General features: G+C 35.3%; 1 protein-coding gene and 1 pseudogene across 1 annotated transcript; one reads left to right on the top strand and one right to left on the bottom strand.

The window, feature by feature from the left end:
• Positions 1-24,750: 24,750 nt before the first annotated feature.
• CHIC2 (cysteine rich hydrophobic domain 2) lies at positions 24,751-65,552 on the bottom strand. The gene is made up of 6 exons (XM_074229419.1): positions 65,331-65,552; positions 49,261-49,315; positions 48,957-49,112; positions 30,928-30,984; positions 30,702-30,761; positions 24,751-25,544 (listed from the first exon to the last, which is right to left on the bottom strand). The coding sequence occupies exons 1-6, from the start codon at positions 65,447-65,449 to the stop codon at positions 25,494-25,496; spliced, it is 498 nt and encodes a 165-aa protein (XP_074085520.1). The 5' UTR covers positions 65,450-65,552; the 3' UTR covers positions 24,751-25,493.
• On the top strand, positions 43,057-43,156 carry LOC141519726 (U6 spliceosomal RNA; annotated as a pseudogene).
• Positions 65,553-72,089: the final 6,537 nt, after the last annotated feature.

Here is a 72,089-nt window from a genome sequence, read left to right as displayed (position 1 = left end):
TTCTTCATGTTATTTTAAAATTTTATTGGAAGTTTTTCTTTACTTCATTTCTTCAACTGATTCTTTTGAGGATTTTCTAATGAAGACTTTTTTGTTACTATTATTTGTCCTACAGGTTCTTTCACAAAGTCAACATTTTAGCCACCTTCCTACTGTGCTAAATGTGCTCCATCCTCTACCACCTATCCAATAATCAAGTTACCATCCTGGTACCCTATACTCCTTATTGGTGAGTTTAGAACATAACTACGTGTCTACCATTCCATCATGATAAATACTGACCATCTTCCTGCCATCTCATCCTCACATTCACCACTCTCATCTATAGACCTTGTCCTTTGGTTAACACTTCTTGCTATGGGAATAGTAATCAAGACTGCTTTTCTTTGGAAGGACAGGTTTATCCGTCACCTTGACTACACTCATCATCCCTGCACAATCTCAGATCATAATACCCCATATTCCCTGGCTTTCCTCTTTATGTGTTGTCTTTTTCTATTAGAATATAAGAACTCCCACCATGTTAAATCTGATGCATGCTTTCTTTAAAAAAAACCTAAAAACGATTAGATTCATAGTTTTTTAAAAAATGCAATTTTTTCTGTCCTTCATATCAAATGTTCATATTTGTTGAAGACTCTCAAAATTCAAAAGAAAAGTTTTTTAAAGATTGTAAATTTCAGAAGATTGCGACAAGAACAGATCGTGTCTTAGGCGCTCTCTCATAAAACTCATAATCTAAGGACTCTAAATAAATTTTCAACAGAACATTAGAGTGACCCAGTGAGGCAGTTCTACTCAAGGTAACCTGGAGAGGAGCGGAAAGGCTCTGCTCCCCAAGGTTGGAGGTGCAGCCCACCAGAGGGGTGGCCCGCCAGAGCAAAAGAACTTCAGCCTCCCGGAGGCAGCCCCAGGGCACTGGGAGCCAAGGCTCACAGCAGCAGGGGAGTTTCCTGAGCTATGCAGTGGGGAACACCAGGCAAAAATTGGGGGAACAGAAGGGGACCTCTGCCAGAGCGAGCACATGGAGCCCAGCCCTCAGGGCACACAGAGAGCAGCTTGGCCAACAGAGCAGAGTTCCAGGAACAAAAGCAGGCGGAGAGTAGCCCCCAGGGCATGAACCCATTGAACCTAGGGAGGGGAATGAAGAGAGAGACTGCAGAGCTCTGCCCTCTGCCCATGGAACAGGTCCCTGGGGTTCTGACCACATTCAGATCCTGCTTGCAGTCTAGGCCCCTCCACAGAACAGTAGGGGGCCCCCTCCACCTCAGCCCCGTGGCAGAGGGGGACACATATGGTCATTCACAGACCAGGAGGGAGGACAGAGCCTCACACACTGAGACCCTTGTGGGAGTGTCCCAAAAGCTCAGGAAGCACCCCCAAAACAGGCTTAGGCTGGGAAAATGAGCAAGCAGATTAAAAAGAGGGACACCATTGAGAAATATTTTGCATATGAGCCCAAGGATCAAAATACTCTGTCTGAAGATGAGGAAGCACAAGCTCCTGCATCTAAAGACTCCAAAGAAACAGAAATTGGGCTCAGGCTATGACAGAGCTCAAAAAAGACTTTGAAAATCAAATGAGGGAGTTAGAAGAAAAACTGGGAAAAGAAATGAGAGAAATGCAGGAAAAACATGAAAATGAAGTCAGCAGCCTAGTCAAGGAAATCCAAAAAAAAAATGCTGAAGAAAATAGCATGCTAAAAACCAGCTTAGGTCAAATGGATAAAACAGTTCAAAAAGTTATTGAGGAGAAGAATGCTTTAAAAAGCAAAATTGGCCAGATGGAAAAAGAGATAAAAAAAACTCTGAGAACAAATCCTTCAGACAAAAAAAAAATAGAACTCAGGGAGATTGATGAATTTACCAGAAATCAGGAATCAATACTTCAAAACAAAAAAAAAATGAAAAATTAGAAGAAAATGTGAAATATCTCATTGAAAAGACAACTGATATGGAAAACAGACGTAGGAAAGATAATTTAAAAATTATTGGAATACCTGAAAGTCATGATCAGGAAAAGAGCCTTGACATCATTTTCAAAGAATTACTACAGGAAAAATTGCCCTGATATCCTAGAAGCAGAAGGCAAAATAGAAATGGAGAGAATCCGCCAAACCCCCTGAGAAAGAGATCCCAAAAAACCAACCCCTAGGAATATTATAGCCAAGTTCCAGAACTCCCAAGTCAAAGAGAAAATATTACAAGCAGCCAGAAGGACACAGTTCAAATATCATGGAGCTGAAGTCAGGATCACACTAGCAGCAAATACATTGGAAGCTCGTAGGGCTTGGAAAATAATATACTGGAAGGCAAAAGAGCTTAGAATGCAGCCAAGAATCAACTACCCAACAAGGCTGAATGTCCTCTTCCAGGGGAAAAAGATGGACTTTCAATGAACCAGGGGAATTTCAAATGTTCCTGTTGGAATGGCCAGAGCTGAACAGAAGGTTTGATCTTCAGATACAGGACTCAGGTGAAGCACAGAGATTGGAGGAAAGGGGGAAAATATGAAGGACTTAATGATGTTGAACTGCATGTATTCCTGCTTAGAAAAATGACATTGATAATACTCATATGAACCTTCTCAGTTAACAAAGCATGTAGGAGCTTTTATAGATGAAATATGGGAGAAAGCTGAATTTGAAGATAAAATATGGTGTAAAATGGAGTCAATAGAAAAAAAGGGAAATGTAATAGGAGAAAAAGGAGAGGGGGAATAGGCCAAGATATTTCATATAATAAGATTTTATTACAATGAGCTATTGCAATGATATGGAAGGAGGGAAGGCAAGGGGGAATGAGGGAATCTTTGCTCTCATCAGAGGTGGCTAGGAAACAGCATATATACTCAATGGGGTATAGACATCTGGAGTAAGGAGTGGGGAGGGACAGGGGGAAGTGGTGGGGATGTGATGAAGGAGAAGATGGACCATGGGGGAAGAGTGGTCAGATATTACACATTTTTTTTTTTACTTCTTGCAAGGGGCTGGGATTGGATCGCCTATCCAGGACCATAGGGCCAGGTGGATGCTGGGCCTAAGGGATAGTAGGGGGGCTCAGAGCCTCTTGGCCCCAGGACCAGGGATCTGTCTGCTTTGCCACTCAGCGACCCTACAGCAGAGTCAGAGTGAAAGGAGAGAGGAAAATATAGTACATGGTAGTGGAGAAATACGAAAGGAGGGAGTTATGATCAGCAATGGCAACAGTGGAAAAATACGTTAACTTTTGTGATGGACTTATCATAAAGAATGTGATCCAACCGCGACAGAGTTGTTGGTGTTGGAACAAAGACTCAAGCACATTTATTATTAATTTTTTTGGGGGGTGCAGGGCAAATGGGGCTGGGTGTCCTGCCTGGGGCCGCATAGCAGGGTGATCCTTGGGTGTCTGAAGTCAGATTTGGACCCGGGTGCTCCTGGCTCAAGGGCCAATGCTCTGTCTGCTACCCAGCCACCCCTATTATTACTATTTTATTTGGGTCTTTTTGGTTTTTGCAGGGCAGTGGGGTTCAGGTGGCTTGCATGTCCCATGGCTGGGTGATTGTTGGGTGTATGGGGCTGGATGTGGGCTCATGGCTCCAGGGCTGGTGCTCCGTCCATTGTGCCACCTGGCCATACTACAATTATTACTATTTTTTTAAAAATTTTTTTCTCTCCCCTTTATCACTCAAGCAAGTCTATATTTATGGGGGAGGGGGTATTTCATTTACTCTTAAACAAGAATATTTTATTAATGTAAAAAACATTATTTGTACAAAATGAGAATATTAAATAAAAAAAATTTAAAAAGGGAAAAAAAGAATGTAAATTTCAGGGTGGAGTCAATGTTTGAGAAGTAACATTTTTGTCTCATTCTCCCAACAGCTTGCTTCCACAATTACAAAGGAAATGTATCAGATCTAATTTTGTTTGGGAAAGCCAAGATAAAGTCACAGGGCACCAGGGCACTTTAGGAAGACAAAAGTTTGCAGAGACTGGATGAGGCTGGTCATAAGTTTAGCATGGTGGCAGTAGTAGTAGCAGTGGTGGGACCAGTAACATTCAAGGGTGCAGAGCCAGAAAGGGAATCAAGATAAAGCATCAGAATAGGAAGCTCCATGGTAGAAAGAGATCCCACCTAAGCTAGTATCAGGGGCAGAAACTGATGCCATCTGGAAGTTCTGTCACCCATCACATAATTCCAGGTCACAGATCCAAAGAGGAAAGGGGTGGGTAGCTTATTACTGAACATAAAACAAATTCCAGAATCTTGGCTAGGTGACTCAGAGCACAGAAACAGTGGTGGTGATTCAGTTTTCACCTTTAACCCACTACATAAACCTGCAGTGGAAAAACCAGGGCAGAAGACCAATATCATAGTGGAGTCAGCAGTTTGGTCACTTGAACTGTAGAATCTCCCAACAGCTAAAAGTGACCGAGTCCAGAAATCATCTATTTCAATTAAACTATACATGAGGCAAAAGAACCAAACTTGGATCAGGAACCTGCAGAATTCAGGCCACGAGGGCAGTGAAGAGATGTTTCCCTGAACTGTATCAATTTTTTTCTTAAGGTTTTTGCAAGGCAAACGGGGTTAAGTGGCTTGCCCAAGGCCACACAGCTAGGTAATTATTAAGTGTCTGAGACCGGATTTGAACCCAGGTACTCTTGACTCCAGGGCTGGTGCTTTATCCACTATGCCACATAGCTGCACGAATTATCTCATTTTTGAAGCACTGTCAGACTGCTCTGTGAAAGCAAAAGCAGCTTTTGGTCAGACATCCCTACCCTCACCCCCAGAAGGGAACAGTCCATTACTAACATAAAATTTCAAAGAGCAAGAAATCAACAAAAACAAACCAAAAAACATTACTATGATAGGGAAGCTTAAGACACAAATACAGAAGACAGTAACTTGAAAACATCTGTGCAGATTGGACACAAAGTGAACAAGAAGTCCTAGAACTAAAATAAGAGCTAAAGAAAATTGTAAAGGGGCACCTGCGCCACACACACACGCGCGCACACACACACACGAATTTTAAAAAAAGAGGGAAAATTGGGGTAGCTAGGTGGTGCAGTGGATAAAGCCCTGGAGTCAGGACTACCTGGGTTCAAATCCGGTCTCAGACACATAATAATTACCTATCTGTGTGAATGGTAAATAAATGATATCTAAGACTTATAAAAAAAGAATTAATGTTCCAAATCCCTGGGTAGGGGTTGCTGCAGAGTGGCAAGCAGGGGAAGAATATCTGGGTAAAAGAGGCAGAAAAATAACTCCTCTGGAAATTCAAATTGACCAAATTCAAATTGACTCCAAGAGACATCAAGAAATAATAAAAACCAAAGCAAAAGACAGAAAAAAAATAGGAAGAGATATGAACTAGCTGATAGGGAAAATTGATCTAGAAAAGAGCTCAAGGGCAGATTAAGAATTATTGGGCTCTGAAAGCTATAACCAAAAAGAGGTTAGATATCCTAGTTCAAAAAACCTTTGAAGAAAACTTAGAATCAGAGGGAAATTTGGGAATGGAATTCATTTTTTTCAAGAGATTAAAAAATGTGTACTTCAGTCTGTGTTCGGATTCCGATGGCTCTGTCTCTGGGATGAATTGCCTTCCCCATCATTGCTACCTAAAAAGTTGCTTCAATATTTTCCCTGCAGTTATCTCTAGTTGTATTTCCCTCCACTCTATTCCTCCCCACGCTCATCTATTCCATTCTCTCTCCTTGTTCATGAGTGTATTGTAAGGGGTGGCTAGGTGGTGCAGTGGATAGAGCACTGGCCTTGGAGTAAGGAGTACCTGAGTTCAAATCCGGCCTCAGACACTTAATAATTGCTTAGCCATGTAGCCTTGGGCAAGCCACTTAACCCCATTGCCTTGAAAAATCTAAAAAAAAAAAAGGGTATTGTACCCCTCTCCCATGATCTTCCCTCTCTTCTATCACCTATTCCTCCCTTCACTCACCCATTCTCCCTTATCCCATCCATTGCCTCTCATTTTTCTCTAGAATAAGATTTCTACACCCTATTATAGTGTGTATGTCTTCACAGTAATTTCTGATGAGAATGAAGGTTCACTCATTCCACTCCATTGTAAAAGCTATTTCTTGACTCTGTGAAATATCTTAACCCCTTCCTCTCCTTTCTCTTCCTTCCAGTACATTTATAACCCATTGACCCCATCTTTTTACTATATTATACCATTATATTTAGCTTCCTGTGCCGCCTATCCATGCCCCTTCTAACTGTTCTTAAGAGTTATCAGTATCTTCTTCCCATGCAGGAATACAAGCAGTTCAACATCATTAAGTTCCTCATAGTTAGTCCATGTCCACCCCCTCTATGGTTTCCCCAAATCCTGTATTTGGAGATCAAACTTTCTGTTCAGCTGTGTTTGTTTTAAAAGGAAAGTTTGAAAGTCCCCTATCTCACTCATAGTTCATCTTTTCCCCTGAAAGAGGATGTTCAGTTTTTCTGGGTAGTTGATTCTTAGCTGTAAACCAAAATATTTTGCCTTCTGGAACATCATATCCCAAGCCCTATGAGCCCTTAACGTAGATGCTGCCAGATCTTGTGTAAACCTGACTATAGAGCCATGGTAGTTGAATTGCTTGTTTCTGACAGCTTTTAGAATTTTTCTCTTTGACTTGGGAGTTTTAGAGTTTGGCTATAATATTGCTGTAAGTTCTCTTTTGGGGTCTCTTTCAAGAGGTGATCAATGAATTCTCTCAATTTCTATTTTATCCTTTTATTCTAGGATCTCAGGGCAATTTTACTGTTTTACTTTTTGAAAAATGAAGTCTAGGCTCTTTTCCTGGTCATGTTTCAGGTAGCCCAATAATTTTTAAATTCTCTCTCCTGGATCTGTTTTCAAGGTGAGTTGTTTTTCCAATGAGAGAATTCACATTTTCTTCTAATTTGTTTTTTTTATATAGTTTTATTTCTTCCATAGTTTTCACAAAGTCATCAGCTTCCTTTAGTTCCATTCTGCATTTGAAGGCATTTTCTTCACAGAGTTTTTATCTCCTTTTCCAGCTGGCCAATTCTGCTTTTTAAGGCATTCTTCTCATTTGCCCTTTGTGTTGGGTTTTTTTTCCCATTTGGCCTAAACTGGTTTTTAATGTTATTTTCTTCAGTATTTTTGGCATTTTTTTCACCAAGTTGCTAACTTGCTTTTTCATGATTTATCTGCATCACTCTTGTTTCTCCTTCCAATTTTTCCTCTACCTCCCGTAATTGTTTTCAAAGTCTTTTTTGAGCTCATCCATAGTCTGAGTCCATTTTTCTATTTCTCTTGGATGTTTTGGGTACAGAAACTTCAATTTTATCTTCATCGGAGTATATGTTTTGATTTTCCATGGGACCAAAGTAATTTTCTATAGTCAGATTCTTCTTTTGTTTGCTCATTTCCTCAGCCTACGACTGATTTACTGCACTTCCAAGGCTTTGGAGGGTTTGGGGTCTAGTCCAAAGGGATCTTATTTACTCCAAGGTCTTATGAGAGGCTCTGACTGCTCTCTTGCCTGTGTTCAGGCCCTCCTCTCTGACTTGGAGCTGTGAGGATGGTCCCTGCTTGGCTATGGTGGTGTTGTGGGGGTCCAGACTGCAACCCGGGTAACCAGCTGAGTCCTGCCCCAGGGAGAGCAGAGAGACCTCTGCATTCTCCTCCAAACCCCTTACCATCTATGGTCTGAGAACTGGACATGCTAGATGGCTAGCCCGACTCCTGCTGAAGGTTCTCACAGCAGAGCTACTCTGAGGCCAGACCCACTCTGCACTCACTCTGGTACAGCAGAGTTCTCTCACCATCCCTTCCAGTTGTCCCTGATGATCTCTGGGCCAAGAGGTCTGGAAACCACCCTCTCTGCCACAGACCCAGGAGCCTGGCTCGGCTGTGCTGAGGCTGTGGCTTTCTCCAAACCCTGGTCCTGGTGGAATGGGCCTTTCCTGCAGAATTTTGTCTTAGACTGGGAAACTGTATCACTCAGTCTTTCTGTGGGTTCTGTCCCTCTAAATTTTGGCTAGATTCATAATTTGACAGCTTTTGGAGTTTTGGGGGGTACAAGCTCCACCCCCACTGATTGTCTTGAGAGAAATTCCCACATGCAAATTCCCAGGAATATTAGAAGCATTAAGAAAAAATTTGCAGTCAGACAGAAAGCACTCAAGTATTAATGGGCCACAATCAGTATTACACATGATTTAGCAACAACCCCAATAAAGGAACAAAGAGCTTGGAGTACTTTTTTTCAAAAGACAAAGGCTATATAGACTTACATCTAAGAATAAATTACCAACAAAAATGAGTATAATCCTACAGAGAAAAAGATGACTCTGGAAATCACGAGGATGCCCATCAGTTGGGGAATGGTTGAACAAGTTGTGGAATATGATTGTGATGGAACATTACTGTGATATAATAAATGATGAGCTCAATAATCTTAGAAAAACATGGCTAAACCTGCAAAAGATAAAATGAAGAGTGAAATAAGCAGAACTGAGAAAACATTTTCATACAGTAATAGCAATGGTGCAAGTCATATTGTATATTATAAATATCCAAATTAACTATATCTATACTTATATACAGAATATAGTCTCTCTTCTTCATTTGTACACTTTACAATCAGTAAATTAGTCACTTCTAGAAACAATCTTATGAAACGGATACTGTATATCGTCAACACCTCCATTTTATTTTTATTTAATGTTTTTAGTGCTCTCTTTTGTTTTCATATAAAAGGTTTCACCGGAAATGTCAGCTATGTCTGAGGGGAAAGGAAAAAAACATGTAAAAACTTTATTATACATATAAAACTAAGTTGAACATGAAAGATTTGCAGTTTCATCATTTTTTAAAATTATAATTATGCAAATGCTTGTTTTATTCCATAAAATACATTTATGGGGAAGCTAGATGGCACAGTGGATAGAGCAACCTGCCCTAGAGTCAGGAGGACCTGAATTCAAATTAGGCCTTCAACACTTAATAACTACCTAGCTATGTGACCTTGGGCAAGTCACTTAACCCTTACAAAAACAAAAACAAAATACATTAAAAAAAAGATAAGCCCAATCATAAGGGATTAAATAAACTGCCTACATTACATTTTGGGGAGATGATGAAGGTTCCTTCTGAACCCTATCATCATCAGGGGGTCATAGAGGGAGTCTAATGAGATAAGATATATGTTAGCTCTAAAAATCCTAAGAGAAGAATGGAGAGGGAAAGAGGAAGACACTGGAAAGCAGGGAGGAGGAAGGGAGGGAGGGAAAGGCAATTTAGGGGAAATTATCTCATATAATAAGGATGAACAAATAGACATTTATACAAATGAGTGGGGAGGGAGTTTCTGGCACTCTGAAACTCTCTTGCTTCTGATCAAAGAATTATAAACACATACATTTGAGTACAAAAATACATTTTGCTGAACAAGGAAATAGGGGAAGGGGAGAAAAGACAAGTAGAAATTAAAGGACAGATTTAAGAGAGGGCTTAATCTTAAGCAAACCTCTTAGGATGTATAGACATTTATAGTTCATTTAGAGGTGGCAAAGAGCATCTGAGAAAATGCTCTGAAAATGGAGAATGGTGAAACAAGTTATGGTAAATACAAGTGTTGGAATACTATTACAATCTAAGAAATGATTAAAACAGGGCAGCTAGGTGGCGCAGTGGATAGAGCACTGGCCCTGGAGTCAGAAGTACCTGGGTTCAAATCCAGCCTCAGACACTTAATCATTACCTAGCTGCATGTGGCCTTGGGCAAGCCACTTAACCCCAGTGCCTTGCAAAAACAACAAAAAAAATTGATTAAGTCAATCACTTCAGAGGAACCTAGGAAGATTTACATAAACTGACAGTGACAGAAACAGAATTCACAGCAATATAAGACAATTCTGAAAGAATTAAGAGATCTTGATCAGCATGAAGATCAACCACAATTCTAAAGACCCAATGATGAAATGTTACCTCCTGATAGATGAAAGGTTCATAGTGCAGCTATAATTTTTTTTAGATTTGACCAATGCTTAATTTTTTTACTTGACTATACATGTTTAAGAGGTTTTTTAAATTCTCAGTTGGAGGATTGAGATTGCATGGACAAAAATTTGATTTTTGCTGATTAAATAGAACTTTAAAAACTGAAATTTGGGGACAGCAAGTGTCTACCTGGTTAAATTTTGCTCATAGATTGTCAATAGCTGAGGTCCAAAAATAGTTGGTTTTTTTTAACAACAAAAAAAGCTAAATTGGCTGTATTTATATGATCTCTTCAAGTTCCGGAATTCATCTCCTACCACTGTAATCACAAGACTTTATTCTAGCTTGTCATTATGGCTAATTTACTGCCATTTTCATATTGCTTGAAATTTACCTTTTTCTTTTTTATAAATAACAGTAATAAGTATATGGAAACATAGGAAAAGTCCCCCTAATTAAAATTCCTTTTGTCATAAGAGAGTATGGCATGAAAATGTGTAAATTAATGTGGCTAATTATATATAAATAGTTAATTTTGTCAATTAAAAACATAAGGGAATATGCAAACAGGAGTGGGAGATGGGGCAATAGTATTTCCAGAAACTACATATAAAAACAAAAAGTCATCAATAAAAAATACTTTTAGGGGCTGCTAGGTGGCGTAGTGGATAGAGCACCAGCCCTGGAATCAGGAGTACTTGAGTTCAAATCCAGCCTCAGAAACTTAATAGTTAACCTAGCTGTGTGGCCTTGGGCAAGCCACTTAACCCCATTGCCTTGCAAAAACCTTAAAAAAATACTTTTAAAAATGATATGGCTGGACAATGTAACTTTTCTTGGATGAAGCAGGGAAATAAATCACTATTTACAGCATTCCTTGAAGAATCATACAAATTCCTGGAAAGGCAACAGTACCAACAATGCTGGGCTATGAGTCAGGAGTGATCTGGTTTTGAACTTGTATCCTTACCTTTAAAAACTGGAACAATACTTTCCTCTTGCTAGAAGGGGCTATAGCTGTGAATTGTAGTACATAGGATCAAATGTGCTCAACTATTAAGTCTTGTTGTTCTAGAGGCTTAATGGGTTAGGGTAAGGTTTCTTGTGAAACCTTTTTTCTGAAAAAATGGTTTAATAAAAATATTAAATAAAAAATAAAATGGGGGTGATAACAACATGCACCACACCACAATTCTAAAGACCTAATGATGTAATGTTATCTCCTGATAGAGATGAAAGGTTCACAGTGCACATATATATATTTTTAGACTTGGCCAATGCTTAATGTTTTTAATTGACTATACATGTTTAAGAAGTTTTTTAAATTCTCAGTTGGAGGAAGAGTCACTAACTGTTTCTAGAAGTAACTGTGTAGGGGCGGCTAGGTGGCACAGTGGATAAAGCGCCAGCCCTGGAGTCAGGAGTACCTGGGTTCCAATACAGCCTCAGACACTTAAAAAAAAAAAAAGGAACTGTGTGAAATGTTCTTAATCTCAGTGTTGCACAAATGTGAAGGGAACAGAGACAAAAGGAATCCTAACTTTTTTCCTTCCAGGAAAAACCACCATTATTGAGATTTCTTCTAGGTTTTAAACATTCCATAGAAATCAAAATGCTTGAACTATCTGGTTGTTTTTTTTTAAAGAACTCTCTATACTTTTTCTGGTATATCCTAGCTAGTATCTTTTACTATGCATCCCATACATTGTCATTTGTACTACATTATAACCTACTTAATACATACGCCACAAAATGTTTCTACAACCATTACATGGAATTTTAAATCTCTGAAGATTATGGTATTCCATGGCTCACAGTTATCTCTCATCACCAGAATATTTTGTATTTAAAAAACTGGCACACAGATAAAGGGGCAGCTTAAGTGCTGCGTAATTTTCCAAAGGCAATTCAACCCCATTCTTCTCTTTGATTCTGGGCCCAAACAGTTGATATTGTCAATTTATAAACACAAAAATAAAATAGCCATCAAGATTGAATTCTCTATTGATGTAAAAATAAAAATAAATGTCATTAAAAAAAAGATCACATTCTTATTCCAAGAAGCTAAATTTTACATGGCATTGGGATAAAAGGTCCCATGTATAACTAGAGCTTTGATTTAAAGAAAATTCTATAAGAAAGCAAAAGAAAACTCGAATTCTCTCTCCAGTAAACAAGAGAAATTCCACACCAACAAAAAAAGGGGATGTGTTTTAGAATTGTGATTATACACTGTTGTAAAAAAGTATTAAAAAGGGGCGTCTAGGTGGCGCAGTGGATAAAGCACCGGCCTTGGAGTCAGGAGTACCTGGGTTCAAATCTGGTCTCAGACACTTAATAATTACCTAGCTGTGTGGCCTTAGGCAAGCCACTTAACCCCATTTGCCTTGCAAAAAAAAAACCCTAAAAAAAAAGTATTAAAAGTTATTGCTTAACAGGAAATTCAATCATTTTCCAATCATACAAGTTCATAAAGAGGCAAATATATTAAACTTTTTTTTAGGTTTTTGCAAGGCAAATGGGGTTAAGTGGCTTGCCCAAGGCTAGGTAATTAAGTGTCTTGAGACCGGATTTGAACCCAGGTACTCCTGACTCCAGGGCCGGTGCTTTATCCACTACGCCACCTAGCTGCCCCCCCCCCCAAATATATTAAACTTAGTGAGCTAAATACAAGGCTAACTTTTAGAGTAAATTTTCTGGATCAGAATGGATCTTGATTAGTTTTCTCACCTTTGATAAAAGATTTTTTGTTCACCCATGCTGAATTGCTAAGAATTAAAATTGGGTCCACAAAAATGTCTGTTTCAAGTGGCATAACCTTGCCTTTTCAAAAATGATGAAACATAGCATGAGTAGGAAATAAAAGATTTTGGATTTGTTTTTTCTTTTGTACTGAAGTTTCTTTTTAAAACAATTCTGTGTCAATAGATTACTACTTGTTGAAATCGTAAATATCATCCTACTTTTACGGTACTGGATACTTTATTTCTGTAGGATTGGTTGTAAATCTTAAATAAATGTTTAGCAAGGTCTTAAGTTTAAATCTCTAAGCCTTAAGCTACCTTCCACTGAAGAGAAAGTTAAAAAGAACTTATCAAAACATAGAAATAAGATCAGCTCCTCAATTCTACATGTTATTTTAAGACAGAGCAATAGGTTCCCTTAGCCCTCTAAAATGCATTCTTGTCTTACAAAAGCAGTTTCTTTAGAGGCATTTGTCTTGCTACTTATACTAGTGGCATCACTTCTACTTTTGCACAATCCGTTCTGTTACAAGATATTACATAAAAGCCCTTGATCAAAAGGTTTGCTTGTCATTAACATAGTTTCTAGAAGTAATATATTATGCATAGATGTAAACTAACTTCCTGTTTTCCAAGAGCCTAATGGTGTCTTTGAAGCATTAATTCACATTACATGGGAATGCATTACTTTACTTTCAAACAGTATTTTACTCAATTGTGGCATGAAGCCCAAATGCCATTAGTCCTGATGCCAATGACTAGGAATGGGGGCTTGCCGGCCATTTCAGAAGCAGCAGCTTGCCAATCACCTTCAACAGCCCAATAAGAAACTTACTTCTCCTAGAATGCAGAACACTTGGCCCTCATTTCTATTCATTACAACATCTACCATTACTCTTAATCTTTTATTTTATCCATCATTATAACCTATAGAAAAGAATACACTCTAAAATTTATTTTGTATCTTCACAGAGCTTTCTAAACAACGGGAAAAAAAGGAGAAGATATGTGAAATTAGTGACATAATGGAGCAATTAGTCACATGATCTCTTTTATCCTAATCTCTCCAAATAATCCTTAGAGTCAAGGACTTCAACTCTGCACTGCCACTCGGATTATCACAATTATCCATTTCTGCTCTGGAGGGTCCCAGAATGAGAATGACAAGTCAATGGAGAACAAGCTTCCTGTATGACTGAGCAAATGAAGTTCACGGCACACCTCATCATTAAAAAAAAATCACGTTTATATAAAGATAGTATCTAGATAGAGTTTACATATGTAAATTATTCAGATAATGAAGACCAATTCAGCAGGATTTGTCATTAATTTGTCAGCATCTGAAAATTTAAAGAAATCTAACATAAAAAGATGAAAGCGATGAGCACATATTTGCACAATTTTACACTACAAAAATACTCTGAAAAAATACAATCTGATATAAAAAATTTGTATATGTGAATCTTCATATTTTAAAAAGTTAATGAAATATATTATTTTCTTCAGGTCAAAACTCATGAGCATTTATCTTTAGATTTCAACGGACTGAGGGAGTCTTTAAAAATTGTACTGTCATGGCTTTCTTTTTCCCACAGTTACTCTTATCCTTCCCTTCCACCAATGCTCTCAATATTTCCCTCTTCACTCAAAAAACATGAAGTCTGCTCAAAAATTACTTTGATATTACTAAATGATAGCAAAATATAAAGATTTTACATTACAAAGTTGAGCATATCCCATACATTTTTAAGTATGAAAATGAGATGATGGGGCTATTCAGCATGTACAGAATGTGTTTAATCTGATGTGAAGTTGGCTACCAAGCAGTCTAGCCAGCCCCAAGAATGTTTAACTCAAAATCTGGTAGGATGCCAGCCATTCTAAATGTTTTTGCACTGGCTTAATAGGCACTCCCAGGAAAACTGAGGGCATGGTTGGGCAGTAATTAAAAAAAAGTCATAAGAACCTGGATTGGGTGTGCTAGGGGGTTGAAATTTCATCTCTTAAGGTGAATTTAACATTTTCTTGGTCCTACAAAATTTTATTTTAAATATACTAAGTATATGAAATGTTCCATTATTAAACTGTTTGTCTATTTGTAATGTAATGAAAACTTTGTCAAAAGGAAGTCATAGGACCTTTTCTCAACATTGGAACTTCACTTTAAAAATTATACCTAGCTAATCCTGGTTCGACCATAAGCTCTATCATGAGTTACATGAGCTGTTTGAGACTGTTCAAGTAAGTTACCCTCTCTGAAATGCAATTTTTATTTGTAAAAATGAGGACATTGAACTAAATCTTTCAACTGATTCTTTTTAAAAGCAAATTATTTTTTAGAACAAATGCTGACAATGGTTACAGACAGGCACCCTGTACTGACAAGAGAAAAGGAATGGCATTTTCCCCCTTTCCTATTATGGTAAAATTACTCAGTAATATGGATGATGTTCCAATTTCAGTGATAAAAATTACAAATCATCAGTGCCTACACATCCACATTTGTCTATGCCTTACCATAAATTCACTCTGGGGGTGGGGTGAGGGGATGGGGGGAATCCTACTCATAGAGGTTTTTCTCCTGACAGAACAGGGATAGCACTGGAGCTGTCCACTCTCACCATGTAATCAAAATAATAAAAATATCAGTTAATATAATGCTAATAGCTACATTTAAAAAGGACAACTTTCCAAAGTACTTTCAAAGAACCCAATCTTTATACTAAAGCAATGGAACAATGGTGAGAATAAATCAATTTCTAATTCTGTCACTGGTTCTAAGAAAATATGGTATTAAGATGCCAGAGAATTTAGTACTGTAATTCCAGTATTCACTAGGCATGAAAGAACTTGCCCATTTTTCCTAAACAAAAAGCAAATACCAACCTAAATAATTCAATAAGCATTTGTAAAGAGGCTAAATGCCAAATTCTAAACTGGATGCTGAAAATTCAAAGACAAAAAAGCTTTTTTTAAAAAAACAAACTTGCCTTCAAGGAGTTCGCAACCTAACAAAAGAAGAAAACATAGATCCACTCACTGTGTAGAAGTTGGCCCTGGAGCTGAATATGACAGACCTATGGGTTCTGAAAAGCAAAGGTCAAGACAGAGCCCATGCTAGGTAGGAGAGATGTCCAGGGCAAAGCCACAGATAGGAGACACAGAGTTGCAGAGTAGAACTAGAAGGAGGCCAGTTCAGCTGGGTAGCAGTATGGCCAGGGGAATAACATAGTTGAATATTTAGGATAGGACAATTGTGAAGAGCATTAAAAAACAGAGTTGCTCATATCTGGTCCAACAGTTATTAGACAATGTGTTCAAGTCTTTTAAAATATGTGCTAATTCCTTAATTCACTGTCAATTTGTCGAGCAATCGTTATTTATAATAAACACAAAAGCAATGAGCTAAGTAGACACGATTCCTTCTTATTCTGAAAAAGACCAGAGCTTGATGATCTTCCTTCAGGGACCCTATGGTCACATTAAAAAAAAAAGAGATATTCAAAGTTGTAACTTTATTCTGAAATACCTTTTCACATGATGTGATGCTTTATTCACAAATATTCCAAAAGTTCTCTTTAGTTATATCACTCCAGGGTTTGCCTCTGACATTTCAGAGTGTGAATTGGATGGAAAAATATACTGTTTTAAAGATGTTATTTCTTTGTTTAGTTGATAGTAATTTCTTTAGTGCTACAAGAAACATATCTGCCAAAAAGCTAAAAAGAAAAGTTTAGAAATCAGATTTTATTTCATCCTCAATATATCCAAACATTGCAAACATACAGAATTTGAACCAATATCTCACATTACTTTAACAAACAATAAGCTTTAAGTTCCAGTTCCACTTAAGTGAATTCCAACTTTGAAGTATTCATGTATTTTTTCCTTCACTAACTTTAAATGACTGAAGACAACATCATAGGGAAAAAGTGGAGTTAATATAGATTGAAGAGTGAAGTTTTTAAAAATAAAAATTTCTATCATTTTAAATTTTACTCTTCTATGAAGCTAAAATTCATTCACTGAAAATGTTTCTGAAGACAGACCAGTGTTTGTCAAGAAATACCTTAGTCAGTCATGAGCTTAGGAGTATACACAGAAAGATCTTTACTGCCTTTAAGAGTTGGATTCTCACCACTGGAAATAGAATGCTTTTCTTCTACTGACTTCAATCTCTGGGTCTTGTGTTGTTTTTTACAATTTTTAAAGTTTCGATGCAAAATCTTAGCTTAAGAAAAGTCTCTTAATTACATTATTGCATAAATAGAGGATATGCAGTCTTGTCCCTCTAGAATGTTGTCATGTCATCTTTGATGTAAACTGCTAAAGGGGTTAAGAATGTGAAGTGCTCAGGTCTTCTAAGTGTATGCTCTTCAGCAGCACCAGCACTTAGTAAAAGTTGCAAGTAAACCAATTAATAAGTCATTACAAATCCTTTTTTTAGTTTCTGGGTCTACTAACAATATTGATTCTGATGAGAGTGCCATCAGAAAACGGATCAGGTAGCTAAAACCATTTATGCTTCCAGTTGTCCTGCCCACAAAGGAGAGGCACCAACCCCAGCATTCACAAACCAGGATTAAAAAGTCCATTGACCTGTTCATTATCCTTGGGGTTCTCTTTAAAATCAAATTGGAGATCACCTAGAATCTAAAGTGTAGTTTTAACTATGCTCTGAGTGAAACAGGCCAGAGAGCTACAAGGCTAAGGCCCATTTCTTCTTGCTTCTGGAGGAGTTTCTTGCTTTGTAACCGCCCTATCTTAGTCAATGAGGTAATCTATGGTGTGCCAAGGAGGGCTACAGAAAGTGGGTGGTCTTTTGCAGAGGGAGGTGCTCCCGCTCCCTCTGCCTCTGGCTTGAGCCAGTTCCTGCAGCTGGACCCAAGGCAGCCCCAGACTGCTCTCGGCACATTTCTTCATTTCTCACTTGAGTGCCCTTCTTTAGTTCTCTTTCAACTGCCCACTTTATATCGGCTTCATTACACCACCGCTCCATTTGTGATGTAAATTGGGAAACTCGGGGAAGTTTTTCTTTTGGCCTTGTCTAAGGAAGAATACCAAGAGGTATTCAAAACGTATTAACACAAATCAATGGCACCAATAAAAGCAAAATCTCCTTAGCAACATAATCTTGATTGCAAAAGGAGAACTGAGAGCATTTAGCAGAACAGTGGCCCACATGGAATACGCATTTGTCTGGAAGAATCCTGTACAAAGCCTAAAAGAGAGATTTTGAAAAAATCCAAAATTAACTCACAGGGAACAGTTACTCTTTTTTTCAAAAGTACACAATTGGCTACATTAAATCTATCATGCGCTTTTCTGCTCAGCAACATTGTATCACACCACTTTGCAAACTGAAATTATAAGACCCTTTAGTGCTTCACAAGAGCTCCAGGGAGTTTTTTTTTTTTGAGAAATTTAGATTTCTTTAATAAAGAATAATCAAAAAAGTTTCAGGAAGTATGCATCTCAAACACAACATATTTAAAGTTACAAGGTTGTTTGACTCTGTCATGTAATAGGTACCAACAAATCACCAGATGCATTTTAGGACTGGATGTAAAGATGTTAGCTATTCACCACTGACAACAGTGTTTCTGCCTGATACAAAAAAAGTCATGTTAATCTAGGAATTATTTAAATATATATATATATATATATATATATATATATATATACACACACACACACACGTGTGTGTGTGTGTGTGTCTGTGTGTGTGTGTGTATGCATGCATGTATGGACAAATTTCCTCCACTAAGTAAGAACAATTGAATGGCTTATCCAAATTGCCACAGTACCTAACTTAGGTAAAATTCAAGTAATGATAGATTAACAGCAAACATTCACAAGAAAAGCATTTCTGCCTGCCATATGTAAAAGAGAAGAATTCTGAGCAAAATTATTCATAATTATTTTATAAGCTGTTAATACATATAATTAAAACTTTTAAAAATTTGAATTACAATTTTTCAATCCTTGGGTGGTTAGGAAAATAAAAAAGTCATATTTGAATTCTTTGTGTGTATATAAACAAATACAAATATGCTTAGTTACTGATGGACAAATACCTAAATTTATTTCTGCCTTCTAAAACAAGGTAGACATATATAAAAGAACCGGAAAACTAAGACACTACAATTTGTCTTTTAAAATGATAGATGCCTTAAAAAAATAAAATGATAGATGATCCTGTAATAACATTTTTGGAGAAAATGATTATAGTAATGAAATCAGTCTTTATGTCTAAATCTTTTTTTAACTATGAGAAATTCATTAAGTGCACATATTTTTCTTTAAAAACAACAAATACCTAAATATGTACAAATCAAGCCAATTTATTGGTTTGGAAAATTTATTCCTGGTCATTGTATAAAGACAAGACAAACATACATTTATTCATTATGAAATACTCATTTATTTAATCCAGTTAAACAAACTGCTAGTTTGGTCAATTTCCTTTAAGTAATTGCTCTCTTAGTCCCAAGCTTCCTCCCCTCATCTCTACTCAAATTGGTTTAAAAGGATTTTATTCAATATTATGATCTATAGAGACAAATAGGCAATAAATCCACCAGTGTCTGTTTTAGATTTCAGTACTGAATAACAAGGCCTAACTGCACAAATCATTAAAAAAAAAATCACCTTTTGTTTAAGGTGTTAATTTGTTTACTAGAAAAATTCAGCAAGTGAAAACAATATAATGAACATTTTGATGTTGCTTTTTATCTGACAATTATTTTACTGTAAACATGAATCAATTAAAATACTCATTCCTAAACATATCTTTCCATAGCCATATTACAATGGTAAGCCCTTAGCTACCACTTCTACTTCATCATTCCTATTAAATATACTAGATCCAACACTGGCAAAGTAGAATAATTTTTTACTTAAAAAGTTGAAAATGTTATTTCACTATGATTCCCAATTTCTAATATAGACAGAAAAGCAGCTTTAAATATTTGTCATGGAAATTAATAGATTATCAACTATTAAATTAAATTTAAAATATCTGACCAAAATTTTATTTGAATAAAAAGAAATTATTTGACTTACCTGATTTTATATTCTTTATTGACAGCAGAGAATACAACCCCAGCTCTTCAATCTTTTTACTTCTTGTGGGTCATCAGTAATTTCCAAATAGTTAAGCACTTTGTTTGCAAACTACCCAAAGTGTTTTAATCATAAATATTTGATAATTCTTAAAAATCATTTACCTAGCAACCATTTTTTAGCAAATTTTAAGATCATCAAATTTAACAAGACAAAGGAGGACACAAGTTATTTGACATACTAACCACAATCTCCAGGAGCAACTTAGTAGACAAAATCCCTATTCTAGATCAAAATTTTAAAATAATTTCTCTTGTGATATTTGTAGATTACCTTTATCTGTCTACAGCCATGGAGCGTGGCATAGTCCCTAACCTTTGTCAGTCAGAACCCCTTTTAACAATGTAAATTATTTCCCCAATCTGGCATTTATTTATTATGAGGACCTTGTTTCCACTAACACTACTGATAAATTTTATATTGTTAAAAAAAGGCGAAGCTTATTAAAGAAAATTTAATGCCTACCATTAAAAAATAACACCCCCCCCAAAAAAAATTATAAAAAAGTTCATGAAGAGGCAATGGGATATAGCTGAAATTGTCTAGTTACATGGGATGTTACTAAGGAATGGAAAAGTCTTCAATATGAAGCATGTTTGCACGAGAAAGCATTAAAACCTTTCTACCTTCATATCAGACTTCAGATTTGGACAAATATGTTTGAAACAATAAAGTTACAGTAAATAATTAAATGGGAACAAGAATTCCCTTTTAAAGGAGTTTGGGGAAAAAAGGTAGTTTTCCACAAATACACTGAAATTCAACAAATGACAGCAGAGAAAAGCATTTCAGTGCACTGCACTGCTCTCTTTCTACTGAAAACACACTGATAAGAGTCCAGAACCCTAGATTCTAAGTCCATTTCTCTATTCAGTGATGCTTATGTAGATCGAATACATGTGTTTATTTAAGTACTATACCTAATGATTTCTTGTAATAAACAAATAGTAACTCATCCATATACAGCAGGTATGCCCAATTTTGAAAATTCAGATGTTAACTTAAAACCACTGAAATTCGTATTAACATGTTGGAAATACATGTCAACTACTACTACTACTACTACTACTACTCAAACTTAACTCTTAGATGTCAACTAGTTAATTTCATATAGAATTTTTACAAATAACTACAAAAAAAGATTCATATAACCACAAAATGAGGTAGAAAGTTGTATCTTTGTTTTGTAGAGGGAGAAGTAGCTGAGACCAAGGAATCTGGTCTCATAGAAAGTTAGCAAAAGAAAAGACATCAACTCCTGAATTCCAGTGTTTTGTTTAGCCTGAAGAACTTTTTGTGACTTAATTTTCTATTTCTAAAAATCTACCTTCTCCATGATCAAAAATTTTGAAACTTCTGACTCATAACTTTATTAAGCCAAACCATATAATACCTTTCTATGTTCTAGAATGAGGATAGTAATAGTAACTCTTAATACTTCAGGATTTATGGTTGACCTACCCCATATTACATTGCAGGACATATTCCTGAAAAATATGTAACTTTATGGGCATTAAATATATGGAAAATTGGTAAACAATAAATAATTGATAATCTCAATTAATCCTTATAAATGTACCTAGACTTAAAATATCATAATAGATAACCTTATTTTAAAATGTTTAACAAAAAGTACTGAGGTGCTAAAAGATGAGAGAAGAACATCTAAGAGGAAGCGATTCTGATAACAGGCTGGAGGGATATTTAACTTTTCTAACATTTTAGCGAGGACCTGTCCTTGATTCAGCCTCTCCTCCTAAAGCCTTCTGAGAGCAACTATGTAGAAAACAGGGCAAAAGGGATTGGAGTACCACAGTTCATTTTGATCTATTTTCTTTTCTTTTGTTCCCCATGGAAAGATTTTTTTTAATATTTTCTTTGTGAGTACAAACATATTATTCAAGGAAATAGCTTCTAAGGGGAATATGAAATAATTAAAAGGTTACAACAGTTTTAGGGTCAGAGGGTGGCAGTAATCTTGAGACAAAGAACACTAGGTGCGAGTATAAAATAAAGAGCAAGTCCATGCTTTGAACCTAGTGCTAGGCATGAGGGCTTAGAAAGCTAATCTTGGAGCTACATTTGGTGGTAATAGAGATGAGGCTAGAGTGATATTCTCTCATTAATGCAAATAAATAAGTTATTTGGGTTAATAAACTCCTCTTTTAAAAATGCAAATATCCTCAGAGAAGGCTGAACCTCTCAGTGATTCTCCCTCTTCTTTCCCCTTGACCCCATAATCAGATTGAGTATTAACTCAGTTAAGCAGCAGGAAATTTTGAATTTTGCTCTAAGAAAACAGGAAAGGAAGGGATAATTTATGTTCTAAAAGGAAAGGAAAGGCAGCCTTCTTAAAAGAAGTTAGGTTGTCTCAGATCAAAAGAGCATGGGAGTTCTAGATATCCAAGGACAGAGTGGGGAAGGTTGCCAGGAGAGATAAAGGGTAGAGAAATGAAATTGGGAGAGGCACCAAAAATAAACTTTGCAATTTGTCCTTAAGATAGCCTATATGCTCTTGAAAATTAGTAAGCTAAAATGGGATTTACCAGTCATATTTAAAGAAACAATCTAGAACACACTACAAATGGCACTAGAAACAAAACTTTAGATAACTTACTATTATCTTCTGGTTCTTCCTGAACCATAATTCTTCAGTTATAGGGGTAGGTAATGAAAAAATGAAGTCTTTGGTTACTTAATGTGCTGGCTTTCAGAGTGTAACCTACATAACAATAATTTTGCCTAGAATAATAACAGCAATCACTACTAGTTTTTCTAAAATACAAACACATAAATATAATGACCGTCTTATACATAAACAAAATAACTAAAGAATAAAATTTGGGGGGAGGGGGGGAACTGACATTTGTTTTATAAGCTAAACATATCATCTTAGACTGACTATGGTATTTACTAAGAATTGAGTCATATTTTGCATAGTTGAGTTTCCAGGGACATATATACTTTTCACCACTATACTATCCAAAGCAATGGAAAAACAAACCATATTGTAACATGGTTCTATTTTACATTTAAAGACCAACAAATGAAACTTTCTATACAAGAATGGTGAATTATTTCCAAAAATCACAAATAATATGCAAATTATTAACTAAACTTACGTAAGAATCTACACACTCAATGAGGTTTTTACAAATAACCAATTTTGCTGATATTAAAAAAATAATATGGCTCAGAACTGATGGGAGTTACAGAATAATTGTCATTTTGAGCATTTCCTTTAGACTAACCTATACATAAAGGCATCTCTGACATTTGCAGTTTCTAGTAACATGGCCACTCAAATTCATAGTCTGCAAAAAAGAGTAACCCAGTTACACTGGGGGAACTAATGAAAACCAAAGCACGAAAACCTAACTGTTCAAGGCATAATTGGCTCATGGTAGGGCCAGCATATTAAGCATTCATGGGTTCTTTTCCAGATACACATTGAAAGTCTAAGAGTGCACATTCCCAGAGAATCTCTTTAAGCAAATGACACACTTCTCCATTTAATTAAAAAGAGAATTAGAAAGGCTTAAAAAGGACACTATACTCAACACTACTATCCATACCATCCAAGTTCTTGAGATTCTATTAAAATATCCTACATCTTTTTGAGGGTTGATTAAAAGAAAGAGTAAAGGTAGGAAGAAATAAATAATTATGTGTGTGTGTATATACATATACATATATATATATATGTATGTACATATATAGACAGATATTATGTGTGTGTGTGTGTGTGTATCATCAGATTCAGCTCTTTTTACAAGATATGCATGATACACATGCAAGATATAGCACCACATTAAGAGAGAGAGAGCATTCTACTGCATCATCTACACAACCATCCTACCTTTCCTCTGGTTTTACACCCTGAAGCAGATAAAATATTCATCACACAACTTTCTTTTACACTAAACCCAATAAGGAATATTACAGTGTTGTTTTGAATAGCATAACATTTTAATTGCACTATTCAAAGGGCAGCAGAACATACCCTGGATACAAGCTAATTGAGGTGAAACATGTGATTGGACTCTGCAATTTGAACTTTTCAGAAGAAAGTTAATTGTTCTTTTTAAATTGTTATTATTATTTTGGGCACCAAAGGTAAACAATTCTCAGGAAAAAAATAACAGAACTATCCAGACAGTTCCTGATGTTAGATATAAGATAACATCCAACCATTTTAAAGAATACAGTACTGTGGAAAAAATACACAGAACAATTAAAAAATACAGATGTATAACTTAATAAAATTGGTATTTAAAAGATTTAATACAAGGAGGAAGGTATTTTGTAGTGGTACCAATTCTTAATACAAAGTATTAATCAGAGTATATTTTTCAAAATTATTCACATTATTGCTCGATACCACAGCTGTATGGAACAAGTTCTTAACATACAATAAAATTTGTATAATTCCAGGCTTATTAAAAAAAAACCCTTACATATACATCACTGTAATTTTTTTAAAAAATTAAATGCATGAAGGTATGTACAACCAAAAGAAAAAAATGGTATCAAGAACAGAACTGGACTGACTCAAGAATAGGTCACATCCCCATTTTTAAAAAAACTTAAAACAATTGCGCAGAAAATTAAATTGCTCTAATGGATCAAAATTTTTAAAAGAACCACTATGTACACACTTCTCCATATCTTAAGTTTTCACTATTGTTTTGTATACCCTATTTTGAATAACCTTTGTAGATTAGGTAATGGTCTATATTTGTCTTCATTATTCAATTTTCTCAATACTGTTTTTTAAGATTATTCAATCAATTATGGAAAATATGTTCCTTAGACAAGTTCTTAATAAAAATTAATATTTCTGCACCTTGGTATACATGATTTGGTAAACAATAAAAAAATCCAAGTAAAGCTATCATTAAATTTATAACTGTGAATAAAGATATATGTAGATTGTGATGCTATGTTTTTCTGTGATCCTGAGCTCTAGTAACCATTAGATGCATGCATACCTTTAATCAATTCTCCTATTCTAGACAAAATAATTCAATGTCTGTTTTAACAACATTGAAAGTAGAATATTTTTAGAACTATTTGATATGATTTATCCATGAATGCACACAGATATTCCTACTCAGAATAAGGTTGAGGATAGGGAACTGGATTTGGGAAATGGGGATTTTTAAGTCCCAAAGTGACTAATACAAAAAATTCATTATTTCAAAAGGGATACCTTGATTAAATTAAGAAATAAAAAATATAAAATAAAGTCTATACACTGGGAATGATACACAAAGAGTCACAAAAAAGTGTGTTTATGTTAAAAGGAATTTACAATGAAGGGATCATGAACCTTGGATTAAAAATAAAAAAAGCCTGGTACACTTTTAGGCTATGTTCAAATGTATTTTTTTTTGATAATACAAAAAGTAATCTTTGAAAATCAGAATACATTAACAGAAAAAGCACAATAACTTAATTGTTTAACATCTGTATGAAATAACTGTTGCAAAGTCTGACAAAAATGCACACTTAGAACATGCGGTTATTAAAAAAAAAACAACACCACAAGATTCTGTAGAACCAATGCTATGTCACCACCAGGAGAGCACCAAGCAAGGCACCATTGGAAAGACAACATACTTGGATAAGTCTCTATAAATAAAGCAAATGCTAATCTGGTCGAAAAATCGGTGTCTTTGGTAAAAATTCTATGAGGATGACCTGTCAAAAAAAAAAAAAGACAAAATTAAAAAAATTTAGCCATGATAAAATGTTAGCACTTTTCCATCAGTTAAAAAGTTTGCTAAGAATACAACAATCAGAATGCATCAATCACAAACACACCTATTACTACTACTTGACATTGAAATAGACTTTCTCTTGGAAATTCTGATGGTTTAGAAATGCTACCATAAAAAAAATTATCCTTATAAATTTTCTATCTTTAGCAAGCATGGCTTATTTTGCTTTTTGTAATTTATGAAATGAAGGGTCAGAGAAGCAAGTGGTCAAACTAAGGTGTGAGGGAATGGTCCAGGTAGAAAAGTATTCCTTTATAGTCCTGATTCCATTCACTATATTCTTGATCAAAGTAAGAATAATTCCCTTTGCCCCAATTTCAATTAAAACAAGGCTAGAATTTTTCAGAACTATAACTAGAAAATTTTGGCTAGTAGTTGGAAGACAGTAAACTAAAGCACAGAAAATATTCAGAGTGCAGATTTCTAATCTCCAATGGTTCACCACAGATCAGCATGGCTAAGCATCAAGTCCTATTCCTTTGACTTCACTTATTCAAAAGTTGATAATAAGATCCTTGAACCTCAAGTCAGGTTTAGTGCGATTCTTCAATCCTTTCCAAAATCAGTTTTCTGACTTAGTATTCAATGTCCTCTTGCCTTAGGGCTCAGCTGCACTTCCATTCTGTTAATTACATTTACCCTCTCAGATTTTGCCACCTTGCTAGTCCCTGGAATGAGGAAGGAACTTCTCTACTACTTCACCCAATATTCCTCTCCTGCTTCCAGTTACCCTGCACTGAATTTACACATACCTCCTTTGCCTCTCTCCTGTAGATTCTCTATGACTCCAAATCTTTGAGAGTTGTATCCTTACTCCAATGCATTTCTTCCAAGATGTTTGATTTGATTGAAACATATTCATTAAATCATTAGTTGCTAAGGTTGGTTTTATCTTTTGGTGAAAGTATGTCTTTCTATCTATTTGTCTGAGTTGACTTGTTTTCATTATCAATTATGTAATCTTGATGGAAGATATCATCTTAGAGTGCAGACCATTTACATCACTCAGGTCCCTCAGATGGCCAAATTCGAATTCTGTACCTTTTTGGAGGAAGCAAGGTGGCACACTGGATAGAATGCTAGGCCTGGAATCAGAAGATCTGAGTTCAAATCTAGCCTGAGACACTTACTAGTTGTGTGACCCTGAGCAAATCACTTAACTAGTTTGCATCAGTTTCCACAACTGTCAAATGAAGATAATAACAGTAACTCCCTCACATAAGGAAATTTATGAAGACCAAATAAGATATTTGTCAAAAGCACTTAGCACACAGTGCCTGACAAACAGCAGACATTCTAAATACGGTTATTCCCTTCCCCCTTACTTTATCCTGTTCAGAGTTGGTTACTTCTCTTTCATTAAGAGTTCCTCAGGGTGGCTAGGTGGCACAGTGGATGGAGTACCGGTCCTGGAGTCAGGAGTACCTGAGTTCAAATCCGGCTTCAAACACTTAATAATCATCTAGCTGTGTGACCTTGGGCAAGCCACTTAACCTATTTGCCTGGCAAAAACCTTAAAAAAAAAAAGAGTTCCTCACTAAATTCCTGCTCCCTCTTATGGTAAATGTGCTTTCTTCCTTGCTCTTTAACAAATTACCACTTAAGGCTTGAGGTAAGAACCTACACAAATCTTATCATTACTACTTTATCATAGCAAAAAGACTTTAAACCAGTAACGGTTATTCCTTCATCTGGAGTAAGTCATAAAATAAATGACAGAACCAAGACTAGAACCCAGAACTCCTACCATTTGAATACAGTATATTAGACTAAGATGTTCATTAGGAACTGTTTGCTTTTATCTCAACAATTATGAACCTATGATAGTGAGAAGGAAAAAAGATTTGGGGAACTAGTAGAGAAAGAACACGCAAGTCACAAATAATAAAGATAGAATATATACTTAAGAGCTTTGAAAAGAAGTCACAAGTCTCAGATAGTCCTAAGGTTTAAATTTATATAAATTTAGAATTCTTCACATTTTAACCAAGAATTTTAATAATGATGATGATTCAAATAATATAATTATTACCTCTCTCCAAAGAATAACAATAAAGTAGAAGGAAAGGACAAGAGACAAGGAATACAGGTATAGATCTACCACTTAAAAGATACTCTAAATTTCTTTACCTATAAATATCAGAAACTAAGCTGGATTATCTCTTTAAGATTATCATTTAATTCTAAAAAATAATATTTAACATCTCTTCTCAAATATTAAAGATAATGAATTTTAACTATGGGTTTTTCCAGATGCAAAATTCTGTAGCATCTGAACAAGCTCCCAATAGACTAAATTCCACAAGGGCATCATCTTACTTCAGGCAGTTAAATTAAGCAACTCATCAAGGATTTCTGATTTCCTCAGTCAACAAAGATTTCAAACCCAACTACAGTTTAATAGCTAAGTCTTAGAGAGCTGTCTAAAGCTCAGAGAAGTAAATTAGGTTGCCCGTGGTCACAGAGCTAATAAATATCAGAAATACAATCTGAAATCAGGTCATCTTGACTCTACTAGTCCAATACTAAAGTTATTTTATTATGTTGTCTCTAATTTCAACAACTATTTAAAAGGTCTACTATCTCTATCAAAGGCACTGTGCTAGGTGCTAGGTTGGTATTTGGTCCTCATTTAACAAGCTTTTGTAAAGATACATGTCAAAGTAGAATGCTAAAATAGAAACTGTTCAAATCTAATGTTACCGGGATACCATACACATTATGAAATTTAGTATTATGTACTACATATATCTGGTCATATTCTTTGGCATTACTAATTTTTTGAAAAAAACATTTTATGAATATGGTCTCATTACTCTGTCATGTAGTTACTATACTCCAAAGAACTGTTTATCTCACCTATATATGTTTTCTCTCCACGAACAAAAGTTGTAAGCCCTTTATGAATTAATAAATGGTTTAATGAATTGCTATGATCCACCCTCACTACCCAGATCAAGTATCATTTGGTATCAAATCTCAAATCATAAGCTTCTCCAAAATAAAGGCTATCCTCCCACAACAGATAAAAAGAGGCAATATTCAAAACCATTCAAGACTGTAAGAGGACTTCCACAAATCATTCTTTACTGGCAATTTTTCGAACACTTGTTATATTTATGCCACAAAGGATCAGAGTTACAATTAAACTCCAATGATCAAGCACTACCATTTCAAGACGAACTAGAAGACTTAAGTTAGGTTTTCCCTAGCAGGCCTCTAAGTATTCAAAATATGACTTGAGTTCTACTTTCTTCTAACTGAAAGTATTACTCAAAATTACCTTAAGTAAAATACTTAGCAAAAGAAGTATGTATTCAATAGATAAAAAGCAGTATCTTTATGAAGCACTTCATAAAAAAACATCAGACTATCAGAAATTATTTTTGCCCCTTCCAACTCTTAAAATTATAAAAATCCCTTTGCTGAAAAAAGCAAAAGTTACTAAAATTTTTAAATTTATTCTTCTCATAGGTAACTTACATGTTATTACAAAGTACAATTTAGTTAACCTTTAATTGATCTAAATAAAAAGTGCATTTGTGCATAGAATACAGAAATAGCTGAAGAGAATGTTAAAATGCCATAAAAAGAAACAATGTCAATGATCAATATATTCATTAAACAGATGAATTTCATACGCATAAAACTTGAAAAGCAGTTTAGACTTCTGATTTCTCTAAAGAAAATTTAAGAATGAAAAGAAAATCAAAGCTTAAGTTTTCTGGTTTGTCAATATATTAAATATTTCTATATCCTCCAAGCAACATTCTGTAACCTACACTCAAACTATCCTCCTGATCAAAAAGTAAATAAATAAAAATTATCTAGGCAAAGTATTGTAAGGTTTAAAAAAAACATATAGAACTAGCATTTTCACAGGTCAAGCTCAAAACAATTTCTTCAGATGTGCTTTTTTTTAATGGTTATAAGAGAAGTATCATGTGTCTTTCTCATCATCATAAATTAACATGTTTGATATAATAGATAATGATACGAAAAATCTACATTATTCGGTTCACTGAATAGAGCTATTCTATGAAAAAAAAGAAGCATTTTTAAAAAGGTCTTTTATGTTTCAGGCTAGAAATAGGATTTGATAGTATGAAAATGGAAGAAAGGGGAAATGCTAACAGAGAAAAGATGATTTTAGGATAATTTCCAACTATTTAAACACTGTTTTAATCAATCTTTTTATAAGCTATCTATGATGGTTGCATTGTTTCAAAGAATAGACAAAATATCATGCAATAAAAGACCATAGATATGTTAGAAGTACTGTGCCAGGTACTTCATGAAGGTTAGTCTTTATTTTCAGCAATTAACCCTTTCATAGACCTTTCATTTCTATTCATAAACTTACACATAAAGCACCCAGTTTTCAATAGTGTCAATACCCCAATTTTCTTATGTTGCCCTTAGATTCTTCAGAAAAATAAAAAAAATTCAAACAAATCAAGCCACCAATGGCCAAGTTAAATTCCATACAAAATTATTCTAAAAACTTTATAACTGCTAGAGCATATATTATTTAAAGAATAAATACAGGAAGACCTTTCTTTTGCTTACGTTTAAGATGAACTTTAAAAGTAATGTTTTAGGAACCCAGTGAAAGATACTTTGAAGACTGCTGAGGTATGGGCAGTTAAAATCTAAAAAGGCTAAAGGTTTCTTAAGCTCCAGCAGCTCAGCTGAAAGGTCTTCTTCCAAACTTGGAGACTTGATTAGCATTATATAAAAAAGCCATATCTGACTTGCTGCGTAACCAAAGTTGTGGTTATTCTTTATACAGCATCTAAAATTTCACACTCCATCAACACACGTTCAGGCTATTTTATTTTGGCAATTAATTTATTATTTTTCAGAACACAGTGAAGCCTTGTTTTCAAGTCATTCATAACTTTATAAATCAGTCTTGCACATGAAACCATGCATCTGTGAACCGTAGAAAATCCTTGCACTCAGGAGATTAAGCTCCTGACACCTTTGCTGATTAATAATCATGAAAAGAATAAGATCAGAAGCAAAATAAATGATCATTTAATAGAGAAACTCACAAAACAGCCCTTTAACTTACATATTCCATCATGTTATTCGTTTCACATTTCCTTTTGCTCAGTCTCCAGTGCAAGCACAACTAGACAAGAACGAGAGTAAAAGAAGAAAAATGAGCTCTATTTTATTGCAGCACACAGAGTAACCCATTTGTCCACCTTTCATATTTTTAGTTCAACAAAAGCATCTGTTTCCATACTGTGCAATTCAGACTCCATCAGTACGAAGCTGCTCCCTGCGGCACTCACCTTGTGGTATAACCTATTGTTTTCCCATTCTAATAACTTCTCAATCGATCTTCGTGTCTGGAAGACAAATGAGAAAAAAACTTTACTCTTGACTGGTTTTAGAAAAACTTTCTTTTGCAGCTGCTTTTTGTGTGAAAAAGGGAGAGATACAGGACAGTGACTAAGTACAGGGTGGTCTATAACACTATCAAAAAACTGCTTTTGGTGATAAACAGTAACAGAAAGGGTCTTTTCTATTAAAAAGCTAGTCTTTATTTCAGCATGAATGTCAAGTGTTTTTAACTGCTTCAAACTTAATGGCCTCTAAATTAAAAAAAAATACCAGAATGATTAACATTGTTGTCCACCAAGTAATACATTTTAATAAATTTTTTAAATGTCTATTTTAAAGATTTAAATAACAAAAAAATTCATGTTGAAATAAGAACATTAATATGAAATAAGACCTGTCTAACTATCAGCTTAAAATTAGCAATTAGTGAAAATTAGTAAAATGTCATAAAAATCACTATCAATATACAATATACTTACATTAAATTTTGTCTAATAAAGGACTTAAACTTGACTTTCAAAAGATAACCTTTAAATTTTTGCTTTTGAGGGGAGAGAGATCTGTTGATAAAATAACTTCTTTTGAAAATTCTTTTTTTATTTTCATATCCAAAGTTCAAACTCAGGCCCGAAAACATATTCAGAAACTCTTCACTCATAAAACAGTTTAGAAATTCACTTGACATTTATAGCTATTTTGCTCCTATCACAGATACCAAGTAGCCCTAAATGTGACCTGCTTAGGAGTATGAATAAAAGAGAGGATAATTCATGATGCCAGGTGTTAAGATGAGCCTGACACAGCTGCAGGTGCAAAAGGACAGAGAACTGCAGCAAGAATCAACTGCAACTAAGTGCAGCTGCAGTTTCTTTACAAGGCATGGGGGGAAAAGCATCTTGCAGTTAATACTCCAGAACAACTGAGATGCTGTAAGAAAAAATAAATATAAAGATATCAAACAAAAACGATTTGTAAAGAAAAAAAATGTTAGAATCAAAGTGTTTTACATTTACATCTCTAATATTTTACAATGCAAAATTAATATTTAAAGCATCTAATGCCAATCTGGATGCCATACTACATTTTCCATTTTAAATGTGCTTAAGACTTCACTATAGTTACATGAATGCCAATTATAATTCATCATTATCTATGAATTGCCACTACTGGCTTAAGTTCCCTTAAATTATGCCCATAAAAGCAGAAACTCAAAGTAACTTTCTAGGTAGTAGTGTGTCAATGACTAATTTATTGCATTACTTTTTTTAACATAGTCTTTTGGGTAAGAATTTTAAAAAAAACAGTGCCCTTGTTAACAATGATCAGCAGACCTCACTTGTTTCTTTGTAAAGATAGCCTTTTAGAGACTGCTCTCCTTTTAAATGAAAATAGGGCAGCAGTTATGGTCACACTTTTTGTTAATTTAGTTGCCAGTCAGCTCCAAATCAAAAGAAAATAAGGCTGCAGAGTGTAATTAACATTCAGTTCAGTCGTTTTGTCCCTTGTCTAGCCCCCAAGCTTTGTTAAAATTGCCATCTGAATGCTGAAGGCTGTAGGGAAATCGATTTGATTCTAATCGCACCATGAAAAGAACATGATCTAACTGCTTTCAGCCCTCCGTAAATCTGTACTAGGTCTTTAGCACAATGCAACTTCCAATTTAAAAAGCACTGAATGTCTCGTCAATGACTTTGTGAAGAAAAAAGAACAAGGAGCAGACATAAAAATTCCAATAGTTGTTTAAGCATTAAAGTTCATTTGCATCACAGCGAACCTGAAAAGGGCTGACCTCTCAAACCGCCTCTCAGGTCTATGAAGTTGTAGCCTTGACAAGCTCACATTGACAGAGCTCATTGACTCTGAAAGGCTACTCTATCAATGGTGAAAAATGGCAATAGGTTCTACTCTGAGCAGGCATCTGCCTGCCCACCCGCTGCTAAACCAATGGCAAAACTGATTCAAAACCTGAATCTACCTTGTAATCTTCCTTTCTAGGACTTTTTAATAATAGATTAAGATTACTATACAATTTGAGGTTTTAATTTTACTAGTGGTTTGAAAAAAGAGGAGAGGAGATGAATGGAAAGAAAATCAGGCTCTCCAAGACTGCCCTTTACACCTCATTTTAAAAAATGAGACCCTAAGTACTAACAAATTAATATGCTGTGAATATTGAGTATTAAAATGAAAAATGTAGCAATAACTATAAATGTGCCCACATAAACACTATATTTGCCTAGTAATAGGGCTTTAATTAGTATGATTTTATGAATCCATAAAGATTTCTGATATTTTTAGCATTTACTATAAATAATATGAAATCTCCCTATAGTTGATAATGATTCTATAACACAATCTGCAAACTTCAACTAATTTACATAGGAATTATCTCTACTTACTATGTTTCTCAATAAAACTTTAATAATACATTTTACTACTGTGAATATACTTTGGAATTGCCTAACCTTTTTAAATCATACATTCTGCTGCTCTTTACCAAAATCTGAATGAAAATTTGAATGCGATACATTTCTGAAACTTCAGATTGGAGTAAAAGCTATGAACCAAGACTGCAGGATCCATCCTCTATAGCAAGACTTTTCCTTCTTGACAGGTGAAAAAAAAGCACTTGCACGTGCAGCTTAATTAATCACTGCACTTGACATCTCAATGATTTACAGTGAGGAGCAGGTGAGGACATACAAAACCAGAAAAGAACCCTTGATTTGAGTGGAACATTTCTAGCACACTAAGATGACAAGCATATAGATACTAAGCAGTAGTATTAAAAAAAAAAAAAACCCTAACCCTGTAGGAACAAATTATTTGTTAGTAACAACAAAAGCTCAAATTAAAAGAAAAAAAGGCTTTAGTTACTAAGAACATTTGTTAATACTCTACAATTATTTTGGTTCACAAAATCAAAATATAGTTTTAAGAACAAATACAATGTCAATTTAGCAGACACTGGAAAAATATACCATTTTATCACTCCCATGACAGCTGTATTTAATTAAATGCCTTTAATCACTGTAAGAAAGCAGATCTTAATTGCATTCAAAAAAATTATGTGTTTATGTTCATGGGTTTGTCATATATATTTAATCTAATAAAATGTATTGCAATACTGCCAAATTTTGAGATTTTTCCATCACCGAAGGAAGTAAATGAAATGTAGATATAGAAAATTTTCCTTGGCTTTTGATTATATTCATCTTATCCCCAATCAAATGAATATACATCTGAAAAAAAATTTGTCTAGGATCTATCAATGATATGAAACCTTAACCACTAGTGAAACATTGGTCTTTTATGTTCTAGTCCAGTGGATTTCTAAAAATGTCATTTTAATTTTTTTAAAAAGAAGTGAATTTAGTGCTTAAGAAAAGCAACAGATTGATAGTCCTGGGAACTAAAATCCTCTATTTAACTGCAAGAACAGTGGAAAAGGCAGTGCAAGCTTCAGTGTAAGCTTCCCCACCGTGCTCCACCAGTCTAGTGCCTTAATCCTTTTCTATGCTCACCCCTGAGGGGTGAGAGGACAGGTTAGCAGTTTTTAGCATTGAATCTCTAGCCATTCTGCTTAGATGACCAACAAGAAAGTTAATTTTATCATGGGTTCTTGTCCTTTACAAAATGGACCAAGACCACCAACTCACTCAATAAAGACCAAATAACCTTCCAGTGGTAACAATATTATGCTTGAAAATAGCATGAACAGATATTCTTAGAAGCAGAAGGCTCCACCACATGAATGGCCAACATCTAGCACATAAAAGACCTATTTTATTTTTTTTCACTCTACCTCCTTACTAATTTTTATTTTACTAATCAATAAACTAATTAACTCAATTATTATTAATACAGAAGCAAGCAGTAGTATGTATAACTAAAATCCACAAGATAAATAATCTTTAGCCAGCATCTGAATCTTTCCCAACACTACTAAACAAGTCTTGATTATAGGGTGGGAATTTTAGCTTCCTAACTGTCTTCATTTTTAACTTCTCATTTTCTAGTGTGTTGGGGAACAGAAATCCAAAGATGAAGGACTTGAGAAAAGAAGAACTTACTGTCATGTGGTGCATAAATCATATAATCAGATCATTAATAACCAGAAATTAAAACCATAAAGGTTATTTCTTTCATATATTTTAATAAATGTCCTTAGTTCTGATTTTTCTAAAGAGCAGATTATTTCTTAGGAATATGACACCATCCCTACTGTTTACTACTGATTAACAAACAAAAAAACAAACCTTGCCAGTTTTTAACCTAACCTGCTATAATATACTTTAATTTCACTAATAATATTACTCCTGTCAAACTGCCTTAATGATTCACCTAATAATGTTGTCTTCTCAGAGGAACAACAGAAGATATTAACTGGGCTATGTTTATAAACCATGCCTTTGGAGAGATGGCCTTGCTCAAGACCACCAAGCTAATAAGTATCCAAGGTCATATGTGAACTCGGGTCCTCGACTCCAGACTGTGCATTCAGAAATGAGCTGCCTGACTAAATTAGTATTGTTGCAAAAACTACCCAATTTGAGAGTGAGTTTCAATGTGATGGAAGTTTGCTTTGTGTTTCTAACTGACTAATTCATAAGTATTAAGCAAGGCTTGGGTTTGAGTTTTTTTAATTGTCACTATAAATAAGGATTCCCCCCCCTTTTATTGCTAATAAATGAAAACATAATGATTATATGACTTAATTTTGCATCTTATAACCTTGCTGAACTTAACTGTCTCACACACATCTCAATCCCAACTTATTTTTTTACAAGTTCAGCTGTCTTTTCTAAATTTTCAAATTTAATCTTACATATACCGAAAATGTATATCAAAATCTGTTAACCATTCTTATACTTTATGACCTTTGGTAAATTTAACTGTCAGATTGAAACATAAAAATTGAGAATTGCAAATTCTCATTTGATCTATTACTTTTGTCAAAACAAAACTGTGAGGTAAATATTAAGAATTATTATCCCCATTTGACAGGTGCTTCTCCATATTAATGGAGTACAGAGAATAGTTAATGTATTTTCCCACGACCACACAGCTACTAAAAGTAAAAGCCAAACCCAGTCTCATTTCATGTCATGCTAAATAAAATAAATAAAATTAAAATAAAATTTATTTTAAAAAAATATTATCATTCTTCCCTAAATTTTAATTTTAAAAGTATCTATTTGCAAATTCATCATAATTTGCCTTCAAGATAGCAAGCTCCTTTCTCCCTCTCCTTTTTCTGAATTGTTTCTCATGTTTTTTTTCCCTCTCCTTTTTCTTAAAAACAAAACAAAAACGAAACTATTTGTTATAAGAGATGGTTCTCTGGTAAGCAGAGAGGGAGAAATCACAGAGAGGTACTAGGAGTAGCAACAGTTGAAGTAAAAGGTTCTGGGAAGCAACATGGCAAAGAAGAAATACTTGGGAGATGAGGAGGCTTGGGTTCAAATTCTGCCTGACACTTGCCAGCTGTATAACCATGTGAAAATTACATAATCTCCTTCAGTCTCTTAGTCACTCATTGCCACATCTGATCAGCTGCTCAATGTATCAGTTCCACCAAAAGATTTTTGCATCTGTTGTTCCCTTCTCTACTTATATTAAAACCATCCTATCACCTAGATCTCTCTGACTCCAGTTTCCAATCCATCCTTCATACAGCTACTTATCTGATATTTCTAAAGTACAGGTCTAGCTCAAGAAGAAGTGGTTCCTACTTCCTATATAATTCAATACCAACTTTTCTGGCATTTAAGGCCCTTCTTAATCTGGCTTCAGTCTACCTTTCCAGACTGATTATATGTTACCCCCCCATCACAAATTCTATACTCAAGGCTAAATGCCTTACTTGCTGTTCCTTGACATTCAAGGCTTCCACTTCTGTGCCTCTGCATAGATTGTTCCCCAAGACCTGGAATGATATTCCTCTTTATATCCACCTCTTAGAATCCTTAAAACTCAATTCAAATGCCGCTTCTTTCAAAAAATTTTTTCCTCATTTTGTCTGCTGTACTTCCTAAGCCTTCTCTCCTATACCCATCACTGTGTATTTTATTTGGATGTTATATCTTTTATCTCCAGAGTCTAGTACAGTGAAAGCTTAATAATTGATAGTAACATCAATATTAACTCCTTTACTGGATTTTGTGAGGTTCAAATGAATAAACAATGTAAAGTATTCTGTAGTCAGAGAGAAAGCAAAGATCTTAACAATAATTTGTAGGAAGGAAAGAATGAAGAAATAAAGGCAGGGGAGGGAATATCTAAGTAAACTGAGATATGGACATAATGGAATACTGTTGTCCTTAAGAAATTATGAATGAGAAAACTATAGACACATGAGAGACACTTGTATGAACAAAGAAAAATACTTCCCTCATTTTAAGAGGTGAATTACAAATGTATGCTACCAGTCATGGTCATTTTGCCCCATTAGTTTTATTTCATTATTTTTTTATTACCAGGTTCAACTACAGAGAGGAAGAGGATAAGGAAGAAGGTAGTTTTGTAGGAAATGGCTATACTGTGGTGTTAAAAACAAAGTTATCAAGAACCATATTGTATCAAAAAATGAAAAAAAATGCATGGCAATAACCCAAGAAATATAAAGATATCAACATAACTTTTGGAAAAAACCTGACAGATTAGTTTTACCAGAGGGAAGTGAAATAATGCATTTTGGGGGAAAAATAATCCATATGTAGTTAAAAGATCTTATTATAAGCTCCTTTATAGATTATTATTGGAGAAGTATTCTTAGTAGATGTACTTCTTTGCCCCCAAAGGAGGACAATATATGATAGACATTATAAGGAAAAGAAATAGAAACAAAAGAGAAGGCAAGATTCAACTACAACAAAAACCCTGAAGCTTTTATACCTCAAATACTACCAGCAATATTGGTCACATCCTGATTTCTCTCTCATCACACTCAATTTGGATCAATGTACAACATGGAAACAAAATAACGACTGACAGATTGCTTTCCATGGGGTGGGGTAAGATAGGAAGAAAAATTGTAAAACTCAAATAAAATCCTTAAAAAAAAAAATACTGGTCATATCCCAAAAAGGGCATTGAAGAGCTAAAGATAGTCCATCCAGAAAGAAAAAAAAAAAAGCAACCAGGGTGGCTAGGTGGCGCAGTGGATAGAGTACCGGCCCTGGAATCAGGAGCACCCGAGTTCAAATCCAACGTCAGACACTTAATAATTACCTAACTATGTGGCCTTGGGCAAGCCACTTAACCCCATTGCCTTGCAAAAAAAAAAAACAACTAAAATGATCAAGGGAATATCACCAAAGAAATTAAATTAAGATTCAAGAAAAACAAATGGTTGAGAGAAAGGATATGGTCAAATCCTACAAACTTATAAAGAATATAGGTAAAATAACTATATATTTTAAATTCTATTTCAAAAAAACTGAAATTAGTCATAATTTAAATATAAAAGGAAAAACTATTTCAAGCAAGTGATAAAAGACTCAAGAAATGATGCAAGTTAAAAATATAAATAAAATCAAAAGGGTCAGGGGCAACATTAAAATTCCCATAACAAAAGCAATCCCAGCAGAGAACCAAAAAGTAAAGGGGGATGGGGGCAGGGGACAGAATAGCCTTTTAGTAGCCCAAATAGGGGCTGCATCAGGTAACCGTATCCCTCAGAACCTTCTTGTTCTATTTTAAAACAATTCTTAAAAACTTATTTATCTTGTTTCCTAGCCCATAAATTGTCAGAAATGACAGCAAGGAAAGAAATGGAAACAAAGAAAAACCAGAAAAAAAAAGACAAAAAGAATGACAATGTCTAGGAACATTTAGTCTAGTGACACACAGTTCTATATTTTTCAATAAATTTTGAAGGAAAAATGTATAACACCTGATCTTCATAATAATTACCTTGATCCAAAAAGGTTTACTCTTTTCAGTACAAATCATTTAAAGAAAGTCAAATAAATAATGATTTTTATAAAAACTATCATCAAAAGAATAAAGTAATAAAGCAAAGTTGTTATATAAAATTTTTAAATTAAATTTACCTTTTTGATTAACAAAAATCTGCTCTTTCCCACTCCTGCCCCACCCCCAATGGAAAACAAAAAGAAAACCAAAACCTGTTACAAACATGTACAGTCTAGGAAAGCAAATTCTGCATTGGGCATGACAAAAGATAAAACAATAAAAACCCCAACACCCAAAACTGTACATGCATGTGCCTGAACACATATATGTATGTATTCACATATATTTACATTTACTTAATCATTTTGTCTCATTTTATCACAAGGTGGATAACAACTTTGATCATTAGTCCTATAGAATTTCTTAAGTCTTTCAAACTTGTTTTGTTGTCACTGTATATAATCTGTTCTCTTTACTTCACTCTGCAGCAGTCATATAAATTCTCCCATACTTCTTTGAAACCAATCCTTTCATTATTTCCTATATCACAATAGTACTCCATCAAAATTGTGTAACAACTTGCTCCCCCATTCCCCAAATGATGGATATCTCATTTCCAACTCTTTGCCACCACAAAGTTATATTTTTGTATATCTTTTTTTTTTAAGTTTTTGCAAGGCAATGGGGTTAAGTGCCTTGCCCAAGGCCACACAGCTAGGTAATTATTAAGTATCTGAGGCCAAATTTGAACTCGGGTACTCCTGACTCCAGGGCCGGTGCTCTATCCACTGCGCCACCTAGCCGCCCCACATTTTTGTGTATCTTTAAAATATTTTGCTTAGAACTAAATTTTTCCTTAATCTATTCTCTCATTTCCCTACCTCGTCTTTCCCTTCCTTATTTGCCTAAAGTGCATTTCTTTACCAAATTGTATGACTGAAATACAATATATTTCCATACCCAATTGTGTATGCATTCTTCCCTCATTTGATCAGCTGAGATGAATGAATTTTAGTGTCAATTGCTACCCTGGTCCTTTTGTCCTTGACTTTATACTGATTATTACACACACACACACACACACACACACACACGTATGTATGTATGTATATATGTATATATATAATTATGTAAAAATTATAAAATTTACAATATAAAGATAATTTTCCCTAACCATCCTTCCTCCCCTCCTCTCAATTTATTCCTCTTCCCCTCCCTTTTCATTTTTCTCTTAAGATTATAAAAACAAAGGGTGGCTAGGTGGCGCAGTGGATAGAGCACGGGCCCTGGAGTCAGGAGTAGCTGGGTTCAAATCCGGTCTCAGACACTTAGTAATTACCTAGCTGTGTGGCCCTGGGCAAGCCACTTAACCCCATCTGCCTTGCCAAAAAAAAAAAAAAGATTATCAAAACAATCTTCCACTTCCAGGCATTGTGTCTAATTAGAATCCCCCTATGACTACTGATAAGAGCTAGGTTCAGAGGGGACAGATGTATCATCTTCTCCCACTGGTATGTAAGCAGTTTATTCCTTTTTAGTCCCTTATCATTAATCATTCATGTTTATCTTTCTTTTAACTTGACTCAAACTTCAAAGTTTCTACAAAGATCTGGTCTTTCCATCAAGAATGCTTGGAAATCCTCTATTTCATTAAAAATCTACTTTTCTTCTATACAATTAAATTTAGTTTTGTAAGTAGGTTAGAGAAGTAGTGATACCCTTTGCCTTCTGGAATGTCAATATTCCAAGCTCTCTGCTTCTAAATAGTGTGGTAGCTGCTAAATTGTGTGATTATTCTGACTGTAGCTCCTTAGTATTTAAGTTCTTCCTTTCAGAATTCTTGCCGAATTTTCTCTTTTGCCCTTTAAGTTCTGGATCTGAGGCCACAATAGTCCTGGAAGTCTTCATTTTGGGGTTTCAAAAGGTAACTAGAAGATATTTTCTATTTCCATTTTGTCCTTTGGTTCTAAGAGTTGTTTCCTTTTTTCTTTTGTTAACATTCACATTTTGATTTTCAGTTCCAAATTTCTTCCATTCTTCAAGTTCCCCACACCCATTAATAAGGCAAGCCATTGTGTACCCATTATGCATGCAAAGCTTATTTCCGTATTACTCATGTTACAAAAAAAGTAAGAAAAATAAAGGGGAAATATGCTTCAATCTTCACTCAAAGTTCAACAATTCTTTATCTAGACATGGATAGCATTTTTCATTGTGTTGTTATTCAATCACTTCAGTCATGACTGACTCTTCATGACCTTATTTTGGGTTTTCTTGGGTAAAGATACTGAAGTGGTTTGCCATTTCCTTCTAAGTCTTTCACAACTAATTATCAATATAATATTACTATTACTGTGTAACTATTTTCATTTTACTTTGCATCAGTTCATATACATATTCCCATGTTTTTTCTGAATCTATCTATCCCCTTCATCATTTTTTAAAACCCAATAATATTCCATTGCAATCATATTCCACAGCTTGTTCAATCATTTTCCATTTGACAGGTCTCTCTGGCAGTTTAAAGATTTCTTGAAATAGGACATCTAGTCTCTTTTTTTTACTTTTTTTGACTTTTAGGTAATCCAATGATTCTTAAATTTTTCTCCTCCATCTGTTTTTTCCAGGTAGTATGCTTTTCCATGAAATACCTTAACACTTCTTTTTTCCCCATCTTTTTATTTGTTTTAATTTTTTTTTTAATCTCCTAGAATCACTGGCTTCTATTTGGGCCATTCTAATTTCCAGAGCTCACTGCCTAGGCAAGGTTTTGTACCTCTTGTGCCAAGTTGTTAATTCCTTTTTCAATCTTTCTCCCCTAGAGATCTTATTTAAGTATACATTTCATATATGTATTTTTTTAAGTCATTTCATCTCTTCCAGCAATTTTACCCAAATTTGTGCCTAAGCCATGTTACTGAGAATTTGCTGTCAGATGTTTTGGAATCATTCTCTACTGGATTTGTGTCTTCAATGTCCCTATGATAATAACTTTTTATGATGAGATCCTTTTTTTTATTTGTTTGATTGCCCATTCTTTCAGTTTACTTCTTGACTTTGAACTTCAAGCTGAGACCAGGATCTATGTTTGTGAAGGAAATGCCTGGGCTGACCCTATTGCTTTCTTGACTGTTATGCTATTCTAGGATCTCCAAAACAGCTTGGGTTGGGGATCTATAGGCTTTAGGTGCTCTTGAAGTAGTTTAGAACCCAGATAAAATCTCAACAATGGCTCTCAGATCTGAGCAATTCAAGTCTCTAAAAGGATATAGGTCTGAGCAACAATATATTTCTTCTTGGACTCAGACCATATTACTCATCCAGGAAGCTATACTCCCTTTGGTCTGAGATTCCCACCCTAGTTAATCTGAAGGATTCCATTTGGACTAGAAACTGCTCTGCTCCTGGGGACTGAACCACATACTTGCTGCTTAATTCTGAACTTACAACTTGATCAATATACAGTCTAGGGCTCATCACTCCTGCTCACTCTGTACAAAGCTGCCAATAGACACCTATTCCTGTACTCTCCATGAAGTCACAGTGCACTACAATGTTATTGTTTTGTTCTTGAACACAATTCTTGTGGTGCATTTCTGACTACATTCCAACCAAGCCCAGTAATACAGGCCATTCTGTCTCCCTTTGCCAACTTAGCATGGACAAATGACTTACTTTTTGATTACCTGATCAAAGAGAGAGAGAGAGAGAGAGAGTGAGAGAGTGTTTGAGGAAAAGAAAGCTCACTGTACTGCTTCCTATTATTCCACCATATTGGCTCTACCTTTCTATATATACATTAATGAATGAGAAAGATTTCAAAATGGAAAACTAGTAATGTTTTGTGAACCTACTAACTTTTCGATCTCTATATAATTAATACTTACATTACTTTTGATTCCCAAGGCCCCAGTTCCATAAGGTTACTTATGATCCCACTTTTAACTCATTTCAAGGCCCAAGTCTATCATTTTATTCTTGACACAGTAATACATTTAAATAGAATGTTTATCATTATAATATTTATATCCATATCCAACCACATATGACAAGAAGGAGTAATTTAGCTTCCAGTATAAAATCTGTAATTTCCATTCCCACAAGCATTTACTGACTTTCCCCACCATAGCCCAGGATATCTCCTATCAAGGCTAGACAAATTTCAGCAGTACAAATACTAAAATTGGAATGATACAGAGATTAGCATGGCCCCTTCTCAAAGATGGCATTCAAATTCATTAAATATTCCATATTTTTAATTTAGCATGAGGATAAAACACTATGACCAGATGATATATATATATATAGCAGGAATGCAGGGCTGGTTCAATATTGGTAAAATAATCAGCATAATTAACCATATCAATAATAAAATTAAGAGAATCTAATGATTATCTCAAGAGATATAAAAAAAAGTTGGACAAAATTCAACCCCTTTATTCCTATTAAAAACACCAGAGAAGGGGCAGCTAGGTGGCACAGTGGATAGAGCACCAGCCCTGGAGTCAGGAGGACCTGAGTTCAAATTTGGCCTCAAACACCTTAATAATTACCTAGCTATGTGGCCTTAGGCAAGCCACTTAACCCTATTTGCCTTGCAAAAACCTAAAAAAAAAATAAATCAGAGAACATAGAATAAATAATTTTCCTTAAAAATGAAAAGCTGCATATATCTAAAACTATCAGCAAAGTATTATATGTAATGAGGATAAGCAAAAAGGATTCCCAATTAGATCATCACTGCTATTATTCAATTTTGAACTAGAAATGTTAGCTTTAGCAATAAGAAAAAGAAATTGAAGAAAAAACAAAATTATCATTCTTTGCAATGGTATATGATGGATTAAGAATCCTAGAGAATCAACTAAAAACACTACATGAAAAAAATTAACACTGGGGCGGCTAGGTGGCGCAGTGAATAGAGCACCGGCCCTGGAGTCAGGAGTACCTGGGTTCAAATCCGACCTCAGACACTTAATAATTACATAGCTGTGTGGCCTTGGGCAAGCCACTTAGCCCCATTGCCTTGAAAAATCTTAAAAAAAAAATAACAACTTTAGCAAAGTAGTAGCTTATAAAATAAACCGACATAAAATCATCAGCATTTCTATACCAAAGCCCAACAGCAAGAGATAGAAAGAGTAATTCCATTTAAAATAACTGTAGGGGCAGCTAGGTGATACAGTGGATACAGCACCGGCCCTGGAGTCTGGAGGAACTGAGTTCAAATTTGGCCTCAGACACTTAATAATTACCTAGCTGTGTGGCCTTGGGCAAGCCACTTAATCCCACTGCCTTGTAAAAAACCTAAAAAAATAAAAAATAAAATAACTGTAGACAATACAAAATATTTGGGAATCTTACTTGCCAAGACAAACCCAGAAACTATATGAACACAATTATAAAAGTTTTCACATAAAAGCAGATTGTTCATGGGTAGGTTGAACCAATATAATAAAAATTCTACTTAAAGATATTTGCGGGACAGCTAGCTGGCGCAGTGGATAAAGCACCAGCCCTGGAGTCAGGAGTACCTGGGTTCAAATCCCGTCTCAGACACTAAAATAATTACCTAGCTGTGTGGCCTTGGGCAAACCACTTAACCCCGTTTGCCTTGCAAAAACCTAAAAAACAAACAAACAAGATATTTGCTTATTCAGTGTCATACCATTCAAATAACCAAAAAATTATTTTAATAGTTAGAAAAAATAAAAACAAAATTCATCTGGAAGAAAATAGGTCAGGAATATCCAAGGGAATTAATGGAAAAAATGCAAAACAAGGTGGTCTAGTCATCCCAGATCCAAAAATATATTATAAAACAGAAATCCTCAAAATTATTTGGTACTGGCTAAGAAAATAGTGATGGATAAGTAGAATAGATTAGGTTCATAAAACAAAATAAAATAATTCACTGCTTCTGTAACTGGTAATAAGAATTCACTATTTAACTGTTAGGGAAACTACAAAATAGTATGGTAGAAACTAAGCATAGACCAATATCTCACATAAGATCAAAATGAGTATGTGACTTAGGCATAAAGGTGATACTATAAACAAATTAGGAGAGCAAGAAATAGTTCACTTGTCAAATCTATAGAGAAGGGAAGAATTTATAACCAAACTAGAGATAGAGTACATTAAGAAATGCAAAATGGATAAATTTAATTACATTAAATTAAAAAGTTCTTGCACAAACAAAACCAGTGCAACTAAGATTAGAAGGGAAGTAGAAAGCTGGGAAACATTTTTTACAGTCAGTGTTTCTGATAAAGGCCTCGTTTCTCACACATATAGAAAATTATAAGAATACAAATCATTCTCCAACTGATAAATGGTCAAGGGATATGAACAGTTTTCAGATGGAGAAATTAAAGTTATTTATTACATGTGAAAAAATGATTTAAATCACTGTTGATTAAAAAACTGCAAAGTAAAACAATTCTGGTCAGATTGGCTAATATGACAAAAAAGGAAAATGATAAATGATGGAGAAGATGTAGGAAAATTAGAACACTAATGCATTGTTAGTGGAGTTGTGAACCAATCCAACCATTCTAGAAAGCAATTTGGAACTATTTTATTTATTTTGGAACTGTTTATTTATTTATTTGGAACTATTTATTTATTGCCCAAAAGGCAATAAAACTGTGAATAGCCTCTGATCCAGTAATACCACTGGCTAGGTCTGTATACCAAAGAGATCATAAAAAGGGGGAAATATACAAAAATATGTATAGTAGCTCTTTTTGTGGTGGCGAAGAACTGGAAATTGTGGGATATTCACCAATTGGGGAATAGTTGAACAAGTTGTGGTAGATAAATGTAATGGAATACTATAAGAAGTGATGAGTAGGGCCAACTAGGTGGCACAGTGGATCGAGCACTGGCCCTAAAGTCAGGAGTAACTGAGTTCAAATCCGGTCTCGGACACTTAATAATTGCCTAGTTATGTGACCTTTGGCAAGTCACTTAACCCCACTGCCTTAAATAAAAAAAAAAGAAATGATGAGCAGGCAGATTTCAGAAAAACCTGTTAAGATTCATATGAACTGATGCTTAGTGAAGCTAACAGAACCAAAACATTGTACATCATAACAACAACATTGTGCAATGATCCACTATGACACTTAGCTTTTCTCAGCAATACAACGATCCAAGACAAATTCAATAGACTCCTGCTGGAAAATGTCATCCACATCCAGAGAATGAATTATGGAGTCTGAATGCAGATCAAAGTATGTTTTTTTTACTATTTTTTTATTTTTTCTTTCCCTTTTGTTCTGATTCTTCTTTCACCACATGACTAATGTGGAAATACGTCTACCAGGATAGTGTTAACCTCTATCACTTTGCTTACTATCTTAAGGAGGAGGAAAGGAAGAGACAGGTAGAAAAACATCTGGAAATCAATATCTTAGAAAAAATGAATTTTGAAAATATCTTTACATATAATTGGAAAAAATACTATAAAGGGCAAAATTTTTTTAATTAAGAAATAAAATTCTTTATGTTTCTATCATTAAATAATAGCATTTACTGCATCTATATAATAAATAATAGCACCTACTACATAAGTGTGATTCTGTATTCTAGCTTTCTCAAGCATCGTAAATTTGACAGAAGTAACAAATTGGCTTAGTTTTCTTTCTTTAAAAAATAAACAGTAGTCGGTATATATGTAGGTCTATTTTTGTTGAATTAACTTTGCATGAAATTGTATAAATATGCTGTTCTAGCATCACATATATTAAAACTGGAACAATACAAAGAAAATTAACATGATTTCTATGAAGGATGATACACCTTGTATAAGTCTCTCATTATTTTGTTTATATTTATTATTTTTGTAGCACCACAACATACCAAATGAATACTCATTTGCTAACATTAAAATTTCATTTTCAATGCTTTTATTTTTATATAATTAAATTTAAGAAAATAATTTCTAGGGGTGGCTAGGTGGCGCAGTGAATAGAGCACCAGCCTTGGAGTCAGGAGTACCTGGGTTCAAATCTGGTCTCAGACACTTAATGATTACCTAGCCGTGTGGCCTTGGGCAAGCCACTTAACCCCATTGCCTTGAAAAATCTAAAAAAAACAAAACAAAAAAATAATAATTTCTACCTCCTTAATAAATATGTTCCTTATATCCAATTGAGAAAATAAATTATTCTTTCTTCTTCTTTTTTAAAATATAAGATTACTGATATAATCATCTTAGTGTGCCGAACAGTGAAGTATAGTTCAAGACTATTTTTTTTTGCCAAAAGCTATCCAATTCTCCCAAAAGTGTTTACCGAATACTGATTGCATTCTTTGGTGTTTCTAAATGTTGGGGTTAGAATATAGAATGATTTCAAAATGAAAGATACCTTATTGAAGGGGTTAGAATATAGAATGATTTCAAAATGAAAGATACCTTATTGAAGAGATGTTAATGCTATTTTGCCCTACTCAATTTTTCTTTATAAATCAACAAAAAAATACACACAGTACTACATCTTTCAGTCAATTGTATGACTGTGAAGATGTGGTCTACAGTAGAGAAATTATCTTTAGAAGCCATTTTTACCCATTAGATCTTCATATTTAAAAAAATTTTTTTTAAATTTATTTAAGGCAATGGGGTTAGGTGATTTACCTAAGGTCACACAGCTAAGCAAGTATTAAATATCTGAAGCCACATTTGAACTCAGGTCTTCCTGACTCCAGGGCTGGAGCTGTATCCACTGAGCCACCTAGCTGCCCATATCCTCATATTTTTTTATTAAGAAAATCCTTAGTACACATGTGGATCATTTTCATGAAGATTTAGTAGCTATGTCAAATGTATTCTATAGATATATATGGCTCCTTGACTTGAGAGACTTTTGTCAGGTTCTCTGTAAAATTAATCTTCATTTCTCTGCAATTGATGATGACACATACATTGGAATCATCTTCATGGTGATTAATATGTTCATCAGAAATACTAAAAGGTAAGATAATCAAGTATCCCAAAAATTATGTATCAGATTTGTGGGTACGTGATGAAAACATCTTTACAAACTCCTTTGCTTCACTAAGGAGAACTTTTGAAGCATCTTTCTAGTCTCCTTTATTGTGAGAATGTAAATACTATTATAGTTTAGCTTTTCTAGTAGTATTAAAAAATCATTGGTCAATGGACCAAAATCTTACATTTAGAAAAAGTTAAATTAATGTTTATAGAACATTCTAAAACTGTGTTTCTTGGCACTCTTTTCAGTCATTCCACTAGCATAAATCACCGAGGAAGCAGAAAAAACTGCAATGAAGGCAATTATGTATTTTTTATTTGTGCCACGTATTGACATAGCCAAAGAATTTATCACCTAATGCCTAACCCACTATTGATTAACTTTCTCCATATTTTTAGCTAAACTAGTCCTCAGATAACAAGTAGAAAATTAATTCAGTTTTTTTTGTTTGTTTGCTTTATTTTGGTTGTTTTAGCAAGGCAATGGGGTTAACTGGTTTGCCCAAGGGCCACACGGCTAGGTAATTATTAAGTGTCTGAGGCCGGATTTGAACTCAGGTACTCCAGACTCCAGGGCTGGTGCTCTATCCACTGCACCACCTAGCCTCCCCACAAAAATCAATTCAAGATGAAATATATCACATGGACCAAATAAGTTTTCATTCTATTTCAATGTAACAGAAGTCCAAGCATATATATGCCACTCAGCTATTACAAGCAATTTGCATGTATTTAGTCTGTGATAAAAAGAGTTAAATCTTTATTTCCATTTTACAGGTTTTAAGTTTTAAACTACTAGGGTTGTAATTATTTAACTTTGTTTTTGAACTTTATTCCTAAAACCGTTCAATACTATTTATTTAATATGACTAGCACTTATTGAAGCATAAGAAACTGAAAAAATATTAAGACACACTTTCTTGTTCATATATGTATATATATATATATATATATATATATATATATATATATATATATATATATATAGAGAGAGAGAGAGAGAGAGAGAGAGAGAGAGAGAGAGAGAGAGAGAGAAATATATATAATCCAACTTACTCTTTTACTGAGACAAATAACGGGCCACATACTGCAGCCTAACGTACAGCAGCAACAAAGGCAACCACAAAGGAGCCAACGAACATTAACAGGAAGGTTCTTCTTAAGACAACTGTTAACTCTGTTGATGCTGGCTTTAAATTCTTCAGGTGCTACCTAATGAGGTTTAAAAAAAAAATCACAAAAATATTAAGGTAGAAAATATTTCCTACAATCACTAAAATTCAAATAACAAAAGTTATTATGTAATAAGACCTTCAGTTGAATGTCTGACAAGTATTATTTAATTAATTTCAATACTCACTTTTCCAGTTAATGATGAAGGGAATTCAGATTCAAATTTGTTGCTCAGTCCAAATCTGCGAAAATAAAAAAATATAAGAATAAAATCACTGCATGATAGCATTATGCCACAAAGATATTAAATCCCTCTCAATATAAATCATAAAAATACTTTACATAGCTGATATTTCACATATTGCTTTAAGTTTTTCAAGATATATCTACTGATATATGTATATGTGTCAAGTCATTTTATCCTCACAATAAACATGATATAGTTATTACACATTTTCCCCTCCATTTAACAAATGAGGAAACTGGAGCTCAGAAAGATTATGTGATCATGATCACAGAGCTAATAAAAATATATACATATAGATTAACAATGAAAACTTAGATATCATTTAGAAACATTAAATTATATTTAATGTATTACAAGTCATTATATTGGCAGATACAATACTATCTAGTGTAAAATGAAAACAGGCTAAAGCAGTTCTTAACTTTTTTCCCCCATCAAGGACCCTCGGGCATCTGCTGGTAAAGTCTATGGTAAAGTCTCAATGCTTTAAATATATAATACAGTATTAGAAAGAGAATTAACTAAAATACAATTATCAAAATATTTTTTTAAAAAACAAATTAATAGACCTCCCTGAAATATATTCATGGACCTTGGGTGGGGCACAGTCCTAAGATTAAGAACCCCTGGGCTAAATATTCATTTGATGAGAGTATATGGTAAAGAATACTTGTTCATTTACATATGCTTTATCTTAAGAACTGAATTCAAACATTTTATATGATTGCTGGGTTAGCTACCTCTTCAAAAGAAAAAGTAAAAATAAAGGAGAAGTAGTAAGACAAAAGGAGAAAAGTGGGTAAAGTGAGTAAGGGAAAACACAAAGAGGTGGATAAGAGTAGCAAAAACTGCCTCAGGAGCCAAGGAGAAAGAGGTAGCTAGCTACCTTTTCTGAAGTCTTATCAGAAACAGGATGCTGATGCATTAAAAAATAGTGATTTTATCATTCTGGAAATAAGATCAAAACACCAAGAGATAAATCATTTGGCTTTGTTACTTTGTTCTTGAATTCTTACTAGCCAAAGAGACTGTGGCTTTGCCAAAGGATCCCTATCAATAAAGATATTATTTTCTATTGTTGAACTGCCATCATATAAGATGGTAAAGAGAGAAAATGCAAGAAAGTACATGCATCTGTTATAAAATCAAATGTTATATAACTAATGGCAAAAAAGTTTGGCCCTGAAGAACAGTAAATGCATTTTCTCCTATCTTTGGAGGACTAAGGGTATAGAAGATTATACACACTGTCAGACTCTGTTGGATGGGGTGATTGGTTTTTATTAATCATTTTTTCTTTTTATTACTGTTATGAGGTGGGGGAATATATTTTGAAATGAAAGTGACATAAAAACAAAAGAGGTCAATAAAATCCTTTATTACTTGACATCTGGGAACATCTCTTTAAATGTTTATTAAACATTACTATAAAGTAAAACAAAATATATCAGTTAAAATTAGTAATTGTAACTTTCAAAGTATGGCAAATGTACCAAGGAGATAAAATTAACCTAGTAACCATACTTAATCTTGTGTTCCTTGAAGCTCCATAACTAATGAACTTCTTATGCATTCTAAGAGGAATATATATTGACAACAGATAATAAAAACCACTATATAAGTCTATTAGTGACTGGAAAAAATCAAAACAAGAGGTGTTATGTAACTTTTAAAAACAAAGTAAAATGTTAGGTAAGCTAGCAACTTCCTTTTAAAAATATTTAAAAACAATTTTACAAATTCATGTAATATACTTTAAAAAAAAAATCTCCCCGGAACATAGCATTTACCTGGCTAACTGCTTAAATGTTTAACTTCAGTTACATAACAGATTTCTGAAATAGGTATGATGTCTCCCGCACAATGCACAAAGATGACATGCAGAGAAGAACCCTATAAGCAAGCAACTTTGAGGAGAAAAAATGATAAACATTGTAAAAGGCATTTAGAATGTATATAGCTCCAATATTCTATAACGAACAGGGTACTGGCCTGAAAATCTCTAGACCTAGATTTGAATCTTAAACTGACCATTAACCCAGCCATAACCCGGGTAAACACTTCTCTCTCGGCCTCAGTTTCCCCATTTATAATCCAAAGGGGCTGGATTGGACGATCTCTAAGGTTCATTTTAGCTCCAGCATTCTAACATTCTTGTGTGCTCAACTTGACAAGTGCTTCCTAACTATTCATTACTAATTAATTTCTCAATATGGTGGGTCAATATCAGTAACCTGTTGTTTGATGTAAAACAAAAAAGTCAGATACAGGGTCAGCCTTATTCAGGAGTAGAGTAGAAAACTACTTCCCTAGGGGAGCTGATAAATTCCTTGGAGGTAAGTGCTATGACTTAAACTTCCTTATATTCTATATAACATCTATCATAATGCCCAAGATAAAGAATCATTTAATAATCAGTTCTTACTTTTAAATCTGAAAAATATATTTTCCTCATAACAAAATGGTCCAGTCTGAAATTGTCATTCTCTCTCCAGAATGCCATCAATAAAATATGCCATAGGCTAGATTATAGGAAGATAATACAGAATAATCACATTTAGTTAGCTGACCCTTTGGAAGTTCAAAACTAGCCTGAAAATAATAGCTATATGACAAATTACAACTGAAGGTCATCACAGAAGGACAAGGAAGAACTGAGATAAGGAAATCTGGCACTGGGGTTCTGGGCAGGAAGAGAAAGAAAAGCACTAACATGGGGCAGAAATGTTTAAAGTAAGCTTTACTTACTTTACTATTTTGCCTATTGCTGACCCTGGTTATACAGAAAATCTGTGATAGTGGTGAAAGAAAAGTCAATAATGGAGATGAATATATTATAAGCCATAGGGCAAATCTGGGTGTTCCCTCCAAAGGCAAAGTCCTGAACAAGAAGAAAGCAAACTAAATTGAGAAGCATTCAATGAAAAATATAATTAACATTTAATCAGTCATAACAAGTATACATTTTTACTTTATAAAACAGATCTTCCCTAAAAAAATCATATTACATTTAATTTTCACAAGTTTAATTAATATTGTTTTCTATTGACAGATTAAGTATACAGAGAGGTTATTCCTCCTAAAAGTGATGGTGTATATACAATTTGCCTCAGTTAATACTAATAAAAGTAATTGCTATTCATTCTTAGCAGCAAATGATATTCTCTCCTAGGTCTGCTTACAAATGAAAACAAAGTTAGTAATCCAAGTTTTCACTTTTTTCCTGCATTTCAAGTAGGAATAATTTTAGTCAATCTGAGAATTTAATTGTAGACTATTACAAAAGTAAGTACAAATATATGCATGATGTTTGAACATGTATAAAAAGACAGTATTGGCTAAGTAGGAAGAATCCTGGACTAGTATCAGAAAATCAATCTAGGTTCAAATACTGGTTCAACACTTAGTAGTCATGTTATCTCTGACAATTCATTTAAACCTCACTAAATCTCAAAGTTCCCCATCTAAAAGTTGAGAACTACCTTATTTTTAATGTGTTTGTAAATATATTTATCCCAAAAAGCATCTATCCCATCTAATAAGGGTAATCAGATGTGAACATCATAGAAGTTGGATAGATTTAAAATTGAGTTTCTACAAGTATTGGGGTGTTTAATTAGTTAATGCAAATTACTAAGGCCAAGGTCATAGGTTTGATCCCCTCATAGACCTTTCAATCAAGAAACATTTATCAAGCACCTATTCTGTGCCAGGAACCAAGGATACACAGACAGAAACCAAACAGCTCCAGAAGGAGTTCATATTCTTTCAAAGGAAATAATATATGGTGATTTAAGTAAATGCAAAGGAATGGGGGGGGGGGCAGAGTAGGGGGGAACAAGTGAAAGAGGGATGGAATCAGAAAAGGAAGTATGTGGCAACTGAGTTGAATTTTGAAGGGGACTATATAAAAAATAGGGATAAGGAGCAAGTACAATCCAGGTATGGAGTATGGAGCAGAGCTTCCATAACAGCATGGAGAAATAAGATGGAATGTCATGGAGGAAAACCGTACCATAGAGTACAAGAAGGAGCATAAAAACTACGAAAGAAAGACTATAAAAGCACTTTGAATGTCAAATAGGGGAGCTTGTATTTTATCCAAAAACAGTAAACAGAGTTACTTGAGCTTTTCAAGCGGGGTGCATCATAGTCATACATGTGCTTTAGGAACGTTACTTTGAAATTTATGTTCTCTTCAGAGCATGGCTGCAGCTTTAATTTAATCCTGATCTGTTTTGAAATGTATCCCAGACAAGATAGAAGCATATATAGTTTGGAGCTACAATGTGTCAAACTACTAAAAAAATAGTCAAAACGCTTCAAACTTTTGGTAGTCATTGGTGACATTTTTATACAGAAAAAAACCATCTAATTTCTTATCTACAAAAATGAGGATTTAGAGATTACTTCATACCTATAGATAGTATGAAACTATTCTAAAGCATGCTAAAAAATTATTTTGTAAAATCTAACTGTACTTTTGAAACATCTTTTAAAAGTGATTGATTCATTTGGGTGGTCCAGATGTTTCAAGGAATTGCCTGAAGCACTGAGTTTTTGTAACTTGCCTATGACTGCTAGCATGTATCAAAGGCAGGACTTAAACCTAAGTCAACTTGTCTCCAAAGATGTTAGTTCCTGTGTCTATCAAGTCCACACTTCCTCTCTAATGTGTTGTGCTGGGCAAAAAGTTAAAACGATATTATTTGTAAGCATCCTGGGTGCTGGATCTTTTGTAAAATTTGTATTCAACCTTAAGAAAAATTGTATTCAAAATTTAACACAACTGAAATACAAAAAAATTCTTTTGGTGACTCTTTACATTGAAAATAATCTCATAAAATAAATATACTAGTGTCAGTTATTCTAAGCCCCCATTAAAATTCTTTGTCTCTTTTTTCTCATTTACTTCTCATTAATGTGAACACAGTGTATATTTCCCTTTCTATAGATTGTTTTTGCTTTGTAGTATATTTCATGTCTTTCCAGATTTCTTTGTATTCCCCATATTTTTCAGTCTTAGTTGAATTAAGGTATTACATTACATTAATGTACCACAACTTATTTAACCATCTCCATATTGTTAAACAATTAGATTGTTTGAAGTTTTAATTATATACTCTATGTGCATGTGTGTGTGTGTGTGTGTGTGTGTGTGTGTGTGTGTGTGTAAATTTTTAAACAGATTGCCCTTTTTAAAAAAAAATAAGGGGGCAGCTAGGTGGTTCTGTAGATAGAGCACCAGCCTTGAAGTCAGGAGGACCTGAGTTCAAATTTGGTCTGAGACAATAACTACATCACTGTGCTACCCTGGGCAAGTAACTTAACCCTATTGCCTAGTAAAAAATAAACAAAAAGTTTCAGAGTACAAACACAACAATAGAATTATTGGATTAATTGGCATGTTTATCCTATCTTTGATATCAAACTACCCCCATTACTCTCTAAAAAAGTTTTCTAGACAGAATTACAATTCTACAAGCAGTTAAGAAGGCACCCAGTTTTCTATAATAACAACAATATAGAATTTTCTTGCTTTTAATTGTTTCTGCCAATTTGATGGGTATGAGATGGTAGATAACGAAGTTGTTTAAATGTACATCTTTAAATATACATTTTTTTGCATTAACAATGTATCTTTTTTGAAAATTGCCTCACACAATTTGATCTTTAATCAATTGTGAACTGTAAGTTGCCATTATGTCCATTTAAAATTTCTAATATATTTTATATGACATTTTTATCTGCCATTATTTGCCACACAATTTCCCCCCAACTATCAGTGTCTTATTTTTATATCCCCGGAAGTTAATGCCTTGCACACAGAAAATTTTTAACAAGTTTTTGAATTGCTTTGACAAAGGTTTAAAAAAACCCTACCATAGTTTACAAACCATTTAAAAAAAAGAAACCTTTTTTTCATAACTCAGAAGCTCCCATAACTAAAATCTCTATATAGATTCCCAGATCTATAGATTCAGCTCCACTCTCTCCCCAAAATTTTAATCCTGGATCACCAACTTCCTGTTTTCCCCATGCCTGCAATACTCTTTCCCTGATTATTTCTACCTACTGGCTTCCTTGGTTTCCTTTGAAGTCACAACTAAAATCGATATATCTTCTACCAAAAGCTTTTTCCAACCCCTCTTTATTCTAGTGCTCTCCTTTATGTTAATTGTGTCCAAGGTCATCTCCAGTTGTCCAGTTGTCACTGGACCCAGATGGCTCAGGAAAAAGTAAGGTTAGTGACTTTGCACAACTCTGCCCCCCCCCCCCTCAAATTTGACTTGTGTTTGTCATGACTTCACCTCCCTGATGTCAAGGTCGCCTTCGAGAATGAAGGATAAATATCATCATTATGTCCTATTTATCATATTTATAGATTGTTTTTATTTGTCTCCCCCACTGTGAGTTCCTTGAGGGATGTCTTTTGTCTCTTTTTGAATCTCCAGTACTTGGCACTATGGGTAGTGCATAGCAGGTCCTTAATAAACGTTTGCCCACTAAGGCCCATTAAAATATTCCAAACTGGGGTGGCTAGGCAGCGCAGTGAATAAAGCACTGGCCGTGGAGTCAGGAATACCTGGGTTCAAATCCAGTCTCAGACACTTAATAATTACCTAGCTGTGTGGCCTTGGGCAAGCCACTTAACCCCATTTGCCTTGCAAAAAAACCTAAAAAAAAAAAAGATATTCCAAACTGGGGGGCAGCTAGGTGGTACAATGGATAGAGCACTGGCCCTACAGTCAGGAGTACCCTAGTTCAAATCCGACCTCAGACACTTAATAATTGCCTGACTGTGTGACCTTGGACAAGTCATTTAACCCCACTGCCTTAAATAATTAAAAAAGGGGGGGGGTGTTTATTTCAAACTGAAGGTCCTGGGGACATCTTTAATTCAACATGTTCTATAAGGATCTCATGATCTCCCCCCCAAAAAAATCTAAATTTGCCTATTTATGACAAAGGTATCTCAACATCCTTCCAGAATCTGTTCATAATCTTAGCAGCATTATTCTCCACTAATCAATCTCACATAATCAATCCCACATATAGTCAAAATCTTGCCATTTCTACTTTCTTAATATCTCTTACATCTAATACTTTCTTTCCACTCCCCACTACAACAAACCTACTAATCAGTCTCTCTCCCTCCAATCTTTCACCCCTCTCATCTATCTATCCACAGCTGGCAAAGAAAAATTTTCCTTAAGCCCCTATCTGACTATAAAAGCTCCTCTCCTCATTCATAATGGCTTCCAATTTTCTCAAGGATCAACTCCTATAGTTAGTCTTTAAAAGTCCTATACAACCTGACTTCAACCTATCTTTTCATCCTCATTGAATATTACTCTCCCTCCCAGCTTTTCTCTCCATTTCCTCACTCAGACACTCTCACATCTCCCTTTTCTGTGCCTCCCTTCTTATTTTGTAGTCTTCAAAAGCTTTGTTTTCCTTTCAAATGTAGCTCAGGGCAGCTAAGTGGCACAATGGATAGAGCACCAGCCCTAAAGTCAGGAGGACCAAAGTTCAAATCTGGCTTCAAACACTAAATACTTGCTCAGCTGTCCAACCTTTGGCAAGTCAATTGACCCCATTTCCTTACAAAAATAAAAAAAAAATGTAGTTCAGGCACTGTATCTTCAGCATGAAACCTTTCCTCCTAATCCCTCTTGCTCAAGCCATCTATACCAAACTATCTTATATTTAACTCCTGTATATATATGTGTTTATCAAAAATAATGATCAATATGCAACTTCAATGATGAACTGTTTTGATCCTAAGTAGACTGGTTGCTCCAATGACAGATGTCTCTCACACTGGATGCAATTTTTCTAGTCTTCTAGGAGTAGTAAAGTTTTTATATACTTTGAAGAACCCTTAGAGGATTCGGGGTTGCCTCGATACCACCTTAAGTACTGAAGTAAGACTTCAGTGGGAAAGTCAAATATAAAGTAGGTTAAAATGACTGCACTTATTATTCAGAGGGATACAGACTTAATAACTGAAAATATTCTATGTTAGAACATTAGTATTATTTTAAAGTTATTTTCTTAGTTTTAAAATAATATTCTAAAAGAACTTATTTTATACTGTCTTAAAGAGTAAAACTTCTAATGAAAAATAGTTTTGATTTCAAAGAGAAGATATATGGTTTTTTACCTTATGCAGAAATCATCCCTTTAAAAAAATATCAATTCCAATGAAAATTTACAAGTAAAAAGATTTTTAAAAACATCAGAAGAGCACTGGATCCAAAGGAAGTCCTTCATTAGAATAAATAAGAGCTGCTTTATAACTTTAAAGTAAGTTCAAAAGTAATATAGGGTTGAGGTAGATACAAGGCAGAGAGCATTGGATGCAGATACTTACTAGTTGGGTGAGCCTATCACTTAATCTCTCTCCAACTCAGTTTCCTTGTCAGAACAATGGAAATAGTAACAGCACCTCCCTCCTTTCCAGGGTTGTTGTAAGGATTAACATGAGATTTGTGTAAAGCACTCTGCAAACCTGAAAGTGCTACATTAAATGTTATCATTAAGATTATTTATAAAATAGGGGCAGCTAGGTGGTGTAGTGGATAAAGCACCAGCCCTGGAGTCAGGAGTACCTGAGTTCAAATCCAGCCTCAGACACTTAATAGTTACCTTAGCTGTGTGGCCTTGGGCAAGCCACTTAACCTCATTGCCTTGCAAAAACTAAAAAAAAAAATTATTTATAAAATAAAGCCTAAATCAAGCACAAAGGTGGGTTCCCTGCACTGAACACTCTACAAGAAGCATCATTAAACCAAATGGTTGCTGTCTCACTCAAGAAAGGGCTTTTGCAATCAGTCAGGCACACAACTTTACTTTCACAAACAGAACTCAGCCTTTTAAAAAAAAAATAATAATGGGGTAGGGGTTAGGGGAGAAGAGAAAGGCTGTGGAGACTGGAGAGATTAGAAAAATAAGGTAACAAAAAGTGACTGATGCCATTGTCCCCAAATTCCCTAGGTATCTTCAGATATATCATATCATTTGAGAGTGAATTGAAATGGACAGCTCTATCTTAAAATTAATGCAATGTTCTCCAGAATTCAATCATTAAGCATAGCACAGAAAAAATAAACAAAGGTTATCAAGTACCATCGAGTACATACAGGTATATAATAATTAAGTACAGTACTTTGTTTGACACATAGTAGGAACTTAATAAATATTTGTTCAATTATCACTACAACTCTTGCATTTTACTTTCAAAGTCCCAGACTCTCACCCTCACCCTATTTACTCTAAGATTAGACAGGATTCTAATAAACTTGGTTATCTAGTTCCTAGTCAACAATAGGGAGGGAGGGAAAAGACTTCTAAAATAAGGAACACTGATAATAACAAGAAATGAAAGCAAATTTGGGATATAGTAAAGAAACTATATTCCAAAATTAAACAAGAATTCAAAAAGCAAAGCATAGAGGCAGAGTGCCTAAACACTTCTATAATCCCTCTGCAGGCATCTGTCTGTATATACTATCTGTAATCATAGTTATACATTTAAAGCTGCTAGGGATCTTAGAAATCGCATAGTATACAACACTCATTTTACTCATAAATAAATTAAAGGCTGAGATATTAATTAACTTGCCTAAGATATCACAAAATGGGGAATTTGAATCTAGGACCTGATTCCAAATGCAGTGCTTTCCCCCCCATCTAGTATGCTGCTTCCTGATGATTAAAAGTCTTCAAGACAAGGTTAACATATTTATTATTTAGAAAGAGTTCCACAAAAATAGTTGATATAACACATTTTTGTCACTTCTGCAAAATAATCATGTTTGGACTAGAGTATCTTTAAGATCTCTTCCAGCTTCTCAGTTCAATTTATCTGGAAAACTAACCTATATCAATTTTCAATGATGCCAGGTTAATGAGGCATTTCTGTGCTAGGCTATAACAACATATGAGCTAGAAAAAAGACCTCCAGAATTTTATAAATAAATTCTGAGAAAATGATGGTAGAATCATCTTAGAAAATATCTTACTATGGTATTTCACTAAAAAGCAAAGGCTGTATCTATCACATTTATACTTACACTTGAGTAAGAATTAAGTTTCTTCAGCTTTATAAAAAATACAAAAAATTACAAATTTATCCAAAAAATTTTTATTATACTAATGTGAAAGATTCTTTTTTAAATATATCATCTCATATTCAAAGTTCTTAAGTATCTGACTTACTAGAAATATAAATTAGTGTTAATATTAGCCTAGACTTCCAGAAAAGATCTAAAATTAAATGGTTGTTTCAATGAAACTTGACTAATTATGTATTAGTAAAAAATAAATGTAATTAACTTTTCAAAATTTAATCATTTTATTTCACAGTTATTCACATGGAATTATAAGTCTTGTCAATTTCACTTCTCTTAACAAGCATTAAGTCCAATAAGGCTGCAATATTTGAACTGTAAATACAATAAAGATTTGCTTCACAATTTCCCACTTATATAAAACTTTATATACATTCAAATTTTGGAGTCCTAAGAACAAGTCTACTGAGAAGGGCTTAAAATTATTATATTTTAATGTTGTTTGGCATAAGAAAATTCTGTGAAAAATAAAATTTAAATTAACGACTTTCATTTCAAATATATTTTATTATTAAATTATATGATTTTATATTTTAATGTGATTTTTGTATTATAAAATTCTTAGGCTTTAGTGTCTTGTAGATATATATATATATATATATAATACAATTTCACAAAAATCTTGAAATTAAATTTAATTAACTGCTTAAAAACTAAGTATATACTTTTGGAGGGCAGGAAAGGAGAAATTAAATATGAATACCAATTAATCAAGCAAAATGATTAAGGAATGAAATGTTAGAAAGAACAAGTTTCAATCTCAAGTACCAGGCATTTCATCAGAGTTATCTTGAAATATAGAATTTTTCAGGCCAACCAAACTTGCTTGGAGGCTTATCACTAACAATATGTCAAAAACTTTTGTTAAGTCAATAGGTACCCAATTGATTTTCTTGCACTTTCGTGCAGCAAAAGTCATGTCCACTAGACCCAGAGTAGTTAACTAAATCTTTTCAGCTCAGAATTCTCATTTCTAAACTTGTTACCTGAGGAGGGGGAGGGAGTGGGTGGGTGAGCCAGGAGAGATGCTCTAAATTAAATCATGAAAATTCCTTTTGGAAAATGAAAGGTTTAAAGATTAGGCGAGATTTTAAAAATAATCATCCTCAACTACAATAATGAAGCAAGTAAAAAAGCTAATAGATATAAAGGAGGTACTTGACAAAACTTAACAAAAATGGTGTTCAGACTGGGAGCCAAAGATCATGTGAGCCTTCAGTTTGAGTCTGATTTAGGAGGATCAATAAAAAAGATAAGGAAGGAGAAAGCAGAGGTTTAAAGAGCAAAGTGAGCATTGACCTTATCACAATCTATCCAAAAAGCCATAGATTTAGAGGCCCAGGGTTCAAAGTTCAACTATGCCACTTACTGTGAGAACTTGAGCAAGTCGCTTGACTTCCCTAGTTCCTGTCCAATTTCTCAAACTACAGTCCTATAATTGAGAACACTGCTTGACCATATGAATCACATCTTAACTTATATTTATAATATTATATATTCTAACATATCCCTCTTAACATCTGTCACAGTGTACTACATATACTAAGTGCCTTATAAAAGTATGCATACAACGATTTTGATAAGAATACAGCTTCATTATTCAAAAAATAAGTTAACTAGTGACTTCAAAGGACTGAAAATGAAGTATGCCTATAACCAGTGGTAACAAAAACTTTCAGGTATAATCAATATATAGATATAGAATTGCTTTGCTTGAATATACTTATTACTAGGAAGGCCTCATAGGGAGAAGGTTGGTGTCATCAGGAAGGGGTGGTTGTGCAAAAAAGAAATCATCTATGAGACTTTTTAAAAAAAGAAAGAAAAAGCACATTAATCATTTTAACAACCTTCCAAAGTAAATAATTATCTTTTATGGAACAATATTGCTAGAATGGACTTGAAAAACTTTCTGCTCAGTCTCCACAAATCTAAAACGACTTTACTCAAATTCCAGAAAAGAAATATATTCTCTTTTAGATAAGTATAGAATGACAAAGGCACAAAATTACTTAATGGATTTTAAAATGATACTTCAGTTATCCCCTCCTCTTTGCTGTTCCTTTTCCTCAGAATACATGTTTTCAGTGACAGTTCTCCTCTGGAACTGTCTTCTTCATTAATGCAACTGAAATACATTTCTGATGTCAAAAGAAAACATATTATTCAGACAATTTTAAAGTGTACTGATCAGGAGAGAACAAAAGGGGAACTTGATTTGCTGTCAGTCTTAAAGAGGTTCTATTAAAACCACATTGAAGCATATTTTGTTTACATAACACTAGATATTTTATATCATGATTTCTCATCCACTAACCTAGCCTCCAAACCAAACCGAACATTTTGAAACAAAAGAGAAAATTAGTATACTGTATATAATGTCAAATACAGTCACTATGTTTGGTTTTGTCTGTCATTTTTTTTTTTGAAACAAGAGGGTATGGAGAGTGGAAAATAAATATCTGGCATAATTAAGAATAAAATGAATTACTTTTTTAAAAAGGTAACCTACTTTTATCCATTTTTATCATTATCCAATAATGTTTGTAAGTTCTAAAAATGATTTATGAAAAAATGGCACCATATTTACATTAAATTAAACATAGAAGAGGCATGATAAAGTGGTAAAAGTACAATTTATGCTAATGGAAGAAATGTAAATTAAAATAACTTTAAGGTTCCATAATATCTATCGGATTGGCAAAACTGATAAAAAAAAGATAACTGAAAAACGCTGGAGGGGCTGTAGGCAAACAGCTGTCAAGATCCACTACTGGGAGAACTATGAATTGGTCTGGCCTTTCTGAAAATTAGTTTGAACTATGTTCCACAATGTACTAAAACTGTGGGCACCCTTTAACCAACTACTATACTATACCCCAAAGAGATAGGCAAAAGGCCACATATGTACAAAACATTTATAATAGTTCTTTTTATGCTGACAAAGAATAGGAAACTGGGGGGGGGGGGATATCACTCAACTGGAGAATGTTTAAACAAGTTAAGGTATTTAAATATGATGGCATATTATTGTACAGTACTTGGCACAGTGTGTGGCCCATATACTTTAATAAATGCTTATTGTAGTAGTCTGAAAGAAATGAAAAAGGACAATTTCAGGAGAAAACTAGGAAGATATGCATGAACTGATGCAGAATGAAGTGAGAAGAACCTGAACAAAATTTAGACAAAAAAATTTTAAAAAACAAACAAAACTTAAGAACTCTTGATCAATATATTGACCAAACACAAATTCCTAAAGACTCAAGATGAAACATATTATCCACATAACAGAGAAGTATTGGATTCTGAGTATACACTGATACACATGTGTGTATATTTGGACATGGCCCAAAGGGAGAAGGTTGTTTTGCTTAACTATGAATATTTGTTATGAGAACTTTATTTTTCTTTTTGGAGGTAAGGGATGGGAGAGAGAAGGCATATTCTGGGGGGAAAAAAGATGTTTAATTATTTAATTTCTTTTTTAAAAGGAAAAAAAGTGTTGTATTTAAGAGTCAGATCCTCGAGCTCAAATTCTAATCTGCTTGAAAAATCACTTAACCTCTCTGATATACAATTTATTAAATATCAAACTCATCTGTAAAATGAGATTAAAGTACAAGATACTACAGTTCCCTTTTATGCTCTAATCCATAAATAACTAATATAATGAAATTAAAACACACTTAATAAAATATTACTCAAAAAATCTAGATCTCCACATTTCAAACATGCTAAAATAATTTTTAATACTTTAAAGTTTAAATTCATTCAAGTTGCCAATGGGAATTGTCTATAAAATCACTTAGCAAAAACAGGAATGAGTTCAATCACTTTGTTTTTTCATTCTATTTAAGGTCTTATTTCTATTTGAAGTTTAAAAAGTTAAATGTGATTGGCCATATCACTGAAAGAAGGCTCTCTACTAAATCCATTTCTCCCAACTTTAGACAGAATTAACATCTTTGTAAAGTTACTATCATATTAAGATTTCTATTTAGAGAACCAGATCTCATCCAGTTTTTGACCAACCCCTGATACACTGAGTAAATGCCTACTACATATAAGTTCTTTGCTTGGTCCTGGGGACCAAAACAATCCAAAGATGATTTGAGAAGTTTTGAGAAATTTGCATTTCTCTGAGGAATTCAACATATAGGGAGATAAAAAAAAAAAAGAAAATAATGTGAGGAGGAAGACAGTACTGTCAAACAGGGGCAAAAAGGAAATCAATTAGGTGACGCAAAAAGCTGAGTCTTGCGGGAATGAAATACCTCAAAAACTCAACTTGTTTTTAGTAAGCTAAAGACTCAGATAAGGTAATATTAGTGAGTTATTTTATACTTGGAAATAGCAATTCTCTTTCCTAAGTATTATTCTCAAAATCAGGTGTCCTCAAAGTAGAAATAAGGATATCCCAAGTGAGAAGAACCAAGAGAGTTCTGGGAGATCCAAGAGATATGAATTACTTTGCTATTTTTTTGCTAAACTTCCTCTATGCTCTCTCCTTCCATGGTTGATCCTCTTCCCAAATAATCAATATTTATCATCTGTTCTTCACCCAAAATATCTTCCTTTTCTTTCAGTCAAAAAGCTTCTTCCCTTCCCAGTGACAAGAGAAATTCTACTACCACACTATGGTTAGAGTGGACTCTAGGTATAAAAAAAAAGCTTGGGAGGCATTACTCTGAGCAATCACATATAACGACTTCACAGATTTGTTGTGAGAAATAAATGAGATAACATTGGCAAAAGCACTTGTAAACCAGAAAGCTATATGACAATCTGGAATCTAAAGATTTGAAAAATTAATATAAAATTTGTGCTACGATATGATATAGGAGTCATTTGACACATATTAATTTGCTATGTTTATTACTTTTGCTTGTGTGCTAGTTAATTTATTAACAATTAAATCTGTAAGCGCATTCTATATTGGAAGGATGCTCTAGGCATGGGGTGGTTGACAGTCCTTCTGCCAAAGTACACCCAAACAACACGTGAAAAATGCTTTTTAAAAAACTAATAGTCTGAAATCTATTTGGCTAAAAGTGAAACTAGATTACAAAAAGTTATAAAAAAGGGATTGAAGTAGATGGATTAAAACAGAATACATTCTCATATAATTACAGAGCTAACACCAACGCGGCGCTGGAAACCTATGATCTAAAAGAACCAGCATTTAGTCACATAGCTGCACGGTGCTAGGTTTGCTACATAGTATCTCATGTGATTCGTAATGAAAAGAACAAACTGGATGTAGCAACTTGTATCTAACTGTACTTTTCAGAGAAACATTACAAAACTTCCTGCTTCCGGACAGCTCATGATTTGGTTCGAGTATTCACATTCCTTTATTAGTCACAACCCTAGAGAACAGCTTTTTTTTTTTTTCTGTTTATCTACTACCTGGATATGAAGTTTTGTTTTCTGGGGTTTCTTTAAAACTTATAACGTATATTCTAAGATATATTCTAAAGAGGAACGACTGACAGACAGAAGGGGGCTGAGGGGCACCCAGAGCGGGGATGACAGCGGTGTGAAGCTGGGCGCTCCGGGGGCTCCGGCCGTGCCCCGCTCCGCGTCTCTCCGCCGCCCGGGCCACGGGCCGCGGCGGGCCGGGGAGGGACCCGGGGAAGGGGCGGAGACCCTCGCCATCGCGGCCCTCGGAGCCTGTGGGCCTGCGGGGAAGGGACGGGCAGGGAGAGGGAGAGACAGACAGCGAGGAAGAGGGGCGGGCGCCGCTCGGGGAGTCCCTGCTGGTCCTGGTCGCGGCCCAGGCCCCAAGGCCCGGATGGGCGTCGCGGGCAGAGGGCCCCGCCGCTGCCCTCCACCTCCCCGGCCTCTCCCGCACCCTCGTCCGGGCCTTACACGGTGACGTGCCCGGAGCCGCGAACCACCACGGGGTCCGGCGAGTACTTCAGCAGCTGCTCCTCCAGGGCCCGCTCCTCGTCCTCCTCCTCCTCGTAGATCTCGTCGAAATCCGCCATTCTGCGGCCTGGCCGCCCCCCGCGCCCGCCCCGGCCCGAAGCGGGGCCCGAGTCCCGGGGCTGGGGCGAGAAGGCGGCGGCGGGCGGGCGGGCGGGCGCGGGAGGGTCGGCGCGGCCGCGGGCTCGGCGGCCCGGCCCGGCCCGGCCCGGCTCGGCTCGGCTCGGCTCGGCTCCCCCGCCGGCGCCCCCGGGGCACTAGAGCGCGGCGGCCCGCGTCCCGGCCGCCGCCGCCGCCGCCATTACCGTCAAGCCGGGAAGACGCGCAATGTCAACATCCGCTCGGGGGCCGCCACCTCCACCGGCGCCGCCGCCGCCGCCGCCGCAACTCGGGCAACCACGGCAACAGCCCAGCCGCCCGCAGCGGGAGCCGCGGCCTAAGGCATCGCGAGACTCGGCGGGACTGGCGGGCCCGGGGGGAGGGGCGGCGGCGGGCGCGGGGACGCGCGGGGGCGCGCGCCCGCCTTCTCCCCTCCTTGCCTTCCCCCCGCCTTCCTCCTCTGGACTTGGCGGGAGGAGCGGAGGGAAGGGGGCGGCCCCGCTGCGGACCCCCGGGGCGCAGGCTGCCCCTCCGACGGACGCCGGCTTCTCCCGGAGACCCGGCCAACCTAGGGCCAGGCTAATCGGGGCGCGGGGGGCCCCTGCCTCGTCGGCCCCCGCCCACCCCCCTTGAAGCGTCGCCCCTCCCTCCCCCCAAGAAAAAGGGCAGAGGTGGCAAGGTGACTCCAGAACCTGGGGGCGCGCTTAACATGTGGGGGGCACCCCACACAAACTACCCCGGGCGACCGTTGATAAAGTCCAAAGAAAGACGGGGCAATAAAGACAGTTCTGGGTCCAACGCAGGAAGACCTACCGCTTCAGGGGGTCCTCGGCTGTAAAATGGGGGTGTCAGATTCAATGGCCTTCATGATCCAACTATTCCTTCCTTCCCCAAAGCAAAGCTTTGTGACTCCCGGTTTCTATCAGTGGCACCATCTTTGATGAATTCTTACCCATGCTCCAACCTCAACTGCCTTTGAATATTTCCTCTCCCCCCCAATATTTAATCAATTGCCAAGTCTATCGGTTTTATAACTACTAATTAATTACCATTTATTATGTGCACTATTCTTAGCACTGAAGTGCCAAAAAAGAGGTCAAAGATAGTCCCTGCCCTCCAGAGGCTGCAAACATATATATTCAGAATCAAGAGGAAATAATAGAAGGAAAACACTGGGATTAAGAGGTGATGGGGGAAGTAAAAAATTGGTATTTAGTAGAAGCCAGGGATATTAGTATTCAGAATAAAGAATGGAAGCATTCCAAGCATGGGGAAAAGCCAGAGGAAAATGCTCAAAATACAAGCGATACATTGCTATGCTCTTAGAACAGCTAGGAGGTCAGTGTCACTGAATCAAATGATGGAGGGCAGGCAGAAAGTTGTAAGATTAGAAAGGTGAGAGGGGGCTAGAATATGAAGGGCTTTAAATGCCAAAGAGAGTGTTTTATATTGATCCTGGAGGCAATAGGAAGCCACTGGAATTTTTTGAGTGGGGAGGTGAACAGGATGGAACTTCATATTTTAGGAAAACTCCTTTAGAAGCTGAATGGTGGAAGAGACATAAGGCAGACAGACCCACTAGCAAGCTGTTGCAGTGATCTAGGTGGGAATTGATGAAGGACTGAACTAGACTGCAACGTCAAAGAAAGTACCATAATATTGGAGGAAAAATCAACCAACTTTGGCAACAGATTGGATATTCACAATGAGATAGTGAGGAATAAAGGATGACTCCTAGGTTGGGGGTCTGAGGGACTGAGAAGCTGGTATTGCCTTCTACAGCCATAGGGGAATGGGGAGAAGGAGGTGGGGGGGATAATGAGTTCCCTTTTGATTTTTACATGTTTATCAGACATCCAGTTTGAGATGTCTGAAAGACAGTTGAAGATTCTAAGCTGCAGGTTAGCAGGGCATTGGGATAGGAATGTTTGAGAATCATCAACACAGCATTAAATCCTTGGAGCTGATGAAATCACCAGGTGAAGTATTAAGGGAGAAGAAAAGAAAGCCCTAGAACCCTGAGGAATACCTAAGGTTAAAGGGTATGATGTGGAAGAAGCTCCAGCAAGTGTGACAGAAGGAGCAATCAGATAAGAGAAGCAGGAGAGAGAATGGTATCCCAAAAATTCAGAGAGAAGAAACTATCAAAGAGGATAGAGTGATCAGCAATATTGAAGGCAGCAGGGACATCAAGAAGAAAGGAGGGAAAAAAGGCATTGGATTTGACAACAAAGAAATCATTCTGAAAATAGTTTTGGTGGAATAAGGCAGAAATCAGCCTATAAGAGGTTGAGAAGAGATTGGGAGGAGAAAAAGCAGAAGTACCTATTGCAGATGGCCTTTTTTGAGGAGTTTGACTACAATGAGGAGAAGCAATATATAAAATGATAGCAAGGACTGAAGAATTGAGTGAGAGGTTTTTTTTTTTTTCAGGAGAGGAAAACCTAGACATGCTTATAAGCAGTAGGAAATGAGCCAATAGAGAGGCAGAGATTGAAAGTAAGTGAAAGGGTAGGGATGCCAGAGGGGGCAATCTGTTGGAGGAGATAGGATGGAAAGCATCCCCTGAACAATTAGTAGTGAGGTTAGCCTTGTTAAATAGTAAGTTCACTTCATCATGTGAGACCAGGTGAAGGAGGAGAGAATGGCAGAAAGAATCTTTAGGTGAAAGGAGATGAAGAGGAGAGAAGAAGCTCGCAGTGAATAACCTCGATTCTTTTTGTAAAAAATGAGACAAGATTCTCAGCAGAGAGTGTGGGGGGGGGGGAAGGGAAGCCATGTGAAGTTGAAAGAAGAATGAAAAGGTTTGGAAGCACTACTGTGCAGGGTGAGTTGGTAAGGGAGGTATAATAGAATTGTTTAGCAGCAGAGAGATCCCTGTTCAGATTATGTAACTTAAATTTGAAGCAGAACCAGTTGGAATGGTTGCACAATTTTCTAAGCTTTTTGTTCAGCAGCACAAGTGTCAGTGCAAAGGTGAAATCATTAGAGTGAGCCAAGTCTGAGACTAGCTGAGCATCATTGGCAATATAATTGGAGAACTAGGGATTCAAAAATGGAAGACAATATATGGTTTTATTAGTTCACCATAGGGTCAAGATAGAATAGATTTTCAGCTAGTTGCTAGTACAAGAGAGATCTCCTGGGAGAAAAATTGAGGGAAGGCATTAGAGGTCAAGGACCTGACAAAAGAGAAGGATTTTGTAAAGCAGAGAGAAAAGTGACAAGCCAATAGATTCATGGTCAGAAAATGGAAATTCAATATCAGCAATGTATTGACATCCTCTCCTAACTATTGCTATTTCCACTTTTTTCCCCAGGTCCTCCTTCCCATCTGCCTAGATTTTATTAAAAGAGCCTATTAAACAGTTTCTGCCATCTCTAGTCTTCAACACTTTGGCAGTCAGAGAAGAAAGATCCCCAAAGTCACCAGTTATTTGCTTCAGCATTTCCAACAAATGTCACTTTTGCCTCTGCTCAGTGACTTTCAGTCATGGGGTACTCCCTAAATTTCAAGGGAGTTAATTATACTTCAAAATATTGGGAAGTTTTATCAAACCTATCTCTTTAAAACTTCTACCCACTGATTCTATTTTTAACCTCTGGGGCCCTTCAAAAGCAGTCATCCCTAAGATTAATTTATCTTCCTTATGCACATATCTCATAATAATTCCTTTGCTCAATTGAAGCTAAGGAAAGTGCTTTGAAAATCTTAATACATTTGTATGTTCAATCATTCCCCAATAAAGTCCAAACTTCTTAACTATAAATTCACGGATGTAACCTAATGCATCCCTACCTCCCCACCTGCTGAAACCCTACTCATCCTTCAATGCCTCTTCCTTCATAAAGTTCTTCCATATGGTCAGAAATAATCTTTTCTCCCTTAGACCTCAGATGATACTTTTGTACCTTTCTAATTGACTCATAGAATTCAGCAAACATTTATTTAATACTTCATTCTTCAACCAATATTAAGTAATTACTGTGTAACAGAATATTGTGCTAAGCTATGGGAGGGATAGAAAGTTTAGATAAATACTCCCTATTCCTATAGTTTTCATAGCCTGTGAGAGATATCAGAAACAAATATAGCTAACTATAATGTACAATGTTATATGTGTATTAGAGAAATATGAAACAAAGTGTTTTGTGGAGTCCTAGATTCAGGGAAGAAGTAGCATTTGAGTTGGGCTTTAAAGAAGGGATAGAAATAGGCAAAGAAGAAAGGGAATGACATTCCAAGCAAAAGTACTGAAGCTAAATACCATGCAGATTTGAGGAGACTGTGCATTGTCCAATCTGAAGCAAATATAGAGTTTGATGAAGTACTAAATACTGACATAGGAGTGGAAATGTAGGGCAAAGTTAGTTTGTGAAGGGCCTTGAATACCAGGAAAAGGAGTTGAAACTAATGAATATGGCTACTGAATGGATTTTACATGCCTACATTAAGGAGGTGGTAATGGGGAAACAGGAGGAATGGGAATGACAGATATGGAGCTAGGAGAGGAGATTCAGTAATAACCTGGATATCTTAGGTGAAGGGAAAAGGAAGAGTCAGAACAGAGCACTATGCTCAGTTCTGGTATATAAAAATGAAAAAGATATTATATTCTACAACATAATTATTTATAAATGTGTTGTATTTCCTTCATTCAAACAGACTGTAAGTTTTTTGAAAGTGGGATTTTAACTGGTTTGGCTAGGTTAATTCCCTCTACTAAAGCGCAGACAGTGCTTCACAATTAATATATTATTTGGTTGAATTGAATTTAGATAATCCAGTCTTTATAATGTGAGTGTGATATTGTAGGCTCTCCCAGATTTAATGTTGTTGGGGCTTAGTATAAGGCCCCAACCACTGAGAAAAAGAAGTGTTCTATAAACCACTTGTCTTTCCTTTTCTCTGTACTCTCTCTGTACCATCCCATTCCTTTTCCCATTTTAAGGCAAGGAGCTAGCAGCTACATAGGGTAAGATAGTGAGGAGGAAGACATGAAGTACCTAATATGTTTTCATGCTAAAGAATTGCTTTTCTGGAGAAATAATATTACAAATAATATTCCATTACAAATCTATCAAATTAGGCAAGAACGATCATGACATTCTGTTTAGCCTATAATGTTTTTGAACTATAAGAACCATGTAATATTTTGGCTATATTATGGATAAATGAAAATTTAAGGAGAAGAGCTAAAAGCCTGACTAACATTTGTAGCATTGTTTTAATGATCCTAATCTTTAAGGAATTTCAAATCAAGTAGGATGGGGATATGACATTCACAAAAACTAGAATGCAGGTAACAAAATGAGTTCTCCAGGAGAACTAGTCCCTAATTCATACCCCTCCACCAAGGAATGAATTCTAGCATTATTGCCAAATTCCTAATATGGAGAGTCATTTCCTTCTTTGACTTCATATATGCAAACTCTCTGTCTGCAATTATAACTATATAAAATTTGAGTTATAGAGTATCAGATTTAATATAATTTATCTCAATGAATAAATCCCTGGTCAAATTGGTAACAGCAGAAACAATGACGTTCTTGGAGATACTACCTCACAGGTTTCAGATTGGCCAATATGACCAGAAAGAAAAATGATCAATGTCAGAGGGGATATGGGAAAACTGGGACACTAATGCATTGTTGGTGGAGTTGCAACCAGATCCAATCTTTCTGGAGAATAATTTAGAAATTATGCCCAAGGGCAATTAAAAATGTGCATACCCAACAATACGACTACTAGATCTATATACCCTGAAGAGATTGTGAAAAAGGGTAAAAACATCACTTGTACAAAAATATTCATAGCAGCCCTGTTTGTGGTGGCAAAGAATTGGAAATTAAGTAAATGGCCTTTAATTGGGAAATGGCTTAACAAACTATGCTATATATATGTCATGGAATACTATTGTTCTATTAGAAACCTGGAGGGATGGGAATTTAGTGAAGCCTGGAGGGATTTGCATGAACTGATGCTGAGTGAGATAAACAGAACCAGAAAAACACTGTATACCCTAATAGCAACATGGTTGTGATGATCAACCTTAATGGACTTGCTCATTCCATCAGTGCAGCAACCAGTGACAATTTGGGGCTATCTGCCATGGAGAATACCATCTGTATCCAGAGAAAGAATTGTGGCATTTAAACAAAGACCAAAAACTATTACTTTTAATTTGGGGGGGGGAAACCATTATCATTATGTAATTTTGCTATCTCTTATACTTTAATTTTCTTCCTTAAGGATATGATTTCTCTCTCATCACATTCAACTTAGATCAATGTATACCATGGAAACAATGTAAAGACTAACCGACTGCCTTCTTTAGGAGATGGGGAGAGGGAAGCAAGATTAGGAGAAAAATTGTAAAACTCAAAATATATAAAGTCTTTCTAAGAAAAAAAAGACTTGTGTTGGAAAATCAATCCATATCCAGAGGAATTTAAATGAAAACCAAAGCTTATTATCTTCAATTATATCTTCTTTTTTTGCTCTAATGTTTTCTTTCTTCCATTTGGATCTGATTCCTCTCTCACAACATGATCAATATGGATCTATGTTTAGCATGAATATGAATGTAGAGCCATTTTCAG

Source organism: Macrotis lagotis, chromosome 3 (assembly GCF_037893015.1).
Source record: "Macrotis lagotis isolate mMagLag1 chromosome 3, bilby.v1.9.chrom.fasta, whole genome shotgun sequence".
In the NCBI taxonomy this organism is placed as follows: Eukaryota; Metazoa; Chordata; class Mammalia; order Peramelemorphia; family Peramelidae; genus Macrotis; species Macrotis lagotis.
Note: the sequence above shows the minus strand (reverse complement) of the source record. Positions and strands in the feature narration are given on the sequence as shown.

Excerpts from the sequence above, each read along its gene's own strand:
- CHIC2 (XM_074229419.1), bottom strand. The coding sequence starts at position 65,449 with ATGGCGGATTTCGACGAGATCTACGAGGAGGAGGAGGACGAGGAGCGG. Across the intron at positions 49,113-49,260 it reads CTTCATCATTAACTGGAAAA|GTAGCACCTGAAGAATTTAA; the intron begins GTGAGTATTGAA and ends AAACCTCATTAG. Across the intron at positions 25,545-30,701 it reads CGAATAACATGATGGAATAT|GTCATCCTCATAGAATTTTT; the intron begins GTAAGTTAAAGG and ends TTTTTTTGACAG.